The sequence below is a fragment of the Camelina sativa genome, chromosome 19 (assembly GCF_030686135.1).
Source record: "Camelina sativa cultivar CO46 ecotype springtype chromosome 19, ASM3068613v1".
Taxonomy (NCBI): Eukaryota; Viridiplantae; Streptophyta; class Magnoliopsida; order Brassicales; family Brassicaceae; genus Camelina; species Camelina sativa.
Window position 1 is genome coordinate 18,137,599 of NC_141898.1, and position 60,803 is coordinate 18,198,401.

The window sequence follows — 60,803 nt, forward strand, 5'->3', positions numbered from 1 at the left end:
CCGCATTTACAAAACCAAGTCTTCTTTTCACGTTATATGCATATAGAGTAACTGTTTTTCTTGTAGTGATATATAAGAGTAAAAAACTCCACCACATCTATTCATTGAGAACAAAAGCTGTGACTAAAAAAGACAATAAAATAACAACGGAACGGTCGTGTGTGTGAGACTTTGGCTCTGATTGGTAAAGGCTGTTATTTTTTGCTGTAAAGACTTTGACTTAAAAATTTTAGCTGTAGAGAATTTGGTTGTAGATGCTTTGACTGTAAAAGCTTTTACTTTTAAAATCTGATTGTTTATCATTGACTTTTAAAAGTTGTAGTTATATCAATAATAAATATAAATTATGTGAGAATATAATTCATAACAATTTAATAACAAAAATTAAATTTATTAATGATAAATTAAATTTTTTTAAATGTATGTTAATAAAATATGTGATTTGAAAAATTCTGTTTTTCTTTTGTTTTTGGTGTAGTCAAAAATCCATTAAACACTAATCAATTCATTGTTTTGAATGTTACTCTCTTATTAATGAATTTCATAAACTCTTATACATCATTATTAATGATGATGATGAAAAAATAAAAATTATTATTGAAAGAAAGAGAAAAAAAATGAGAATATTTAATTTGTAGAAATAAAATATGTAAATTACATATATATATATATATGTATATATATTTGGAGAGCTTTTAAATATGATGGGAAGAGAAAAGAAAATGCTTTTAAAATTTGTTTATTTTAAAGCGTTATTTTTAGGCTTTAAAAAATGAAAGAAAATAAGAAAGGAAAAAATTAAAGTGGCTGTTAAGACTTAAAAAAATAATAAAGTCATAAAAGTCTGACTAACAAATAAAATGCTTTTGAAATATTAAAATCTTAAAAGTCTTCACTAATTGGGGCTTTTGTTGGTAGTGATCAAAAAATATTATTTTCCTTAACCATATATATTTTTTCCAATTTATCTGTTTTAAAAGTTTTTTTGTTTTAACACAGAAAAACGAAAATTAATGGATATTATTAATTTGATTTTTGTCTGGAAGATCGTTTTCGTTGAGTTCAGTTGATGCTTTCTTTGTTGACTTATTCATATGATTGGACTGATCAGTGATCCAGTAATATTAAATAATAAGAGATGAGCATAGTCATCATATATTGACTAATTCAATTCTGCAACTTTCTTTCTGTGTTAAAACAAAAAAAGAAGTTTATGCTTGTGAAGTTTTCTTCTATCTTGGCCACATACATCTTAAGGCAATTAAAGGAAGTAAAGTTCAATGTTATAGAACTTAAGGTACCGGTAAATTATGTTTGCTTCCTTTACAAGCTACTCTTCAACATCTTCTTTAAAGTTAAAGATATTGTGGAAACCTTTTTTTTTGGCTGAATGCTCATCAACTTGTGTTATCCATTATTAGATCTTTACATAACAATACAAAAAAAAGTTATCTTCTGGCCTACTACTGCACCAAAGCTACTGTGCACATCGTTCTTGTACCTTTGTAACCTACTACTGCACCAAAGTTATTCATGTTGCAATTAGATTTAATTGAATAGTTTTTGCGAAAACTAGTTTCCTTTTACGTTGTGCAGATGTACATGTGATTGTTCATATGAAATGATAGAACATAGAAAAAACAAAGATCAGTTAGTTATATATTTTACTGAAAACATGGTTGTACTTGTTCGAATTAAGACAAACAAAGATCAAGGAAGATGATTTGCTGGGCAAAGAACCTCAAGAACTTGGAGCCAAAATCAAGGAAGTGATCCCTACGGAGCTCACAAAGGAAGACGAGGATAATCGAAGTCGTCCCCCTCTTCCGTTAAGTGATGTTGGCCGGGCTAAAGGAAAAAATAAAAAGAAGGTAAACAAGAAAAGAGAGCCCAAAGAAAAGGCCCATAATGGTGGTTTCGTGGACAACCAAGGTGCAGCATCTAGGAAACTACTGAACCTTCGTTTCTCTCCTAAGGCCATATTTACCGGAATAACAGATGGGGTGATCTTAGGCCTTTTAAAAATGAGATTAAATGAATAGTGGACTTTAGATCAGGCTTTTTGATCTTATTCTTGATCAGTTCTTGGGACTGATCTTGTGAGACGTGTCTCACTCGGATTGGAAAGAATTATTTTCCCTTCGTTTCATTTTCATTTTCTTCATTCGCGAAATCTAGGTTTTTCTTCTTCTTCTCTCCCAAAAAGAGAAACAGTGAAACGCCGAGAGATTTGTGTACTCATCACCATCGTCCTCGATTCCGGTGTGTTCCGGCCATTAAAACACCAATTCAACCGATCTCTTCGTCTCCTCGCCTCCTTGTCTCCTCGTGTCCACCGATCTCGTCGTCTCCACTGTCTCCTCTGTCTCGCCAAGTCAACCGATCTCTTTGTCTCCTCGTCTTCTCTGTCTCCTCTGTCTCCTCCGGCTTTATAGACAAGGTAAGCTCCGGCGATTTAAACCTAATCTCATCTCTGAATTAGGTTTCGATTTTGGGAAAAAATTGATTTGTGTGTTATAAACCTAATCGAAACACTCATTCATGTAGTTGCTTATCATTTTATAGGGTTTCGATAGGCTTAAATAAAATCGAAACACTCATTCATGTTATAGGGTTTCGATTTTATTTGTTATACACCTAATCTCATTTCGTGTGTTGTATTGAAAATCAACCTTAATAGATTTGTATGAGTGAATTCTAATCGTTTTTATCCTCTAATTGAATTCAACTTTACACCCATAAAGATTAATCGATTTTGGTTTGTTTATGAGGCATGTAGGTGAGGTTAAGGAGGGCAAATTAAATCGGACCACCATCAACAACATTCCTTACTCGCAAGTGAAAGATAAGTCAAATGGTTTGTTTGTGCTGAGTTTAATGGTTTGTGTTGAATTATGAATCGTATATGTGTCCAAATTACTTGATTTAACTTCAATTTAAGGTAGTTGATTATGTCACTGATAGGATGATTTTCTTTGGCCAAAGTCCCTTTCTCGTTCTCCCACACGTCTCCTCATTCCCATCACAAAGAACTAGTAGTATGTTCCTCTCCTCTGCTCTTATACAATACCAAGAAAAGAGTCGCTCTCTCTCCTCTTCTTTTTTCTCTTCCAAAGAATAGAATAGTATGCTAACGTCTCTCTCTAAATATATACTCTGACCAAACCTTACAACAATACCCACAAAACGTCTCTCTCTCTATTTCTCTGGTGTACTCGATATCTCTTTCTCTCCCCTTAATGGTTACGCATAAACGAAACTGAACTTTAGTTGTGATGGTAACGAAACTGAACTTTAGTTGTGTAGTAACTGATTATTAAGAGATTTTAAGTGATTGTAGTTGCCTTTAAAGTGTTGTTTGCTTGGTTATTGTGATGGTGATTGCAATGGTCTATGTTAGTTGTTTAGTTGTGATAGTGTAGACTAAAGTTGTAAAATGAGTTCAATGCTTTAACGAAACCAAACTTTTTTTGGTTTTTATTATTTAAAACACTAAATCTCCTTTATTTACTTCTGATTTGACTGAAGTAGGTAATGGTTATTTAGAATTAAAATTCTCTAACAACACAAAACTTTGAATTAAATGATCTTCTTAACTTCTCTATATTATCCAATCTCATTTCCTTCTTTCTTACCAATCTCTAAGAACTTTCCAATAATCTCTCTTCCTCACCTTCTTCCGTTTTAAATCTGCTTGCTATGGAATCAAATAATACTCCTAATAGTCAGTCTCAATCCTACTTTAGTCTTCTAAACTTCCCATACGACAGCTTTGCTCTCAAATCCCTTCTTTTAGTTCACAAACTAGTTCACAGTCGAGTCAAACTCCTAGTCAAACAGAAGAGACAGCAGAACAGCGTAGGGAGAGAAGGATATGGTCCGCACAAGATGACTTAGTCCTAATAAGCGCCTGGTTAAACACATCGAATGATGCAATTGTTGGGAATGATCAACCGTATGGGTCCTTTTGGAAGCGCATTGGTGAATATTATGCAACAAGTGATCATGTCCTTGGTGGTGGTGAACCAAGGCTCCCTGATCATTGTAGACAACGATGGCAAAAAATCAGCAGGGAAGTTAGTAAGTTCTGTGGAGCATACGCAGAGGCAAAGGGTGAGAAAGCTAGTGGCATGAATGATGTGGATATTCTGCAGAATGCTCACCAACTATACACTAAGCTGTACAAGAGGAAGTTTGGTTTGGAGTATGCTTGGAATGTGCTTCGCTATGAACAGAAATGGATTAATTTAGAGCCTATGAACCCCACTCCAAAGACAACCAGCTCTAACAAAAGAAAAGCCGATAATGCTGCACCATCTTCAGGGTCTGTTGTGGGTGAGCACGAGAGCAGGCCTGCTGGAATAAAGGCAATGAAAAAATCAAGGAACAAAGGTAAAGAGAAGGCTGCACCATCGACAGAGTTTAGTCACATGTGGGATATCAAAAAGAAGGATTTAGAGGGCATGAAAGAACTTCAAAAGATGTCCATTCTTGACACTCTCATTGCCAAGAAAGAAACGTTAGATGAAGATGAAAAAGCTCTAAAGAAGAAGCTAATGGCTGAACTGTTTTAGCTCTAGTTTATGTTGTTTTAAGTATGCTTGTCTTATGTTTGTCTTATGTTTGTCTTATGTTTGTTCTAAGTATGTTTGTCTTTTGTTTTAACTCTAGTATATGGTTTTAATGAATCAGCTTATGTTTATGTTTCACATGTTTTTGTAATGACTCGGCTTATGTTTAATTAATCGATGTGTTTTCGTTTTCATGTTGAACCAGTCATGGACTCTTTATACGACTATGGTATAAACAACCCATTAGACGGTAGTAGCGATTCAGAAGAGGAGGCTGAGACCTGTTACTATCCTCCGGAACCAGCTCCTGCGATTGGATTCACAAGTCTGTCGAGCCGTGAAGCTCAACCACTACCTGCTAATGAGACACAACTGAACCAGCTCAACGACCAAGTGATCCAGCTCAACGACCAAATGATCCAGCTCAAGGTACTTGTGATCCAGCTCAAGGATCAAGTGATCCAGCTCAAGGACCAAGTGATCCAGCTCAAGGACCAAGTGATCCAGCTCAAGTAAATTTGTCTCATTTTCGGTTGTTGTTGTTTGCTTCGGAATGGTGAACCCGTGATCGGATTTTTTGTTTAGGCTTGGTATTTGGATTTTTGTTTAGGCTTGGTATTTGGATTTTGGTTTAGGCTTGATATTTTGATTTCTAGTTTTAAAGTCACTTGTATTTGTTTTCTTTGTTTGAATTTTAGTTACAAAGACAGAGTCACAAGAATTTTATTTAGTTTGTCCGATTGTTCACATGCACCAAGTTAACACTCACATGCACCAAATTCACATGCACCAAGTTCACAAGAATTAAGTTCACAAGAATTTGTCTCTTCTCTCTTCTGTCCGAAATCAAACATACACTCTTGTCCGAAAGTTCTATATATATGAGAAGAGAATAAGCTCAAATCAAACATACCAACCCAAATCAAACATACCAACTCAAACATACCAAATCATACACTCTTCTCTCTTTTGTTCACCTTCTCTCTTTTACTCATCTTATTGAAAATCAAACCATTTTTTTTCTCTCACCAAAGACATTTTCTTTCTCAACCCTGTTATGGCATCTTCTTCCAGCAATTTTCACTACCATTATGATCCCAATAACGATAGTTTAAACCAATACTTTCAAGAGCAATTTAGTAACCAATTTGAAGCTGTTGAAGAGGAAATTCCAGTCGAAAGGAAACCACATGCATACATCGATAGAAAACGAGAAGAAGGGCATGAACGTTTGTGGAACGATTATTTTTCTGATAATCCGACTTACAATGCTCACCACTTCCGGCAACGGTTTCGAATGAACAAGCCGTTGTTCTTGCGTATTGTGAATCGTCTCAGTGAAGAAGTTCCATATTTTAAGCCAAAAAGGGATGCAAACTTCCGGAATGGTCTATCACCCCTACAACAATGTACTGCAACAATTCGAATTTTAGCATATGGGACTGCGTCGGACTCGGTTGACGAATACATACGTCTTGCTGCATGTACTGCTCGTAAATGTTTGGAACATTTTGTCGTCGGGATAGTTGACTTGTTTGGCACTGAATACCTACGCCGACCAACACCAGAGGATCTTCAAAGGCTACAATTTTATGGAGAACAGAGGGATTTTTTCGGGATGGTTGGAAGCATTAACTGTATGCACTGGAAGTGGAAAAATTGCCCAACCGCTTGGAAAGGAATGTATTCAAGAGGCACCGATAAGCCAACAATTGTTTTGGAGACAGTAGCTTCACAAGATCTCTGGATATGACACGTATTTTTTGGAGCTCCAGGTACTTGTAACGATTTAAATGTCCTTGATCAATCACCAGTATTTAGACATTATTTACGGTCGAGCTCCCGAAGTTACGTACTATATCAACGGAAATGAGTATAATTTGGCATACTATCTGACAGATGGTATTTACCCCGAATGGGCAACATTTGTTAAATCCATCCCACAACCACAACACCCGAAACATCGATTGTTTGCAGAACGTCAAGAAGGTGCACGAAAAGATGTTGAGCGTGCATTTGGAGTCCTGCAATCTAGATTCGCCATGATTAAAAATCCATCTCTTTTATAGTCAAAGGGTAAAATTGCATATACGAGAACATGTCTCATACTGCATAATATGATTGTCGAAGATGAACGAGATTCATACACACTCTATGACGAACAAGAATTCCAACAAGAAGATGGAACTGGAACTACTCCGGATCTTACCTTTTCAGTAACTATGTCTTCAAATCTTGAGGGTTTAGGTGATGGCCATACAATAATTCGTGATAAACAAGCACATCGCAAATTAAAGGAGGATTTGATTGAGAATATTTGGAATAAATTTGGACATTAATCTATGTATTAATTAAATAAAATATTTGTCTTTTTAATTAATTAAGTAATATGTTTGTTTGTTTTTTAAAAAAAAAAATTATTTAAAATGTTTTTTTTTTCATAAAAATTTGGTATTGTATTTTGAATTTTAGTTCAAGTTTTTTGAGTTTGCAATTAAAATGTTATTTTCTAAATTATTATAATTGTAATATGTTTAAGAATATTATATTATTAAATCTTAAGATCTTACACATGTTCTCTCAATAACTAACTTCTTAACAAAAGTTCTTAACTACTGATCTTACATTATTTTTATAATATCTATACTCTAAGAACACCCAAAATTGATCTCTCTATAAACATGCCCTAAGTGCCAAAGCTCTAATCTGGTCCCGACGAAAACCAGAAAACCCAGAAATGGATCCACCTCCTCAGGAGGTGAGAATTTAAACAACCAACAACAAGAACAAGTGCTAAAAGGAAGTACTAGCAATTTCACCGGTGCGGAGGAGGATGGAGATCCGCCCACCATCATATCATGACAGAACTTATTTGGGGGAGAAAAGGGATGGTAAGTCTATATCAATACCATCGACTAGAAGTACTTTTATATCTAGGTTCGTACTCACTCCTAAAGCCAGGGCTCCCATCGTCTATGTGGCTCAATCCATTTCCGGTCTTGCAATATCATGATCTCCCTAGATATTTCTGGAGGAACATATTTGTAAGCCGAGAACCTTTAGTCATTATCTTTGACATTCCAGTTAAGAGTAATCGAGACATTCCGATGTTGAAATTTACGATGTGTGGTTACATGTGGAAACTAAGGACGCTAGTAAAGCGAATTTCAGCCATTTCTCATTGTTTATCTACTGGGTCATTGGCGTTTGCTCTCCACTCAGAAAAATCAATATTGAAAGTACGTCGAAACCTTTTTCAAGTGTTTTCTCAGGTTCATAAAGAGTTGGGCAATACAATACCCTCCCTAAGTGTCCTTTCAGGTTCTTATCCTTCAAGACTCTCGTCTTGTCCAACGTGTTACCACCCTTTTCAGGGACCTTTAGTGCATGTACGGAATCTAAATACCGAGTTCGTTCTTTTGCAACGTCAACGGGTATCAAAATGGCTGACTATGTGGCAGTGGTCGGTCATCCTTCACTACGAGCGGCCTCCCTCTGTGGGGCAACTCTTTATCTTCAGGACTTGTTGTCCCCTTCGTTTATCTTCTCAATGTTATGGTTTCAAGCCAAGCCTTAGAGCTTGTTTGTTGTATGGTTTAAGATTATTGATTGTAGTTTATTTTATCCTCTTGTGTAAGTTTATTGGTGTATTTGGCTCCTCTTCAAAGGAAGCTTGTAAACCTTTAATCTAATTATAATGGAGTGCTTGAGAGAAAAAAAAAAAAAAAAAAAAAAAAAGACAAACAAAGATCATAGTGATGAGGAACACATGAACATGACCCAAATACAACAACTAATTAAAATTTCAAACTTGATAATCTGATTCATCCACATACAAAACAAAAAAATATTTCGATATAGCTAAATTTATTTCCGAACTTCTTTCTATGTAGTCGGTTTGCTTAGATTGCTTGATTCTTTTCTTCGATATTCTTCAGTGTGGGTTTCATAAGGCTATAAACAAAAGAAATGCTGATACGTTAATATATATAGACTTTTATATATAAAGACTATTTGTTAAACAAAGAAAATATATATATATATATATATATATATATATATATAACTTTTATAAATTCAGAAAATTACCTCTCTGACTCTGATGAGTTATGGTCAGGTGCTTATGCTTCTGCGTTTGTTTCGGTCAAAAGGGTTCATGAACCACTCTGGTTTGTAGGAAACCAATATGTATCCCATCGTCAATCCAAAAGAAATACCAGGTATGAATCCAATTGCAGCCGCTTTCCAACTTATCACCTCTTCTTCATCTTTTTCTAGTTCTGGTATATCAGATTCTTGCGATGTTTTCCCGTGAATTTCTACACAAACTTTCTCAAGTGAAGGGCCAAAGAGTCCCGGGTTGTCCTCGAACGAAGAGCAAGACTGTGTTAGAAACTGAGTGCCTCCTGGTACTAGACCTACAAGCTGGTTATGGGAGAAGTTCATGTATGAAAGGTAGGAGAGTTTCCCTAGCTCTTGTGGAATTTCTCCTGAAAGCTTGTTTAGAGAAACATCTAACGATTCGAGCTCTCTTAAGTTTGCCATTCTTGATGGGATGTGACCAGTGAAAGCATTGTTTGAAATATTGAACAAATGAAGCTCTTTCAATAAACAAATGGACGTTGGAATCTCTCCTTCAAATTTGTTTCCAGAAAAGTCAATCGATGTAAGGATATTTAGGATTCGTACCATCTCCATTTCTACGCCTTTAATCATCAAAACCATTGAATCACTGTAATAGCTTGTACCCATATACCCTCTGTTAGACTGATCTTCAGTTTTCCCAAGTGAAAACATTGCAGTCCAATAGAGAAAAAAATTTGAAGGCAATGTTCCATTGAAGTGATTATGGGATATGTCGATGATTCGTAGTTTAGAAAACCCGGCTTGTTGTATCGGTCCATGGAATGCATTTGAACGAAGGACAAGAACTTGTAGCTCTTGCAGAGAACTTAAACAGAAAGGAAACGTGTCATTGATCATGTTGCTTTCCACATTGAGAACTTCAAGAGAAGATATAAGGACCAAAGATCTTGGAAGATTTCCCACCAGTTGGTTATGACCAACGTCAAGTGACTTTACGCTTGCAGATATATTCTCTGGAAGACCTCCATGAAGACGATTCTTTCTAAGATTTAGAACTTCAAGAAACGTACTGAAATTTCCCATGCAACGAGGGATTGAACCATTGAATTTATTGTTAGATAAATCCAGAACGGTTAGAGAGTGCAACCCACATATGAAAGATGGAATATATCCGGTGAAGTTGTTGTTGGCGCCAAACAAGTATCTCATAGATGATTTCCAGGTAGAATACAGTCTTTGTTTTGTTGGTCTTTGGAAACCGATGAAAGTGTTGTTGGAAAGATACACAGAATCCAGATTTGGTAGCGTCCATAACCAGCCAGGAACTTGACCATTGATTTTGTTGTTGGAAATGTCTAAAATCGTCATTGTGTCTTGGGTTTTTAGGAACTTTGGGAACTCAGTGAGACCACATCCTGACAAGTTAAACTGCGATAACAATGGAGGATCTGAAACTGAACTGGTGTTTCTGGCTGAAACATGGTTCCCTGAGAGGTCCAACGTTTGTAGTGACTTGAAACTTGACAAGAATGCATTCAAGTCAATTGTAGTTGTGCTGTTCAGATTGGATAAGCGAAGATCGTTGAGGGACTTGAGATGCAAGAAGATGCTAAAGTCAACTGAGCCTTGGGTGTTGAGATGGGAGAGGTCAAGTATCCATAGGTTGACTAATTTGGAAATGGATTTGGGGATTGGTCCATTTAAGTTGTTATATCCAAGGCTTAAGTCTTCTAGTGATGAAGATATATTCCCAAACTCAAGAGTGCCGTTGAGTTGGTTATAACTCACGTCAAAATAGAGTAAAGAAGGAATGTTGAGAAGAGAAGAAGGGATAGTTCCAGTGAAAGCGTTGGCCCTGGCGTAAAAGAACTCCAATTTGGAGAGTGAGCTCATGTTAGGAGGAAGCGTGCCTGTGAACTTGTTGTTGTCGAGTGATAAATATAACAGATTTGTTAGATTTTGTAGTGTAAAGGGTAAGTTACCACTAAACTCGTTGTTTTCAACATCTAAGAAAACCAACTGATTAAAACTGCCAAAAAAAGATGGAAATTCACCAACCAAGTTGTTTTGTGAGAGATCGAGAAAGGTGAGATGCAAAAGATTTTTAAGTGACGATGGGATTTCACCAGAAAGATTGTTTTCACAGAGGGAAAGATCGGTGAGATGAGAAAGATTTCCAAGTGAAGATAGGATTTTACCAACAAAATTGTTACCGCTGAGGGATAGAAGGGTGAGATGAGAAAGGTTACCAAGTGAAGATGGGATGCCACCACTAGTAAAACTGTTTTGACTGAGGGAAAGATAGGTTAGATGCAAAAGATTTCCAAGCGAAGATGGGATATGACCACTGAAATGATTTTGAGAAAAAGGTCGAGAGTGGTGAGTTTAGAAAAGTTTCCAAGCGAAGATGGGATTTGACCACTGAAATAATTATTTGAAAGGTCTAGAAAACGAAGGTTTTGAAGCCTAAAAATATTACTTCTGGAATTGAGCTGGCCATGGAGGTAGCTGTAGCTAAGGTTCAGCTTGATCACATCCCCAAACCTTGTATCGCATCTGATACCATCCCAAGAACAACAATCGACGTTATGCACCCATGACTCCGTCTTTAGAGTCCCTTCAACACAAGGCTTTTGAATCTCAAACTCGTTCTTCAACCCGAGAATCGCGTCTCTTTGTTCTGGATGACACAAGTGTGCCGCAAACACGTCTTAGTAAATAGAAGTGAAGAAAAAGAGAGAGAGAAAAGAGTAACAAAAATGAGACTGATTGAGTTCCAAGAGCAGCCTTTCATATTTTCTTTTAGGTTTTTTTTTAAAACTTTTTTTTAAAGTTTCTTGAGTATCAACAATGGAAAATCAAGAAAATGGAATTTGTGATGATAACATGGTTTCATTCTCATATATCTCTTTCTTATACATAATAAAGATAACACACTCGGGTTGACTGACTAACAAGTCATCTATTAACTTAATTGGTGGTGGTCCATAAGCAATTTTTTCCTCGAAGACTTTCAGAGTTCCTAGTGGCATTAATCGAGACAGGATGATATTATTAATTGAATTTTGTCTGAAAAAATCAATGTATTAAATGTTGTCGTTGATTTCAGTGGCTGCTTACTTTGTTGACTAGTCCAGATGATTGGATACAATACATTCTTTTAAAACCACACACTAACCATCGTATCGTTTAACTCTACCATTCTACCAATTCTTTCTTGCTTTGGGTCTGAAACGTGACTTTGGAGACTCAATAAGTTACAACATTAACTTCGAAAGTGTTGGTGATTCATTTGGTTTAGTTTCTTTTTGGATCGATCATTAAAACCTCACTTAGGGCCTGACTAGTTTAAACAAAGTGGTTGTGGCTTCGGGATTTTGCGGAAGTGGACAGACGCGGTTTTAAACGTTATTAAACGATTTGAACGATTGATATAACATTTTAAAATCGGTGAATTTGCTGGTGATTTGTGTTCGGTTGACAGTAGTAACAATAGCGGCGTAACAGAAATGTTACCAAAAATACATATATATATATATATAATTTATATAGAAAAAGCAGTATTGTTATAACTAAAAAAATATATTTTAAGATATTTCAAATATTTTTTTATGTACAAGAAATATTTTAGTAGTTGTAAATATATATATATATATATATATCTTATTATATAAAGCTTGATGTCAAAGTTATTCATTAACAAGATCGTGACACGTGTCAAATATATTGATTAGATGTTGACACGTATCAAATTTTTCAAAAGCTTGATGTCAAAGTTACTCACTGACAAGATCGTCACACATGTCAAATATATTGATTAGATGTTGACACATGTCAAAATTTTAAAAAAAAATTAGATTTACAGAATTTTGCATGTTTATATTTTTAAAAAATTATTTTTCTGAATCAAAAAGGAAAACTAACAAAATCAATATATTTTTCATTGTAAATTTATTTTTCTGAATCAAAAAGGAAAACTAACAAAATCAATATATTTTTCATTGTATGCTAATTATATTATATGTGTGTTCTCAATAAAATTTGTCATGTCTAAGAAAAAATTTAATTTATTAAGCATATATATTAATCAATAAATAATGAACAACAAAGTTAAAAGAATAACATGAGTTATCTAACATAATTTTACTCGGATATAAATTGTATTTATCGTTGTAATATAATTTTTTTTTATTGTATGAGATAATATAAATCTTATGAGATAATATATAAACAAGTAAGTACACAAAACCTTGAAAAAATAATGAACTTAAAAAAAAATTCCTAGATGATGTGTATTAGTATAGTTTTACATGTCTTATTTTAACGACTTTAATGCATGTCGTAATATGAGAAACCTGAAAAGAAAAAATGAGTTTGTAGGAATGAATTTTTGGTTAATTGATGAAATTGACAAAATATTACTTATGAAATTATGACATATAGAACAATAATATTTAGGATATTTTTGGATTCCAAAAATTTTGTCGATGTTAAATAATTTTTTTATTATTTTTATTGTTAAATTTAAAATACTAATCAATATACATATTATCTCATATGATGCTCATATTATTTTTGTTATTAAAATTTTTACTCTAATCCATGAAGAAGTGAATTATGGTTTTAAGATGAAATAGATTGTTAAATGTGATTACTAAACTGAATGTCTAACGATGAAATTTATTTTAGTTGTAAAAATTTTCAAATGTTAATATGTATCATTTTTTAAAAAATCATTTAAGAATATTAGTAATTTTTAATGTTTAGTTTTATAATTTCAACACATGTATTTCTGTAATGCATATGTCATAACATAAGATAATTCAAAATAAATTATAATTTACAGGACTGAATCTTCAGTTATTTTATGAGAATGTCTTTATATCTTTATAAAATGTTTTTATTTTATAAATTTCACTCATGTAAAATTGATTAAGACATGAGGTAAAATTAGTACTTATGAGATAACAATATAACAATATAACAAATATATCTTCAAAAATGTCGATTCAGTTTTTTTTTGCGAATTACATTTTGTTAATTTTTATTTGTATTTTCTATTCTTACTAAGATATATATTTGATATGATGTATTAAGTATGTTTGATATAAAATATATAGTTCTATGCAATAAAATGAAATGTGTAATTAAATTTAAAATATGGTTTATTATGATGGTATATATATTTAAATAGTACTCCTTGCCCTATAAGAGTTTTTGGGTTAAAAAAGCACAACGATTAATAAAAATAAGATGAAAAAAATTAATAAACAATAAATATTATGTTATTTATAAAAATTCAACCGACAGAAAAATATACTGCATAGTTCAAATAGTCATAAATTGTTATATTAATAAAAATTGGACATAGAAATTTGAGAAAATATTATATAATAAAGCAAAAAAAGCCTTAAACCTTTTATATAATGGAACCGAGAGAGTATTAAAATCAAATATGAGAGGTTCATATTCAATATTAAAATGTTACAAGATAAAATTTAAAAACATGTACATTACTACTTAATTGTTCTTAATATTTTTTTTCAATTTTTTACCCGCGTTATTACGCGGGCATCATCTAGTATAATTATATATATATAAGAATTTATTATGATAGTATTCAACAATAAAACTATATTTTTTGAATTTCTAATAAATTAATATTATTAATATATAAAAAAAAAGAATCAAAAACCATCCACAACCTCCGCTGCCACAAACACCTGAGCTTTTGAATTCTAGCTATATGCCTATATCAAGCGATAAGTATGATTGTTTTAAAACGCTAGCAACTGCAAACCTAGCATTTGCGGATGGTTATGCGAGAACGAATCAAGCCCTTAGTTTAAAATAAAAACAAAAACTACAACAACTAAAATATGAAGATATTAATTACTTCACTATCTCAAATAAATCCAATGGAAAATAAATGACAAAAATATATGCAGAAGGGGTAACTAGCATATTCAGTTTGCAACTAATACTAGAAAAAAGCGGCAAAACCACAACTATACAAAGATAATATGTTGTCAGTCAAATAAAGAGAGCATAAAAGTAGTAGTTTTGAGGTTTTTTTTTATAACTCAGAGTGATTCTAAAGGTTTTCTAACTAGGTCCAAAAACTAATATCTTGAGATCGGGGGAAATCAGGTTAATTTTTGAATTCCCGTGACCAATGCTACTCAAATTTAGGTGACGAGACTTTTCTCCTTTTACCGCTAGACCAAGATGACTTGGTTCATAGTTTTGAGATTACATAAATCGAGATTGTGTTTTTTAGTGGTGGCCTGCGTCACATTTCATTATTATTGAGTTTCATCCTTCTCTTTTTCTTTTTTTTCCCCAACAGTTTCGTCCTTCTCTTTTATCTCCAACTATTTTCTTTAATCCTATTGTTTTTTATTTATTTTTGTATTTTTGTATTTTTGATATTTTGGATTGTCTTTGGTCTTATTGATTTTTTGAGGTCTATTTTTCATGAATTGATTTCGGCTGACTTAAAATCTTTCTTTTGATTCTAGTCAATTTTTCTACATTATAATGTTGTGTTGCATCTAAATATCACAAAAAGATGTCTCTTCATATTGATCTAAGACTCTTAAGTGTTATTGAGAAAAAAGAGCAAGGGAGACTACAATTCTAACTCATGTGGAGATTAACCGAATTGCGCAAAAATCCTATTTTCGATTGGAAGCTACTCTCAAGATTACTACATATCTTCTCCAAGAGTCTCGTTTTCTTATGAAATAAAAATTCTTTAAGCAGCTCTAACATGGAAATGCTTACTATAGTCTAGTGGTAAATGACTAATCCACTGAAAACATGCACAATCATACCAGTGATCGAGCTGCATTACAAATGTAAGAATTTGGCTAGTAAACGATATGTTATAGTCTTAACGTCTCTGTATTTTGCTATGTTTTAGCATGCATTTAACTTCTGTTTTTTATCATCTATGCGTCTATGATAGTATTTTTGTAGAGTATTTTGACGATTAAATATGTTTTGGAAACTATGAGCATTTAATGGCATTGAATGCCATTAAATGTTTATATTCATATCCAAACAATTTTAGTTAACTTTCTCTACTATCTGAAAATGAACATATATTAGTCAATTAATGTAAAAAGTGTGTGTTCAATATATATATATATATATATAGTAAATTTACCGTATATAGTAAATTTTAAAATTTTAAGAAGTTTAAAATATATAAGTGATATATCTAAACATAATAAAAAGTTCAAATTATGAATATTTAAAAATATTTAAAAAAATTAATTAACATAGAGGAGTTATATTGCATGACGAGTATATATTTGACGGGACGATTTTGAATCAATAATAATAAAAAATTAAAATATCATTAATCCGATACTTCAATATGGGTTAAATATTGGAGGATTTTCAAAAATACCTCTTTTTCTATGTCACTTTTTAAAAATACCCTTTCATGGTGTCTATTTTCAAAAATACCCCTTTTTAATATATAAAATGACTAAATTATAAACCCTAAACCCCAAATTCTAAATCCTACCCTCTAAAAACTATACACTAAATGTAAATTGGAGAACCCAAACCTAAAAAAAAAATTCTAAAAAATAATTTAATATATTGTAATTATGTAAAGGGCAAAATGGAAAAAATTCAAGAAAAGGTATTTTTGAAAAGGATTATTTCAAAAAGGGCATTTCTAACAAATTCTCCTAAATTTTTACTTTAATATTTTTTAACAACACCAATATGTATGCCAAACTTAATTAAGATTTTATTAAACAAATATTGTTCCATGGTATATCACGAATTTAATTTGGGTTTAATTTAACCGTACATAGTAAAATTTAAAATTTTAAGAAGTTTTAAATATTATAACTGATATATCTAAACTTAATAAAAAGTTTAAAAGTATGAATACTGAAACATATTAAACTTTCAAAATAACACAAACAGGTTATATTATAGGACGAGTTATATGACATGACAAAGTTGAATTGATAATACCAAAAACTAAAATATCATTAATATGATATTTCAATATGGTTAAATCTTCAGCTTACTATTTTAACAACACCAATATAAAATATATCAAATAAAACTGATTTAATTAAGATTGTATAAAATATATATTATGTCAGAAATTAATTCATATAGCACTTTAATGACAAAATAAAATTTATTAATGATAAATTAAAATTTTGAAAAATATAAGTCAATCAAATATGCGATTTTGTTTGCAAACTAATTAAAAACAAACAACTATAAGAATAAGAAATAAATAATTGAAGTTGTAGACATCAATTTATTAAGTTATTAAAATTTAAATAATGCAAAAATATAAAAACTAGTGACGACTAGCCCACATAACACTAGCAATCTCATCATGGGACACCTTCCATGTATTGTCTCAAACTAATGAAGTTCTTCCTCATTTGGGGCATGTACGCATTCTGATTGAAAATGGGGATCTTCAATATGTGAATTGCGAACAAAATTATGGAGGGCCATAGTCACCACAATTTGTTTTTTCTCATTGTTGCGAGCTTATATCTCGCTTCAGCTCTCATGACTCGCCATTTTCGTTTCCATACTCCAATTGTTCTCTCAATAACAGATCGAAGTGATGAATGACGACGATTGAACATTTCTTTATAACTTCTCTTTGGTTGGTTTCTATAACCAGATAGGTGATATCGTTCTCCTCTATATGGACAAAGAAATCCACGACGTAATGCATATCCTGAATCTCCGAGGTAATATTTACCATCAGGTGGGTGTGAAAAATCAGAATCACTTTCTATAGCAAGCGAGAGAACTTTGGCATCATGTGCAGATACGGGAATACCAACATAAATATATGTAAACATCATGTCTATGTTACATATTGCGAGGATGCTCATTGTGAAACCCCAGTTTCAGAGACTTGTAAAGAGGTTTCAAAGAATTGATTTGGCCACCTATGTCACCAAACTGCACTTATCTTTTCTGTCCAAGATCCTGAGAGAACTCCAGAGTTAAGCGTGCTTGAGCTGGAATAGTCTCAGGATGGGTGATCTTCCGGGAAGTGACTGACGCAATTGTGCGAGTGAGGATAAAACACAGGAAAAAATCATGTGGTGATTTGTAGGGACGGTAACAAGTCTTTAAAGCCTCCTGGACGTAGACCGTCGGATATGGATGGGCTCATGGACCTAGTGAGAGGACGTGAGACCCATTAAGGAAGGTGGGTCCATGGACTGGGATTGGACATGGGGCCCACTGACAGGTTGGTGGTCGGGGTGTTACAAGTGGTATCAGAGACGAACCCAGATGAGTGTGGAGTCGAGTGGACTAATATTGTCAGGGGGTGACGGTCTTGGTTCGCAACGAGGACGTTGCGATCTGTTAGTGGGGGTGAATTGTGACACCCCGGTTTCAGAGACTTTTGGAGAGGTTTAAAAGAATTGATTTGGCCACCTATGTCACCAAAGTGCACTTATCTTTTCGGTCAAGGGTCCTGAGAGAACTCCAAAGTTAAGTTTGCTTGAGCTGGAATAGTCTCAGGATGGGTGACCTTCCGGGAAGTGACTGTCGGAACTGTGCGAGTGAGGACAAAACACAGAGAAAGATCATGTGGTGATTTGTAGGGATGGTAACAAGTCTTTTAAGCTTCCCGTACGTAGCAAACCGACCGTTGGATATGGATGGTCTCACGGGCCTAGTGAGAGGACGTGAGGTCCATTATGGAAGGTGGGCTTATGGACTGGGATTGGATATAGGGCCCACGGAGAGGTTGGCAGTCGGGGCATTACATTCATAGTTATATCGCCGTGCCTATTCCAGTATCTTTGTTTTTGTTGTCCAGAAACCATGACAGGTACTTGTGATCCATCAATTGCACCGATAAATCCTTTAAAATATGGCCAATTACGTCGGAAAGCTTGCAATTTTGGATGAACTTGCGTAAGAGCTGTAAGATTTGGTGCAAACATATCAGTGGCCATCAACACAACTGCATTAAGAACTTCATGAATTTTTTTGGAGACCATCTCAGCTGAATGCCCAAATGTGCACATTGCATTCCTTTATGTTATGTTATGTCCACACATGTGTAGAAACATAGCAACACTCTCTTTGGCAGACATGTTAGATGTGCCGTGCAAACCATATTTTTCTTTGAGTTTGCTGCATAATTTGCTAAAAACCTCCGACCACATCCTTAACATATTGTGGCATTGTTCTGAAAAGTGTGGAAGTACATGAAAATTTTCTTCGTGGTCACCGCCCATGTCAGATTCATCTACTTTGGTCTGTGTGTGAGTCCCATAACTTGCACTGGCACATACTCATTGGGACTATTTCCAACTACCCACCCGTCATCCGTTCCAATAATAAGGTCTCTGAATATTCTTTCTAGAGAGAAAGTGGCTTTAGAAAAAGTAGGTTTTAAATCTTTAGAAAAATTAAAAGCAAAAAAGTGTGATTGGCAAAAAAATGGCTGTTAAGGCTTTAAACATTTTGAAGGTCTTAAAAGTGTATTACGAATCAAGGCCTAAATCACTAAAATTAACAAAATAGCATATTAGAAAATTAGTATTAAAATACTACATTAACAAAAAAAATAATAATCTAGAATAGAAGTATTTTCTTAGGTTTTAAAGCTATTTCTATCCAGTTTGTGCATATAGGTTGTTTAGGAGCATGCATTGCGTACATTTGTGCATGTGGAGTATTATTAGGTGTTTTGGAGCTCTAAAACACTAAAGAACGATTTGGTGTTATTTTTGGAGCTAAACAAAAAGGATTAGAAGCATCAAGAAGGGAAAAGATGGCACTCGACCATCCCACTCGATAGGCACACGGTAGAGCACTTGGTCAGATTCATGATGAGCCCCTCAAAAATCGAATCAAATGAAGATCTTATGTTGAGATTCAGCTTCAGCGTTCTTCATCACAGTTGTAGCAAATCGAGTTAGAATTCCAATTCCGGTGATTTCAGGCCAATCAGAAGTGTGATCCAAGAGTCATCGCTATTTTCCTGAACAGATATCATCCTAGATCTAGAGCTACTCGACCAACCACTCGACCATGCACTCGGACGATCACCCAGTTGAGCACATGGTTGAGTGAAAGCCACCGACTCTCTATTTTTTTCTTCTAGCTAACTAGGACTTTCTTCCTTTTCTATAAACAGCCACCCTGGTCATTGACCAAAGGATGTGACATTTTTGTCTCTAGGATTTTTGCAGCCACCTAAAACATGTAATCTCAATAATTGCATTTACTTCTTTTTATAAAGTTGTTTATCTCATCATTATCTTTATAATTATGCATATGCGCCTTTCTATATCTAGAAAAAGAGAACAAGAGTTTAAAAAAATAAAAATATGAAGAAGAAGCGAACAATGTTTGGTAGAATCTTAGCATAACATGTTTGGTAGGATCAGCTGAACAAGATTTGGAGAAACAGAGTTTATCAGTCTCGGTGTCGGGTGAAGTGAATGCCCCTGTGGTTGCTACACGACAGGGTGTCCCTGAGGTATCTAAGGAGGGTAATGACCGTGGTGTTGACAATTCCACCGGGTTGGAGGGGGTTGCTGGAGAGGGGGAAGAGGGTTGGATCACTCCAAAATCTGGTCGTAGTAGTCCGGGGAAACGCCCTGCAGATTTAACCTCTGCGTCGGTTTCTCTTCTTTCAAATTCATACTCGGTGTTTGGAGAGGAGGAGGATAATGACGAGGGTCCTAGCCTCGAGGAAAAAGGGGATGCACCATTGGCAGATTCTTCAGCTGTTACGGATGCACCAGTTTTACCACCTCAACAACTCGACCTAGGCACGTGACCTACAGGAAAACTTCGTGGTGCTCACCAAGAAGTACAACTGCGCCCATCTCTACCTCGTCAGTCCAAATCAGCTCATAAAATAGTTTCCAACCTTCTTGCTCCTTCTGTTAGGGATACTCCTAAGGATCTGAGTGGGAAGCCTCCTCATAAACCTTAATGTCAAGTTTTTTTCTGAATGTTCACGGCTTAAATAAAATTTTAAAACATTCCGTAATTAAGCAGTGGATAGCAGGAAGTGGTTTTCGACTCGAGTGCGAGAGAGCAAGGCTCAGAGGTTGCAGAGTAAGCTCTTTCGAGGCTGGACAGTTATGACGAATTATGAACATAATCCACGAGGTCGTATATGGGTTCTGTGGCAATCAGATGTGCGACTTAGTCCGTTTTATTAGAGTGAGCAATTGATAACTTGCTCGGTGAGACTTCCAGATCAAGAGGAAGAGTTTTTTTGCTCTTTTGTCTATGCTTTGAACAAAGTGGAGCAGAGAAAGGTTCTTTGGCAAGAATTGCGAGATCACTACGACTCTCCAATTATTCAAACTAAACCTTGGATTCTATTTGGAGACTTCAATGAAACTTTAGACATGGCAGAGCATTCTCAGGTTGATGACCATCCATTTGTAACAAGTGGTATGCAGGATTTCCAGGATATGACCAACTACTGCTTTGTTTCGGATATGGTGTTCCATGGTCCCCTTTTTACTTGGTGCAACAAGTGGGAGAATGATCTGATTTTGAAAAAACTTGATCGTGTCTTAATCAATGACGCATGGACAAGATCTTTCCCGCAGTCTTACAGTGTTTTTGAAGCTGGTGGCTGCTCTGATCATCTGCATTATCGAGTTTTGTTGAAAGCTGACACTAGTGGTTCAACCTCTTGCAAACCTTTTAAGTTTATTAATGCTTTAACGTAGATGGAGGAGTTTTATCCTTTGGTTGATATGTATTGGCAAGCTACACAGCTGCATTTCTTGTGGACTTCAACCCTGTTTCGATTTTCCAAGAAGCTAAAAGGATTAAAACCTTCGCTCCGGACGTTGGCCGAGGAGCGCTTCAGTTCCCTTGTAAAGCGTGTGAAGTAGGCTTATACCACATTGTGTCAGCGACAGTAGGAGACTTTGGACCACCCCTCTGTCCAAGCGATGGCGGATGAGAATGTTGCATACACTCGATGGGATTTTCTAGCTCAGCTAGAGGAGAAGTTCCTGAAACAGAGGTCTAAACTGTATTGGCTGCGGGTCGGAGATAAGAACAATAAGCTATCAACTTTAACTAACATATTGCTCTTCTTTTCTTGCCATTATGCTACTCAGGTGTGGGCTGCTTTGGCAAAAGGGCTCTTTCGAACACAATATACGACTGACTGGGAGACAAATCTTACTTCTATCTCGAATCAGCAACAACCACGGGTGGAAGCTTTTCTTCGACGATCTGTTTTCCAAGCGGTTGTTTATACTCTTTGGCAAGAACGTAATGGGTGACGGCATTAGGAAGCATCAACACCACCTCAGCGTCTCATTGATTGGGCAAATAAGCAGATGAAGGCTCAACTTACTGCAATTGGGAAGATGGGGGATCGACGCTATGATGAACCATATCAACTTTGGCTAAAATCTCGGCTGGTTTAGCTTAGTCAGATGTAGGATTCTTTTTTCAGAAACTGTTGCACTAGTTGTAAATATGTTTATTTTCTTTTGAATATAATTTAACATTACATTAAAAAAAAAGAAGCGAACAATGGTGAAAGCAAAATTTACATCCCACACTATAATTTTTCCATCATAGCCGACACTCATAGCGATCCGAGGATTGAAGGGATGGACGTCCATATCATATGCCTACAAAAAAACATGTATAACTAACATATTGATAGAAGTTACTAAACATGCCTTAAAGATTGTCCACCAAACCCATGGTAGTAAGAGGAATACACATAAGGGATCAAGAACTCACAGATGTTGTATGGCCAGTCAAAGAATGTACCAAGCTACGACCAGTGGCATTCCACACGCATATTCTACAATCTTTAACATAGAAAATGATTCTAGTTAATTAGTAAGAGCGGAGCGCTCTAAGAAATCAGCCTGCACAAGCATTTAGCCAACAATTCAAAAGTGTCAAAATAGTATAAACCAAGATAGCGGCAAGTACAAAACGTTTATCCAGACTCCAAGTTATCAAGTTAACCCAACGAGGTATAGGTAGGCGTGGCCCCCATCTAGGAAGTTGAGGAGGCTGGGGCAGAGGAGGAACCGTGAGATGAAATGCTTGTGTCCATTGGCAGTTTTCCTCCTGAAAGACATAGAAAACAATATGAAAAGTATATAGAATGTAGTGAATGTCTTAATTTATCTTGGGCAAATTGGATGTTACATGCGATCTCCGTGATCTTGGGATCCAAAAGATTGTACAACCATCATGACGAGAGCATGTAACTATGCTATAATGACATAACTTACAGTGATTGTGGTAAACTCCAAAGCATTAGGAAAAGAAGAAAAATTAACAATAATTGCAAGATTTATCTACTTGCAGCAGGGAAACACACCATGAATTGGTAGATTTTGGAACATTCTTGTCTTTTGAGTTGTCATACACATAATGAAACAACCAGAACCGTTTTCTTTTTTAATATCCTAATATCTAGTGATCTCATACTCACTAGCAACCTAACCCCAATTAAACAACAACGGATAACACAAAACAAATCCAATAAACCAATAGCGAATCAACGAATAACATAATACCAATTCAGAAACAATCCAAAGCATAAAAAAAAAAATCATAGAACCAGCATCCTAACATCCGTTCTAGACAACTAAGTTCCACTTTAGCATCCTATCAAAGATACAAAGCAATCAACCAAGCCTCTAAAACATCCTTCTCTTCACAGCTTTTATTCCACAATCACATTTTCCCTTTTACCTGCGCCACAACACAAAATAGAGGCGTAAGTATTACCAGATATACTTAGTGAGGCAATCCTCCCATCTACTGGGCTATACACACAAGCAATAAGATCTCTTCATGCCACAAACAACAAATAATAAAACAAACCATGCAATATACAAAGCAATCACAAGATCAGTTGTTGTTGAAGGATGGTGTCGACTGATATGTCAATATTTTGTCTCTCCTTAGCATGTATTTATCATGCATTTAGCTAGAATAACTCATTATTTTGCAACATTGTCTCTTTTGCACAGAATGCGTACCTAGGTAGTTTCGCATAAATTCTATATTGCATTGTGCATTTTGGAGTATTTCAGGTCTTTAGGAGATGTCCAGACTGTTGGAACCGAATGAAGCCTTAGCACCACCTCCAAGACTCATGTCATGCGACTCCAGACCCACGACTCTAGAACTCACGCCATGCGACTCCAGACATGCGACTCGACCGACGCTCCCAGGACTCACGTCATGCGACTCCAGACATACGACTCCAGGATTCACGTCATGCGACTCCAGACATGCGACTCGACCAATGCTCCAAGGAGAGACGACATCCGCACTCGACCCATCACGCTTGGAATAGATGTCATCCCACTAGACCCATCACACCTGGAATGGATGTCATTCTATTCAACCCACCATGCATGTAATAGATGACATTCGACTCGACCGACCACGTTAGACATGCGCCTCTCTATCTTGTCGTTTTATGTTTTAGGGTTTTCCATGTTTTGCTATAAATACTCTTTTAAGTCTTTACCTGAGATATATCGTTTTTACCTTAAGGTTTCTATAGCCACCTAAAACATTTTCTGATTTTGTAATCCAGATATCTTTGAATTTATTTAGTTTTTGCATTTGATTTTTTCTACAAAGTTGTTTGTTTCATTTTTATCTATTTGATTATGCTTGATTTAATGTTTTCAGGGTTTGTATTCTAGGTGATGATGATTTCTGGATCTGAGTAGTGTTAGAGTTCTTGAGGATGTGATAGATTAGGTGGAGAATCTTAGTATATAGGGTGTTTTAGCTTAGATTCGTATGATTCCCTTCTGGACTAGAGTTAGAAATACTAGTTTCTCTCTGATTAATTGGAACTAGGTCTTAGACATTACCACACCCAAACGGTGTTTGATGAAATGTCTGACCAACTAGTGCCAGAGACTTGCATTCCTAGCCTAAGAGATTAGTTTTCTAGGGTGTTTGTTGACATGAATGAACTTGTTTGTCATGCGTGCTTGATCATGTTTCTCTAGCGAGAGCTAGGTTTGGAAGTGTTTGAGTCTGAGTAGCTTCTGTCAAGAGATTGGATTAGCTAAGTTGTGATGTTCATTGTCTAGGGATAGTTTGCTTGTGACATGTTAAACACTTTGTAGACTATGAGACTTCTGCCGACATTAATTACTCACATCCTTAGGATTTATATCTTTCTGATTGTTATTGCATTCTTGAGACTGTTTCTGTTCTTATTGTTCAGTTCATGCTTAGACTTGTTTCTGCTTTTACTTATTCATGTTCGCTTCTTATCATGCATGTTCTGTTCTAGTTTTGTAGTTCATTTCTGTTTTGCATTCAGATTATTCTAGGATTGTTAGATATAAACTCACTCTTAACTTGTGATTGCTTGATTGCATCTTGAGTGATAGCATCATCCCATTTTGATTGACACCTTAAGTACTACAACTACATAAGGTTAATTGAACCTACTAGGATAGACATACAAAATCCTAGTATGATCGACTGACACCCTCCTGATCTCGATCGACACTGACACATAGCAAAGATTGTGTCGACCGACACACAATTTGTGTCGATCGATTGCAGATCCCCTAGCGTCGACCGACACACTCCTTGTGTCGATCGACACATGCTCAACATTTCACAAAATCTCTAATTGCATCTATCGACACCTCCACACTCCTTGTGTCGATCGACACTCATGTCGAGCATCGCTTCTCTTCGATCAGAAACTCCGAACCTCGCTTCCAAACTTCTCCAATTTGTCCCACACGATCTCATGAACGAATCCAAGCCTCATGATTCACGAAAAATGCATAGAACTCACATGAAAACAATTACATATCACACTAAACCACATAAACAGAGATCTTAACTTAGATAAGCCATGGTCATGCACTCACTTTAGTCAAACAATGAGATCTAAGTCCCAAACGACGAAACTAGCACCACAGCAACCTTCCTACACGTCCCTAGCCTTGAAACCTCACTCTCCAGGAAGAAAAAACACACTAACAGGGACAAGAATCTTCAAAAACTCAAGAACGCTCTTTGGAAAACTCTCTCCTCTCCTTTTCTCTCTGGAAGTGTCAAAAGCAGCTAAAGAGATGAAGGAAGTCGACTTTTCTCTTTTAAACTCGGGTCGAGGGCTCTCCTAAACCAACCACGCGAACCGGAGAATTAAAATCGACCGGATCGACCCATTGGCATAAGGTGTCGATTGACACCAACACCTATGTTGATCGACACCCTTACCGAATTTTTACAATTCGATTCATGGGTGTTACACAGAAAATCCAGGTCCTACAACACAACCACTAGAAAGAACCACAAAAATAAAATAAAAAATAAGATAAGAAAATTAGGATCTCATAAGAAGTTGAACTGAACATAGTCAACATCATTCTCTTGTCCAGCCAGAACATCCAACTCATGATATGGCTGGTCTGAATCATTCTTATCTGTGTCAGTATACTCTAGCACTAGTGTCACAGCTGCCAGTGACAAAGACAGATCCATTAGCACTGAATGCACAGCAAATGATTCCGTGACTCTGCTGAGCATTACTAGAAGAAGGGATACTACTGTTTCTTGGAAAAGGATTCCAAAGTCACTTATAGCTTTATGTAGATCAAAGAAAAAAAAATTTAACTAGGGATGTAAAGCAATCACTGTCATTACTAGGATGCCTAGGGACATATATCCTAGGATTAAACTAGGAAGCTCGAGCATCCCATATCCTAAAGAGGTGAAATAAATGGTTCAAGCAGCTTATAAAGAGGTGAAATAAAGCAAATAGAATCTCAAGACAACACAAAGACATGATGAATGACGTAGTAGAGAAACACACCTCAATAAAAACTCAACATCATATATTCCATCTAAAAGAATATTAAACTGCATGCTTTGTGGCCAAAATGTTAGTTGTTTCAAAACTTCAAAGCCATAGACTTAGGAAATCAACTAATAATCCACAACTTATCAACCGAATAAATAGAACTGACACCAAACCGCTTACATGATGCCAAAATAACAATATGAAAAAAAAACCTTACGAGAGAAGCTGATACGGGGATCCAGGTTTGGGACTGAATGTAACAGTTCCAGTATGTTCATAGAGGACAGAAACCGGTAAGCCATCTGGCAATCGCCACTACAAAAATCCAGATGGGTTAAGTCAACAAGGAGAATTTTATCTGTTAGCCATAATGTAAACATAAACAGAAGATGATACAAGAAAACTTACAACACGGATCACACAATCCTTTGATGCGGATGCGATGAACGTGCTGTTCGAGTTCACAACAAGATCAGTTATCACATCCTTAGATATGCACCAAAAAAACATAATTTTTAAGCCCCACTTGATAAATGATAGAATTATGATAAAGTACTTGGAACTCACTTCATGCCCTCGACAGGTAGCCAGCCAGTCTGCAATATCCATGGACCATATTTTCACAAGGCGGTCATCCGAACCAGTGATTACATACCTTCCCGAGCAATCAAAAATAGCTGCAGCATTCATATAAAGCTTCAGGTATATAGATTTATCCAGCTCATTTAAATGATTAGTCTGTTGACTAAAAATGAAACTTGACGCAAATTTTATTCACCCTTAAACAATTAAAGATCATACCGCAGTACACAGCTTTTTTGTGTCCACAATTAAAGATCACGATGATGTTTTGCCAAACCGCCACCAAATTCTCTCAAACTTATACCATGAACCTGATCAACATGCATATTAGTCCAATGCATGCCAATTGGTGGTGCTTTGAGATCACTTCCAACAATTTCCTTGTCATCTGCAACACCAAAGGAGGCAACTTTTAAACAACCATAAATTTGAAACAGAACTTATATATGTGTGTCTCAATTTATTTCCATCACTGATACCTTGTGAATGATTAGGCAATTTTCTGGAGAAATCCAAATGCTCCATAGGGAAAGAAACTGTATCCCCAATAGGAGTTGCTAACTTCAGTAAGCTAAAATTCTGCTCAACCTCTACTCTCTGCAGACTTGTGAACATCATCATCATGATCAGCTGTTGGAGCCATGTTTGGAGAAGCTTCCAAGATGCTAGAATCAGAGTTGGTTAGATGGGGAGAAACTGCATCGGCTTTCGTTCTACTATCGAGGTTACAGATAATGTCTTCCTCTATAATCTCTTCAATAAAAGGTAAGCTAATATTCTGCATAAGCTGAGACATTTCTCTACTCTTGGACTAGTGACCATCATCCTCATCTGATGCCGGAATTAGAATTAGAGTTGCTTTCCACATCTGCATCCTCTGTCTCGGGAAACATAGAAACCTGGGTGGTCCATTAGCTTTGCACCTGTACACACATATTCATAGAATTGATTGAGATTACACAAAATCATAGCAAAAATATGTCACCTTGGTCTAGTGTGAACAGAACATACAGACTACCATTGAGCGGTCTGGTTCTTAAGCATATACTTACTTTCTCAAATCTCCTCATATAGTGATTCGGAGTGCTTAAAATCAACAGTGTAACGCCGAAAGCTAAGGACTTGGGCGATGGAACTGTTAATCTCAGCTAATCTCAAAAGCGGCGGCATCTTTTCCCTCTAGGGAAGTGGCCATCTCTCGAACATAACACACAGCCGATTCCGAATTTAGAGGAAACTGCCGGAGAGAGTTTACGCTATCGAAGTAAGGCGATCAATAGACGGCAGGAAAAGGAAAAAAAATTGGTCTTCCATGAACTACTGCAGTAAAAAGATTCAGCAAATTGGTTTTCTAATTTTACATTCTCCCTAAACCTCCGCAGCTCGAGATAAGGAGAGCATAAAATCACACAGTAAATAAAACACTCTTCGTCTCTGCAACAACAACAACAACATTAAAAAAAAAATTACTACAAGATAATCCAAAAGAAAGAAATTCTAAATAAAATTGCAGTATAGAATTAAAAAGAAAAAAAAAAACAAGAAATTGCACAATGCCAACAACAATTTCCGACAAGTCTTGTGATAACGATAAACCAGATCAACAAGAGTAGATCGTAATAACACAAACAGAGGAGAAAACAGAGTAACACTTAATTGATAATAATGAAACAACGTTCAGAACAAACGCAGATTCATCTTCTCACCTTACAAGAGTCTCCAGCAAGATGATGAGGAATAGAAGTTTCTGGGTTTAAAAACTTTAGGAAAAATATCTTGCTGAATAAGAAAAATGAGCTAACATATGCTCTTATAGATAGGCGACAAACGGTCGACAAACAGTGCTAAGCCGTTCCTTCCCTTCCAGTAACGTTGACACTTCCTTCCGTTATCCTTCCCGCTGGTAAACCACACGTGCTCTCTCTTAGTCCATCATCCAACCAACCCTTACACGTGCCAGTTCTAGATTCCCTATATCAAAGTTCCCCTGTTTGGAGAACCTTGACCACAAAGTTCAAAGGTAGGAAACTTACGTTGTAAATCATATAGGAACTCCCATGTAGCTTCCTCTGTAGTTTCGTTTGTCCATTGAACCAACACCTTCGTCGCAGCACGCCCCTGCCGTTTCACCATCTTGACATCCAAAATCATTGCAGGTTCTTTAATCAAAGCATCAGAGAGTATTGTCGGTAACTGAGTCGAAGTGTGCACCATACCAACCACTGGTTTAAGTTGCGAGACATGGAAAACGGGATGAATAAGAGAACCCTCCGGAAGCAGTAGTTTGTAGGCGACCTTACCACAACGATCAATGACCTTATATGGTCCATAATACTTTGGAGCCAACTTCTGGTTAGAACGCAATACCACTGATCCTTGTTGGTATGGCTGCAACTTCACAAAGACAAAGCCTCCTAGCTCCAAACTGCACTCTAAACGATGCTTATCAGCAAACTGCTTCATCCTATGCTGAGCTCTCAGAAGATGGAATTTCAGAACTAGCAACATACTTTCACGTTCTTGTAAGCTCCTTGCTACCACAACTACTTTAGACTCCCTTGGCAAATACAGTAAGTGAATAGGTGGAGCCTGTCCGTACACAGCTTCAAAAGGACTCATTTGAGTAGCAATGTGAAATGTCGTATTATACCAATACTCAGCCAATGGTAACAAATTACTCCACAACTGAGGACGGTCGCTGCACATGCAACGAAAGTAAGTCTCCACACAACGATTAACCACTTCGGTTTGACCGTCACTCTGAGGATGGTAAGCGCTAAAGAACTTTAAATCAACCCCTTGTAAGGAAAAGAGCTCTTGCCAGAAGTTACTAACATACACAGTATCCCTATCACTCACAATCGACATCGGGCACCCGTGAAGCTTAAAAACAATGTCAAGAAACACCTGAGCCCATGAAACAGCTGTGTAGGGGTGAGCCATTGCCATAAAATGGGCTGCCTTCGTCAACCTATCCACCACTACAAATATCACCGATTTACCATAAGATACCGGAAGACCATCAATAAAGTCCATAGATAAATCTGTCCAGATGGTCTTAGGAATCGGGAGAGGTTGCAACAAACCAGGATAAGCAGAAGTGTCGTAATTACACTGTTGGCACACACTACAACTGCGGATATAGTTCTGAATATCCCCGGCCATCCCTTTCAAATAGAACAAACCACGTACCTTTTGGTAAGTTGCATCACGCCTGAGTGTCCCCCGTACCAGAACCATGCATCCATTGCAAAATGGAATTCTTCACTGCAGGATCCCGATGTACTACTATCTTTGACTTCCTCCTTAATACAGATTGGACCAAAGAATAATGTTTTTTAGCTGCAGGATTGTTAGTCAGAGCAGTGATGACCTGCTTAAGCTTTGCATCAATAACATAATGAGCTTGGATTTCTTTAAGAAGGTCACTATCCAAGAAAGACATAGCCGTATGCAAAATCTCATCACCCTCAACCCATGACCGTGCATATGCAGCAACGTTCTCCTTTCCTTGGCGGTATTGTATTTTATAATCGAATTCCAGCAATTTAGGGAACCACTGCTGCTGTATAGGAGTGTTTAAACGCTGTTCCAAGAGATACTTCAAGCTTCGCTGATCAGTCTTTATAACAAAGTGATTGGGAAGCAGGTAATGGCGCCACTTTTAAACCGCAAACACCACCGCCAACAACTCTTTCTCATAAATGGATAAGTGTAACTGTTTTCTTTTCAAATGTCGACTGATAAATTGCAACGGATGACCATCCTGCATCAAAACTGCACCAATGCCATGCGTACTAGCATATGTTTCGACCAGAAAGGGTTTATCAAACAGAGGAAGAGCTAGGAAAGGAGTCTAACACAATGCTTCCTTCAAGTTGGTAAAGGCTGTCAATGCATCATCTTTCCATACAAAGGAATCCTTCTTTGTTAAGAGCGTTAAAGGCCGAGCTGTTGTCCCAAATTTTTTTTACAAACCGCCTGTAATAGCCAGCCAGCCCCAAAAATCCACGAAGCTGCTTCAAATTAGTTGGAACAGGCCACTCCAACACCGCCTTTACCTTGTTAGGATCTGTAGACACACCCTCCTCTGTGATGTAATGTCCAAGATACTCCACTCGTGTAGTAGCGAACTCACACTTACTTTCTTTAGCAAACAAACAGTTAGCCCTCATTGTTTGAAAAACCTGTTGTAAATGAAAAAGGTGATCCTCCACACTTGAACTGTATACCAATATATCATCGAAAAAGATCAACACAAACTTCCGCAGGAACTGCTTGAAAACCGCATTCATCAGACCTTGAAAAGTAGCAGGGGCATTAGTAAGGCCAAAAGGCATTACTAAGTACTCAAAATTCCCACTATGAGTTTTAAACGCTGTGTTGTGAATGTCCTCTGGCTCCATACGTACTTGATGATATCCTGCTCGCAAATCGATCTTTGAAAACACTGTAGAACCGCCTAGTTCATCCATGAGGTCCTCAATGAGGGAATAGGAAACCGATTCTTCACAGTCATCATATTTAATCTTCTGTAATCCACACAGAGCCTCCAAGTACCATCTTTCTTTTTAACCAGTACCACCGGAGACGAGAATGGACTAGAGCTAATATGAATTGTACCTGCAGAGAGCAGCTCTTCGACCATTTTATCAGTTTCGTTCTTCTAGTGGATTGCATAATGATAAGGTCATTGGTTTATAGGGTCACTACCCTTCTTAGGAACAATCTTATGGTTGTGGTTTGCCCTGAAAGGTGGTAGCTCCGTAAGTTCAGTGAAAATGTCAGTGAACTCACTCTTGAGTTAGAAAACTGCAGAGTTCTGTTCGTTAGTTCTGTGACTAATCTCCACAACACACACAATCATTTCTTCTTGTTGAGTTATTTCTTGAGCACATATCATTGATATTTGCACCTCTTCTTCATCAAACTTATTAAACTTGTTAGTCTTCACAGTTCGAACAGATCCTGGTTTGATGCCATGAAGCAAAACTTTCTTCTTGTTCCACTAGAAACCCATCTCCAACTTCTACAAATTCCAAATCGTATCTCCTAATGGTGTCAACCATTGCACACCAAGTACCATATCACAACCACTCAAAGGAATAAGCATAAAGTCATCCTGGAATGATGTACCTTGAAAGTCCCATTTAAAGTCAGAAACCTTCCCTTGCAAACTCAACCTGCTACCATTTGCTATTGCTACTCTTGCTACCCCAGTCGTATGTACTAGAACTCCCAACCGCTTTGTTGTACGAGGATCCATGAAATTTTGTGTGGAACCAACATCCAACAAGATGAACAACACCTTTTTTTTTGTAGTCCACGTACCTTTAGTGTACGATAGTCATAGATTCCTGCTACTGCACTGATTGATACCTGCGGCATATTCTTCTCATCAACTTCATCATCAAGGTTGATTACTTCCTCACCCTCCGTACATTCATCTTCCTCTACCTCAATCATAAAAACTTGAGTCTTCTTATGCTTATGGTAATGATCAGGGGTGTACTTTTCATCGCAAATAAAACACAACCCTTTAGCCATGCGCAAACTCATCTCTTCCTGAGATAAAAACCTCCTAGTAGGCTTTTGAGGTGTGTGATTGGTTTGTTCCTGAGATACATCCTTTCGGTTTTGTGAGTAAGATTTAGCACTGGATGAAGCACCACCACTGTTGATTGACTTAGTGTTGGAACCCCCAAACGTCACTCCCTTTTGCCTTGGATGAGCTTTCTCATAGAGACGGCCTAGAACCAGGCATTAACGCACTGACTGTGGTTGAAACATCCTGATATGCATCTGCATATCCACCCTAAGACTTGCAAGATAAGCACTCTCCAAGTATTCTTCTGAGAGTATAACTCTCGTCCGAATCAAATCAAAATTTTGGTGGTAATCTACTATTCCCTCAGTCTCCTGTAGTTGTTTGAGCTCTGCAATGGGGTCCTCTAATACATCAGCAAAACGTTCCCTCAACAACATCTTATAAGAACTCCAATCATGCAATAAACTTCTTCCTAGAGGCGTTTGTACCAAGGCTTGGTGCCATACAGCCGCATGACTGTCAAAGTGCATCGCCGCCATACGTACCTTAGAGTCATTAGGAGTGAAATATAAGACAAAGTAATCCTCCACTTTACTGAGGAAACTAGAAAAACTCTCACCGTCAAACCGAGGGAAATTTACTTTTCACAACCTCATAACCCCCGGATAGTGACCTTGACCATGGAAACCATTGCCTCGCTGTTGCTCATGACTATCACCGAACGAGTCTGGTGTCGTTGAGACCGCCATAGGGCTCTTCCCATGAGGTTTCGACCCCTAAGGAGCTTGTTACGCCGGAATCATCTTGATTATCTGAAACATTTCAGCAAGGCTTTGATCCAATTTCCGGTTTTGTTCTGCAATCGCGAACTCCAACGCCTGAGTGCGATCGAGCAAGTTCTTCATCTCTTCTGGCTCGTCCGCTTCATACTCCACCACCATGGTGTCGTCACCGTTTGGTTCGTGTTTGTTCACCTGAGATCGTGTTCATGCCATCGTTTCCGAGGAAAGAGTAGCTCTGATACTAGTCATAACGATAAACCAGATCAACAAGAATAGATCGTAATAACACAAACAGAGGAGAAAACAGAGTAACACTTGATTGATAATAATGAAACAACGTTCAGAACAAACGCAGATTCATCTTCTCTTCTTGCAAGAGTCTCCAGCAGAGATCCTCCCACAAAGACGATGAGGAATACAAGTTTGTGGGTTTACAAAATTTAGGAAAAATATCTTGCTGAATAAGAAAAATGAGCTAACATATGCTTTTATAGATAGGCGACAAACGGTCGACAAACAGTGTTAAACCGTTCCTTCCCTTCCAGTAACGTTGACACTTCCTTCCGTTATCCTTCCAGCTGGTAAATCGCACGTGCTCTCTCTTAGTCCATCATCCAACTCGTATACGTACCAGCTCCAGATTCCTTTTCATATGCTCAGATTTAACCCTCAGCTACTCTCTCAAATTAAGAGATCAATTATAGTACTTAAGGATCATATCCACAAGGACTCTAGATCACACAATAGATTTAGTAATCTTTTAATTATGCTAAACCAAAATATTAATTTAAATTGCAAGATTAAACAGAAAATAAAAGAGTTGTAAAATTCAGAAGGATTAAACGCTAGGTATAGGAAAATTCTCAGAAAATCATGGAAAATCAGATCAATTAATTAAGCAAGCAGGATTCAATAATTAAGCACCGTTCTTGAACTCTAAACAAAATTGTAAAATAAATCAGTTCTCACTCCAATTATTATCTAAGTTTTAAAATCCGAAAATCCTAATCTCTTTACAAAATTCAAGTTAAAAACCAGCAATAAAATCAAGTTTAGATAAGTTCACAAAATTACCAAATCAAATCTCTTTGCAAGAAGTACTTTTGCTCACCAAAGGTTTATGTCAGGAAAATTAATTATATTCTCATATCAATTAATAATCCTAAGATCTAAATCCAGATGACTAATCAAAGATCTAGCATTAAGAACAACCTATGGTGAAGAACAAGAAAGATAATGAATCCAAACAATTAATCAATCTAACAATCCATAAAATCCTTAATGAGAAACCCTAAACCTAACAAACAGATCTACTGAGACATAATCAATGAAACACAAATCATATTCTGAATAAATTGCATTAAAAGATTAAAAGAGGTAGAAAAGGAGTTCTGAATCTTCTCTGGAAGGAGTCTTGATTCTTCTCTCCAAAACCTCTCTAAATCTCTCAGGGATTTTTCTCTCAAAAGTTGCAGGGAAAAATAAAGCTGAGGTCTAAACAATGACCATAAAAATCCTATATATATTCCTAAAACACGAATGGGAACTAATGATGCAAATATGGAAAACTTTGGGGCAGCTTTGTAAATCTTCAAAACTTGTGGGAAAACTTCCGATTTCTTCTTTGGCTCTGCATTGATCGATTCCATAAGTTGCATCGGTCGATGCATCCTCTGAATTCGTCTCCTAACTTCACAGTTTCAGCCTCAATGTTTGATTATGCTCCAAATCATCCTATTTAGCTCCATTATGCTCCCATCCATGCTAAATCCTATAAAGACTCAAAAGACTTTAAAAATACCAAAAAGACTCTATAAATATAACTTATATCATGGCTAAAAACACCTAAAAACCATGATATATCAACTGCCCCATACTTAGCCTTTGCTTGCCCTCAAACAAAACATAAACTTAGACCTGTGAAAGAGGTTTGAAAACGCAGGAACTCATTTTCTTTTTAAAGTAATGTCATGATCATCCAAACCATAATCCATATGCTTAGCAGATAAATCCAAATCGAACCACCATGTACTTCTCCGTTGACTTTCAGAGCATCCCAAATTCAAACCAAATTTCACTACTTCCTCCATTAAGCCTTCATCGGTGAGTCTCATTCCCGTACTATACCATAACAAGCAAGACATATCTTTTACCACATGTGGTACTCTTTCTCTCCCCCAGACTTATTCTATTTAATCTTCCTTAGAGCTTTGCTTTGTTTTTTTTTTTTTTTTTTTTATCTTCTTCTTTCTTTTTCTCAAAGTTGTAGGCGAATAATGGGGTCATCGGTAATTTACCGACCCCTCGCTTCCAAGCTTTGTGTGATCATTTGACCCAAGAGTAGAATAATGAGGTCACTGGTAATTTACCTACCTCTCTAAACTGATCAAAATCATTTCATCTTTTATTCTCTTTTTTTTTTTTTTTTTAACAAAGCTCTCAGGAAAAATATTTCAAACTTTAAATAAGGGAGAGGAGTACCATTTTTTCTTTTCTGAAATCTTACTTGTCATGTATGAACAAGGAGTCAAGCTCTATGAACATCAATCTCCTTGATGAGTTAAAAAGAAAAGCGCAGAAATTACCTCAGGCTTTTATGGATTCTGTTGGAAATTCGGATGTCACTGGTTTACTGGTCAGCCATTGGATTTTTTATTAGTCGGATTCTGGATTCAATCTGCAGCATTAATCAACCAAGGCAGTACACTAAAAAAGAAAAATCATAGTTACTAACAAAAATTTTGACTCAATAAAACAATTTTTTTTAGTCTGACGCTCAAATACAAAAACATAGTTACTAACTGCCTCCCCCAGACTTAAACAACATTGTCCCCAGTGTTATCAAGTAAGAGATTGGCAAAGAAAAATAAACTAAAACGAATAAGTATTGAAATTGTGAACAAAATCGTGTTACCAAACCAGATGTTCTGTGTCGACCGATGCTGATGGTGTGTCGGTCAATGCACTCTGCATATGCCGAGAGTTCGAACATTACTCCTGAGTAGCTGCGATTAATTTGTGTTCCTCTCATTCTTTGGATGTTAGCACTGCTAAGAATCACTCAAACACAAGATTAAATGCAACATGATAGATAGAAGTTCATAATTCAATACAAATTCAAACTGACTCAAAGCAAAAATAAAAATGACTCAAAGTGGAAAAGAAAAAAATATCAGTGGGTTGCCTCCCACTAAGCGCTTGTTTTCAGTCATTCGCTTGACGATGTCAGATCTCAGGCATCTGGTGGATCGGAACAAGGCAATGAATTCTTCCGAGAAAATGTCCTCTTCATCCAAGGGGGTGTATAAGCTTTAGGTGCATGAGGTCTACCAAGGATATGAGGAACAGGACCAGGGCGGGACTGAGGTATGGGTGGCTTTCTTTTATGTCCTACAAAATCATCAACAGAAGAAACAAGCGTTCTACGATAGTCTCGTGGCTTGGTTAACTGCAAAACAATTTTTGTACCTTTGAAATTCTTATTGATGAATGGAGAAGGTTTGGGAGAAGAAGATGCATACCTTGGCCTTACCTGTGGGTTCTTGACTGTGGAATGGTGAGATTTCAGCTTAACAACTGGTGTAGGACTTGCAGCTAAGGAATCAACTCGAGAATCTTCGGTTTTAGACAAATCCGAACGTTTTCGTGGAGGTGTGTCGATCGATGCAACAGCTGCATCGTTCGATGTTAAGCCTGCAACTCGTTTTTCGGCGATTCTGCAACTTTCCTCAGCAATCCGTGTTTCCATTACAAAAACATCATCTACCAGCAACTTGTCATGGATCAGAACCTCATCATGGTCTCTAGTACTGATTAGATGATCTCCACTCCAGTCTTCAAGCTTAACAGCTTGCTTACTCACTTCCTCGACAGTCTCCATCTCTTTTACATACTTAACAATAATGTCTTCATGAAGCTCTATGATCGGATTGTCATCAGAAACAACCTCCACAGAAAATGTCTGACCATCAATAGTGGGAACCCGTCCCAGCTTATCCATCTCAAAGTTCATAACCAAATCATCTACATTCAAGGCTATGTGTCCCTTCTTAACATCAATGATGGCACCAGCTGAAGCCAAGAAAGAGTGTCCTAAGATGAGAGGATCATTAGGCTCTTGGTCATATTTTAGCACCACAAAGTTAGTGGGAATCATGCAACCTCCAATCTTGATTGGAATATCTTCTAAGACACTTTCAGGAATCCTTCTGGACCGATCAACTAAGATAAGAGATATCATAGTTGGCTTGAAATCTGTCATCCCAAGTCTCACAACAACAGAATGTGGCATCAGGTTAATACTAGAACCGAGATCGCATAGAGAGTGAGAAAACCGTTCTGCAGAGATAGAACAATCAAGTACAAAGCTTCCAGGATCTGGTAACTTCTCAGCAGTCTTGCACTGAATTACTGCACTCACTTCCTTAGAAACAACCACTTGCTGCTTCTTTTCTTTCTTTCTCTGTGGAGGCTGCTTCAACAGAATTGAGCTGACATCCTTGGTTAGCAAAGCTCATTCTTCAGGACTCAAACCATTGGTGACCATCCTCTTTACATACCGCTTAATACTAGGAGAAAACTTGACTGCATCAATCAAAGGCATCTCTATCATCACCTTTTCCATCATAGCTTTGCATCTAGCTTCTTCAATCTCCTGTTTGGACCTTCTTGGCTTAGGAAAAGGAACCTTCGGTTTATAAGCTTGCTCTGAATCAGATGGTGGAACTGGAACTGAAACCGAAACTGTTCTCTGGGGGTGTCGATCGACAATGGTGATGCATCAATCGATGCTAGATGGTAGTTGCATCGATCGATGCTGGTATGTATCGGTTGATGCTGGTTCTACTTTCGTCGTATCATGGTTTTCTCCTTCATTCACCAGAATTGCATTGCAAGCATGCCTTGGATCCTTCTCCATTCTTCGAGAAAGAATTTCTTCTTGTCTTTTAACAGACCCAGCAGTCTGAATTACTTGATTTACCAGCTTCTTGACATGAGTGTTTAATGCATCAAACTTCCCAGTCAGCTCAGTGTAAACAGAATCCATCTTTTCATTGAAGTCTACTGTTAACTTCTGTTAACCTTGAAGAATCTGCTCAATCATTGATTCCATCTTGCTCTCTGAATTGGGTGGGGGGGGGGGGAGGGGTTGGTAAGAAGAAGATTCATAGTTCCTTGTGAAATTGCTGTTTGGATTTCCTGAGAATGAATTTTTCTGACCAAATCTCTGATTTTGATACCTAGCTCCATACACATAGTTGACATCTTCTATAATCTATGACTTTGTCTCAAAAGTCTCAACATCTTAGCAAAATGGACAGATTTCTTTCATACAAGAAAATTGTGCACTGTATCCAACTTAGCATTCACCGCAGCAAACTGATTTGAACCATTGCCTTCATGTGCTCTTTTCCGCTCTAGGTCCACATTCTTGGTGCTATTGCTTGAGGCTAGCCTTTCTATCAACTGTTCAGCTTCATCCAGGTACCTTGTCTTGAAGTTCCCATCACTAGCAGCATCCAAAGCCATCTGATACCTCCAATCAATACCACTGAAGAAGATACTAATCAATTGCACTTCTGAGAACCCATGATGCAGACAGTCTCTCTGGTATGCTTTGAACCTCACCCAAGCAGCTTTGTAAGATTCAGCTGGTCCTTGTCTAAAGGTGGAGAGCTTAATCCTCAGCTCATCTGACATCGCATCATCATAGAAGTAGTTGAGGAATGCTACCTTGATGTCATGCCAGGTCTTCAGAGATCCTGGTTTGAGTTGCCTTAGCCAATGAGAAGCTTCCCCAGCAAGAGAGTAGGGGAAGAGCTTGCAGTAGAGATAGTCCTCTGTGACTCCATTAGCCTTAATGCTTGTGACTATATCCTAAATATGCTCAATGTGGTTTAGAGGTTTCTCATGTGGCAAGTTCTGGAATGGTCTTTGGCCGACAAGAGCAAAGTAGGCAGGCTTCAACTCAAAATCATTCCTTGGAAATGGAGGAGGGACAATTGCGGAGCGGTTCTCATAGAACAATTCTGGTCTGTTGATATCCGCAAGAGTCTTGGCAAGCTCTCCATTGTTATTCCGTCTAGGCTGAAGGTTCTGCTGATTGTTACCATCCAAATCCACACCGTTTCTGGCATTGCGTCGGTCGATGCCTTCTTGGTTGCGTCGATTGATGTCATCGTTGCGTCGCTCGACGCCACGTGCATTCTCATCCGCAACGATGAGTTCTTCCTGAATGACCCATCCTTCAGCATCAAGTTTTTGGCCTTGTTCGTTGTACACATTGCCCTCTTGATCCCTCAAAACTCCAGCCTCATCAGGTCTCAATATGAGTGTTTTGACCATCTTCACTGACTTGGCTGCTTTTGTGTTATCACGCTCTAGTTGTCCTAACGCTTGGTTTGTAAGCTTAACAACCGGACCAGTAGGATTTTTCCTGGTGCTAGGCTTAGGCATGTACCTTAAACACACAAGAGAAAAGAAACAAAAGCGTGTGAGTAAAATAAGAAAAGAAAAATTTAGACAAAATCAAAGACTTTAATCTAATGGTGAATCAAAAGAGTCCCCGGCAAGGGCGCCAAAATTTGATATGCTCAAATTTAACCCTGAGCTACTCTCTCAAATTAAGAGATCAATTGTAGTACTTAGGGATCGTATCCACAAGGACTCTAGATCACACAATTGATTTAATAATCTTTTAATTATGCTAAACAAAAATATTAATTTAAATTGCAAGATTAAACAGAAAATAAAAGAGTTGTAAAATTCAGAAGGATTAAACGCTAGGTCTAGGAAAATTCTCAGGAAATCATGGAAAATCAGATCAATTAATTAAGCAAACAAGATTCAATAATTAAGCACCGTTCTTGAACTCTAAACAAAATTGTAAAATAAATCAGTTCTCACTGCAAATATTATCTAAGTTTTAAAATCCGAAAATCCTAATCTCTTTACAAAATTCAAGTTAAAAACCAGCAATAAAATCAAGTTTAGATAAGTTCACAAAATTACTAAATCAAATCTCTTTGCAAGAAGTACTTTTGCTCACCAAAGGTTTATGTCAGGAAAATTAATTATATTCTCATATCAATTAATAATCCTAAGATCTAAATCCAGATAACTAATCAAAGATCTAGCATTAAGAACAACCTATGGTGAAGAACAAGAAAGATAATGAATCCAAACAATTAATCAATCTAACAATCCATAAAATCCTTAATGAGAAACCCTAAACCTAACAAGCAGATCTACTGAGACATAATCAATGAAACACAAATCATATTCTGAATAAATTGCATTAAAAGATTAAAAGAGGTAGAAAAGGAGTTCTGAATCTTCTCTGGAAGGAGTCTTGATTCTTCTCTCCAAAACCTCTCTAAATCTCTCAGGGATTTTTCTCTCAAAAGTTGCAGGGAAAAATAAAGCTGAGGTCTAAACAATGACCATAAAAATCCTATATATATTCCTAAAACACGAATGGGAACTAATGATGCAAATATGGAAAACTTTGGGGCAGCTTTGTAAATCTTCAAAACTTGTGGGAAAACTTCCGATTTCTTCTTTGGCTCTACATCGATCGATTCCATAAGTTGCATCGGTCGATGCATCCTCTGAATTCGTCTCCTAACTTCACAGTTTCAGCCTCAATGTTTGATTATGCTCCAAATCATCCTATTTAGTTCCATTATGCTCCCATTCATGCTAAATCTTATAAAAACTCAAAAGACTCTAAAAATATCAAAAAAACTCTATAAATAAAATTTATATCATAGCTAAAAACACCTAAAAACCATGATATATCACCCTATATCATCTTGAGAAGTCTCGAATGGAAGATTAAATTGGGTTTTCTTCTTTTTTTTCTAAGTAATTTCTTCTCTTTTTTTCGTTAGCAATCAACCCTTCTCTCTGAACCTGTGTATCAATTTTCTCCTCTAGTTTGAATTTTTTTGAAAAGTTACATCTTCAACCTAAATTTATGATATTAATAAAATATTAAAATCTTCAATTAGTCAAATCACAAAAAAAAAAAAAATACTTATAAGTACAGGAAAATGACTCTGAACCTCTACGTTTAACAAAAAATTCAAATAATACCCACACTATTTAGGAAATTATGTTTATCATCATTTTGTTTTCTTCTTTATTTGTAATTATTGAAATTTAAAATAATTAAAAAAAAACTAGAAAAAACAGCTATTTAATTTAAAGTGTTAATATGAACTTATGACGTCATTTAGACAAAAATTAATTTCATCAACAGATGATGATGTGGCATCTCAAACGAACGAAATTAATTAAACCAAATTGAATTAACCTTAACTGGTGTTAAACGTAAAAAGATTATAATTAGTGACAAGAAATTTTTGTTTGCTTCACATGAAATTGAAAGGCAAGATATTGTACTTTAATGAAGGTAAGTGTCTCGTTGTATGGATGAAAATTATTAATTTCGAATATACTATTGTTCTAAAAAAATAATGAGTAAAAAAGTTTGTTCTAGATATTCAATAACAGATTGGAATAATCCCTCGATACTGGCCAATAGCGTGAGACCAGCAAAATGCAAATGATTTTATTATTATCCCACTTTGACTATCACTCAATTGACTGGTAACTAGATAATGAAATATGGCCATTAATACAATCATCGATCCTTTATCTCTTTCATTCGGATATTTCGATTAGTAGTACTTAAAAGGCAAATTCATAAGGATGACTCTGACAAAATCAAATAAAAATACTGTAATATAAGTCTACTATGTAGTCCGTAATGAAAACCATATGGAGGTTTATAGACCAGATATATAATCGCTTCAAGCTCACACATGAAAGCTTAAGTGTCCCTTGAAACTATGGTACATATATTAATTTAAAATGATATATTTGGTCATGACAAATTTGGAGAAGATAGGTGTTAATTGTGATTTTCCAATGTGTACTTAATATGGACATGAAAAACCTAAGTTGCCTAAAATGAATCTACAACCTGTATTTTTTTATGGTACCTATTTCGTATTTTTAGGTGGCATTTGAAAATTTTCCTATGTATTCTTGCATAATCAAATGTTTAGGAATTGAAAAAGAGCAAATGGATATTATCGATGACAAATATGAAAAAAAAAGACATATTTCCAAATTTAGGTTGATACTGATTTCAAAACAACACATAAGAATGTATCATGGGGGCATGAATGCACGTTTGAGCTTCTTATTGTTACACGCAGAGACAGGATGACTTAAGGAAAGTATCTCTGGTTTAAATAACTAAATTGTTTTTGTTGAATTATACACGTTGAACAAATAATAGAAAACAATGAAAATCCAAATTTAAACTTAAGAAGACTTGGATTCATATAGCAAAATGGTTTCAAATAAGTATTATATGAGAAACAATAGACTATTGCTTTAGGAATTATTGTAGTCACCATATAGGACTTGATGATGCTAAAATGGTTACTTAAAATTTATATTTTTTACATAAATGTAAAAAAATAATAATTTAAATTACATATTGTTGGTTTATCCATCATGTGTCAAATGAACATGTTTTGCTTTTTGTTTTGAAAAGTGTAACAACAATAAAGATTACGCTTTTCGGTGACTTATTCATCGGAATATGACAACAATGTTATTTCATAATATCACTCTCAATTTTCAAATATTGGTAGGCTTAGTTTTGATAGTTGAATTTTACGCTATTTAGGGGCAGTGTTCGAAAAAGCGTTCTAGGCGTTCGCATCTGCCCCGTCTAGGCGCTAGGCGCTATAACACCGCCTAAACAACCGCTTTGACTGCTTAAAATTGTAGTATCATCATTTTAGTGTATTTTTAATATTTTAATTTCATAAATATAAAATTTATAAGGTTTATTTTCTATAAGCATAATTATAAATGTTTAATTTGTTGTTTAAAATAAATTGAAATAATGTTTTTATATATTGTTTTGTTTTTGATTTAATATTTTTATTATTGTTTTACATATTTTGTATAATTATGTATATAAGATAAGATATATATTAGTTTATAGTGTAAACGCCTAAACCGCCTAAAAACGCCTAGATTCCGATTAGGCGTTCTAGGCGCTAGGCGTTCTAGGCGCTAGGCGTTGGATCACCGCCTAGTTAACGCCTAGCGCTTTCTTAAACATTGTTTAGGGGTAAAGGAAATTTCAAAAAAAAAAAAAAAAAAAAAACTGTGCATATGAAAGGCAATATTTGGATTATATGAATAATTTTTTATTGAATTTAAGACAGGGTATTTAGTAGTGTATTAAATGAATAGTGTTGGTAATTTAAATACTTTTATTTTTACAATAAAATAAATAAATCTGAATAAAGATAAAATAATATATTTCGTAATTTAGAAACAATTTTACCAACAAATTTCTATAAATAAAACTCATCGAATAGTATTTTTCTATTTAATCAACGTTTTTATTCTTTTCTTTTTACCAACAATATTTAATATGATATATATTAATTTAATATGATATATTATTGATTCCTCGCCCGTCAATCTCTTCAAATCAGGAAAAAAAAACTCAAACATAATCTTAATAAAAAACGGGGAAAGTATTGATTAAAATCCAAATGATTATAATCCTAACCATGCACAATGCGGATTATGTTATTCTTTTTTTCTTTTTTTTTCTCAATCTATAAAAAATGGAGGGAGTATGGCACTATAATAAATTTTTGCCACTATTGTTCCAATAATATATAGCAATATGTTATTTTGTATATTCACTCTTTTCTGTAATCGAAATGAATGTTTTTTTTTTAATAATCGAAAATGAATGTTAGTAGTAGATTCCGTTCATACAAGACGTGGCTATACTACAACTACAAGCAAGAAAACGTTAAAACTCCTTGACCTCCTCCATGCAAAATAAGAGTGGTCGTGGTTTTTTTATTAACCAGCCTATAATCCGAACGAGAAAACAAGTGAGTCAACTGTCAAATAACGAAGATATTATAAAATCATTAATGAAATTTTTTGCTAATTTCAATTGCATTTTAATGTCTCACAATACATATTTCAATGGTAAATTTATTGATAGTTTATGTTCTATCTTTTTTTTTTTTTGTTAAAGTAGTGATATTAATTACTATAATTACAACAATCATTACAAGGATTAAGAGAACAACACAAATGACTCGAGGTATGAAGTGTGAACCCATTGAGCTTACAAAACAGAGACAATATTAAGGAGGATAGAGACCTCTCATTAAATATATTGTTGGTAAATATATTGTCTACAATCTATTGTCTACAATCTTACCTACTAACATCCGAATTGTTGTTTGCCTATAGATATATCTTTGCACCACTAATGATATGAAGGGTCGTTGGTTTGTTAATTAAGTTTCAAGACATACACATACATATATATTGTTGGCATGTTTTGATAAAGTAGTTTTTGTCTTTAATAAGTTTTTGATAATTGACATTAATTACTAACGGAATATAATTGTGATTACCTATAGAATCGGTTGTAACTCGATAATATTAAAATGATTCGAATCCGTCAGTTTAAATGTATATTCCATGCTAAAATAACCAACGAAATACGTCACTAAACTGCCATTTGGCAGTTTTCCTATGTTTAGTATGTTATCAAGGAAAAATTCTAACATGCACTGTCATTTTCAATCAAATATATGTGTATCTATACTTGATTAATTTGTATCCAGTTAATCTTTTATGTGATCTAAAAATGAATGTACGTATTCGCGCTCCAATCCATGCAACTCGTAGCTATACCACAAGTGAGAAAACGTTAAAACTCCACGTCCCCTTTCTTGACCTCCTCCATGCAAAATAAGAGTGGTCGTGGTTCTTTATAAGCCAAATATCCAAACAAGAAAACAAGAGGGAATCATTAATGAGGATATTGTAAAGCCACATATTTATTTTAATATGATGCGATCCTCATAGAATCCGTGATGGCTTCGTTGAAGGGTCTACTTGATTAGTTTAGTCTACTTTCATGGTATCTCCTCCACCACATGATCTCTCTATAAAATTCTCCATCTCCGTTTCTCGCTAAAAGAATTTTATCGTCCTCTTCCCCTTTCTACTAAAACACACATTTTCATTAGAAAAATAATCTAAGTCCAAGAAAAATATAATGGACCCATGGTCGTGGATATGCGAGCTTCCAGAATCTCCCGAGTTCTTCGAGTCTGATTCTCACGCAGTGTTTCAGCTGGCAGGCGATTTGACACGTTCCATCAAACTTAGAGCGGAATGGGATTCTGGTTCTGAACCAGAATCTCACTCTCTCACCTTCAAAGTCATAGTAGAGGGTTTTGACCGCGTTAAAACGTCGACCATATGGGTCTCCGACACATGTCTCTTGTCGTCGGAGAAACCGTTCCTCCCTTTGGTTCTCCAGGTTCTTCGAGAACTAATCTCCCATTCTCCTACCACACGTGATGGTGCGCGCACAAAGTCTGAGCTACTTGAGATCAAGCCAGGTCCGGTTAGCTGGGTCATGGACTCTCACTCCCCTGAATCCTTCTCATCCGTATTTAACCTCATCCTCCTCGTGCGCCTCTTTTGGCTGTGTGTTTTCGACGCGCCTAGTGAAGTAGGCTCTTTCTTCTTCCAAAACTTACTAGGTCCACACGTGAACGCACTAACGTGTCAACAAGCACCTGTGTTACGAACGTTTCTGGTCTCCCTCGGTGTAGACGCCGAGCTGTGCATCGTACGTGCTGCTTCTTACGCCTTGTCCAAATGGATGATCTCCAAGGAGGTGGGACTTGGGAATCTCGGGTTGAAACAGTTCAGCAGCAGCCTCATGCCCTCACATCCTTCTTTGGGATTTTCTTATGCAACAGAAGCTCATGGGCTTTGGATCTTGAAAGGCTATTTCCCAATCTTGTCAATGAACGTCACAAATAATAGCTCTAACCAGATTCAGAACAAGATCGTCAAGTTTCCCTTCGTAGAGCCCAAAGAAGCTGTCCTACGTTACGCTTTGTCGCACCAACAAGCTGAAATACTCGTACAGTTCGAATACTCCGTTAAGTTCCATGAGAACTACATTAAAGTGAACGCACGTGTGGACAACATACGCATCCACATGTCGAAGCTAGGGTTTCAGAACGGAGGAGTTGGTCTGGAGAATAAGATAGCAGACTGTTACTCGGAGGAGAGATACTTTCCGTCGCGGGTACGGGTTTGGCTCGGGCCAGAAATCGGGTCGAGCCACGTCTCTGGACTAAGCCTAGGGCGGTCGACCAAGAATGAGGAGAGAGAAGTCGAGGTGACGAGGGTTTTAAAGGGGAACTTCGGAAAAGGGAAAGTGGCTCCGAGAGTGAAGGCAAGAGCAAGAATGTCTACAAAGAGGAAGGTTAAAGATTGGAAAATCGAGCAGGATAGCGAAGGAAACGCTGCTGTTTTCGACGCGGTATTGTACGATAGAGAGAGCGGCCAAGAAGTGACAACGGTGAAGCCGAATCGGAACCAAGAGGGTTTAAAGAATGTGTTTACGAAGAGTGGAGGGATGGTGTTTGGAAGGGATGAGTATGGAGATGAAGTTGAGTGGAGAGTTGGGAGAGAGATGGAAGGAAGTGTGTTGAAATGGAGAATGGGTGGTAAAATTTGGCTAACTTATTGGCCAAACAAGTTAAACACTTCGTTTTATGAGACTAGATGTGTGGAGTGGTGTGATGAGGTTGATTTGCCTTTGCTTCCCACTTCTAATTAACTAGTGTCGCAAATAAGAGAAAAATATAGGTACATAAGCAATTTCGTGTCGGTCATAAATTGGTATATGTGTTTGTAAATATATTAGTTCTTGTATATATTTTAGTTCTTAAGATACATATAGATGTTGTAGTATCATTGTCTAAATTTACAGATGCAGATACTTATATAGCTTCAGAAATAAATAAATGGTCACAATCTATTGATGTTTGTAGTACTGAACGTAAGGGTTATTCCGGCACGGAAAATGGTCAACATCAACACAAACATTTTATCATATATATATATATATATATATATATCTAAATTTCAATACAATGTATTTTGAATTTGAATCGTAAAGTCTGAATTTTATCTCTGAATTATTAAACATTATACAAAATCAAAATTGAGTTAATCGCTATAATACGACGTTGTTTTGACTATAATTCATACATAAATTCAAAACGAGAAACACCGTTCATCATGTATACATAAATCCAACCACTCTTTTACAAATCTCCGCCTAGTACTGATTACTTCCCGCAAATCGTTAGGCTCATTTTTTTGTCTGGATTAATGATTAATCCCCGCCAAACATCGATTATCTAATTATACATGTCTAATTTGATTATAACTTGTATAATCTGATTATTTCCCGCTTAATTTTGTATATAATGATTATTTTTAGATCCAAATATAAATCAAATATGTATTTTTTTGTTATTTAGATATTTAAATTAAGAGTTTGCCAAAAAGATATTTAAATTAAGAGTTTATGATGTTTTACAATAAATAATGTACAAACTTTTAATGAAAATCATAAATTTTCTTTTAAAATTATGTTTTATGCATTTACCGTAATTCTAAAGACAATACTATAGTTTTATATTTTATATGATATATTTATTTTAGCATAAACAGAACTATACATATATTTAATACTATATATTTTTATTTTATTATTAATTTAATAAAATAACCCTAAAACTAGTTCCTGATTAATCTCCGATTTTCTCGCTAGGCACTAGATCCACTCCTATATTACGAAACAAAGAAAAACCTCTAAAACATCCAATATTATAAAAGGGAGGGAGTAGTTGATTTAAATCGACTAGGTCAATGTTAGTTTATAGGTAATGTTGAGTATAAAATTTGAATTTTACCAAGGTTGAAAATGAAAAAGTACATTGTTGTATTGAAGGTTATTCTTATTTATTTTTTTTTTTATGAACCAACGGTTGTGTTGAAGTTTATGAGCAAAAAATGCATATGACAAATTGTTTGACTCCGCAAGCTAGCCTAACTCAAGATTTTACAAAGATTCAATTCAATTCAATTCTAAGCCCAATGGATTGGGCTTACCAAATTACCATATGGTGTAAATTATCAGCTACGGTGCACACCACACATAACATCCGTACAAACCAAAACTCATCGAGAGAGTATCACACTATTCATTTCACCGTAAACCCTAGCAAAAACCTCTCCGCTTGCTCTCTCTTTCTCTCTTCACTTCTCCTTGCAGCACAGTAGTAGAACAAATGGCTTGGCGCAGTGCAGGATCCGCTGCTCGCTCTTTCGTCTCCGCCACCGCTAGATCACCGTCTCTCCGTTCTCCGTCGAGGGCGCTCCCCCGTCTCCGTCCTCCTCCATCCTCCCGTCGCTTCACCTTTTCATCACCTTCCAGGTTTGTCTCCTATATCTCCATCATCGTCTTTTGATCAATTTCAGTATAATCTAATCAAAACCCATTTATAGATTTCATGAAATTGAAGATTTTTTCGTATCTCGATTTCGAAATGTTCAATCTTTTGCTTTTTGTTGTTTTGTGAATATGTATATTCAGGAATCTAGGAGCACTTGGTTGTACACAGTCGTTCTTGCCTCTGTACAGTGTTGTGGCTGCTTCTCAACTCACATCTCACCTTAATGTTAATTTGAGGGCTTTCTGCGAGCTGTCTAACGGTACCTTCCAACGCACTTGTCCGGATCGCTAGTAGTCCTCTTTGTGAGTGTTTTACTTTACTTAGGATTGTTTAGGATAACTTGGGGAGATAAGTCTGTTTTTTATGGATTTGTTTCTTGTAACTTCACTGTGGAGTTTCTTAGCGCGTTGGGGTGTTGTTATTGTTTCTTTGTTTGAGTAGGATTAAGTGGTTTTGGTTGTTCCTTCTTGATTTGTAAAGAACAATTTTGGGTTTTGGGATTTGATAGGAATTGGAAAAGATGGGTGATGCACTTGGATTTTACAGTTGCGGACAAGAGAGTACTGCTGCATTTGTAGGTTTTTTTTGTCAATTCTTCTCCTGTTTAAGATTAGACTCTGTTTCCTTTAGCATTGTGTTAGCGTGATAGAGAAAAGCAAAAGGTTGTTTAGCACTGAATAACAAACATCTTGTTCATTTAAACACTCAGTTTGATTTTCTGATTTAAAGCTTTTTTTGCATATTCATGAAGCTAAAAGACATTGTGCAGAGACAGTCTATGGCTTTGCATAATAAAGATGCACACTTGTTGCTTTTGATACACGCACAGAATACGGTTTATACAACCTTTTGTGTTTTGTTTCATTCGGCTCCCTTTGAGTTATCTCCTGGTTATCATACAAAGAATGTTAAGTGATATGTGATACACAATGACGGTAAAGAAGAATTGATTGTTAGGAATGTTGGCCATTAAGCTCAATGAATCTCCCCTTCAGGTTCTTATACTGATTAGTAAATTTTGTTGCAATTTGAGACAGGTACTTGAAGAGACAAAAGAGTGGCATGTCACAGTGCGTGCATCAGTACTTTGAAGGGATGTGATATCGAAAAACGTGGGGTTACCTCAGAAATGAAACTTAGTTGTTGTGTTACTCTTTTTTAGAAGCTTTAGTTCCACAATGTGTGGATTATTAGCTGTAGAGCTTTTCGTTTGCTTGGCACAATTTTTTTTGTTTTAGAAAAAATGCATATCAGCCAGCATTAATAAGTGGATTGGTCAGAACTAAAACAATGTTGTTCCCGACTCATCATTTTTTTCCAGTCTCGAACTATAATCTTGCTGCAATTTGCCACATACACTTACTTCCGGGAGTTGGAAACATAAGCGTAGATCTGGAGATTCCTGTTGTACTGCACTCTCCAAGAAGTGTACTTGTTCCTTCAAACAAGCTTGAAACGTATGCTTGCATAGGTTGTTCATACGGATGCCTATAAAAGATGCATTGGCTTGCTTGCGAAAAGTAAAAATACACTTAACTAATCAGTTGAAACCTCAGATTCATAACAATGCTCAAGCACAATGTTTCATAAACAAGACTAGATAGGTAGACAACTCCCCTAATACTTTTGCATTCAAAGTTTAAACACTGTTCTGTGAAACAATTTTTTTTTCTTTTGTAAAACATAATTTAAGATGAGACGGAGTAAACGATTTATTATCTCAATAATATTCTCCTATAGTTTTCACCAACATAAAAAGATACTAGATATTCACCCGCGATATACTGCGGAACTATATTTATTAAATTTAAATATATAAAAATTAAGTTGTATTTATTTGTTTTATATATATTTAGTTTTATCATTGGTTATACCCATAATCACCAATTTTCTTTTATATATGCGGAATGATATTATTACGTGTACTATTTTGAAATCCATAAACAATATGTATTTAGAAAACCAAATAGTGAAAAATGAAACATTACAGTATCGTTATTGCTATTATCCTTATAATATCTCCACTTCATTGCTATTTTCCTTTATCAATTAAAATCTTACAATCATTGCTTATATAATATAGTTATATGGCGGGACGGGTTTATAAGACTTGACGGGTTTGAATTAACATTATTATAAATTTAAATATTATTAATTTGATATTAAAATACGGGTTAAATCGTCATTTAATTATTTGGTCAACACTATAAAACTAGAATATTAGACATACCAAATCAAGGTAATTTTACTAAATTCTGTAAAACAATTAAATCATTAGCAAAATTATGTCTTAATCAGATAATATCTTATAAATTACTTATTATGTATTTTATTATTTATACAAATAATAAACAATCCACTTAACTAAATATAACAAACAAAAAGAAAGTAAAATTCTATTTTATGAAAAATTTGACCCGCGGTAAAATCTTGTTAGAGAAAAAAATCTGTGTAATCAGGTTTATTAAGGAATATGTTAGGAATCACTTATTATTACTTTGATTAGGGAGATTTTTTTTTTCAAGTTTAGGGAATGTCATATTTATATATTTAATTACCAAATTAGTATTTAATGTAAAAGTAGTGGTCCCGATTTTTTTGAAAAGTTTCGATTATGGGGAGAATAATTGTTTACAAAAATTGGAAACCTTTTATAATTTAATAAATGTTAAATTATAAATCAAAAATATTTAATGCTAATGACATCACTGTCAAAAGATTCCAACTCCAGAATTTATTTGCTAAATGTCTCAAAAAATGTATATATAGATATCCTCCAATGGTTGTAATGAAATAATAGAAAAGTTTAATAGTATATGTTCGCCAAACCAACTACAATTGGTCAAAGAACATAAACAGCTTTGAATGATTAGGGGAGGTGTAATAATTAATCATCCCAATAATTACGTGCTAATATTAAATTGGACCATTAAATTTTAATATGCCAAGTGAAGCATATATATTCATTTTCTTAAAGACTACAATGCTTTTTTTTTTTTTTTTTTTTAACTCATGAATTGATAATCAAAGAAACAGGAGTGTTGCAAGAACAACCAAGAAGATAAACAGGAGTGTTAACGATATAATAAGCCAAACATCCTTTTCTTAAAGACTACAATGCTTTGGTGTACTTTTTTTTTCTTTTTCTTGTGTGAATCGATGCCTGGTTGTACGTAGACTTGGATGAGTACGGAAACTGGTTGCGTACAAAATTGTTTTCGTGTGATTGTTCATTTTATCGGAACATTATTATTTTTTCCTACATTATACTAAAAAAACATTCAATTGCTATTTTATACTTGCACATGCAAACGAAATATAACAGAAACTTCCCTCAGATTCTTGTTAATGATTTTTGTTTTCATATATTTTTTTTTCAGTTTGGTTACCTGTAATCTAACTCTAACTACGTTAATCCCCATACGGTCAACTAAAGATATAATCATATGATTGATTGTTTATTGTTTATATATTAAAGAGAAGCATCTCAATTTCTAAATCCATTTCAATCTTGGTTTATTGAATATGTAAATTATAACTAGTGTTACATAAGTGGCAAAACAATTAGAAAATGTAAAAAGATAGAGGTAGATAATAATATAAGACATGACAATACATTAAAAATAAATGATCCATAGTTGAATTATTAGGTCGATAATATAGGTTTCCAAGATTGTGGGCATAAACTTGTTATTTTAGTTTCAACATATTATTTATATCGTTACATAATAGTGTATATCAAAATTATCACATATACATGTTCGTATATATATGTCAAAATTAAAATATGTAGGTTAATTTGAAATTTATATGGAAGAGGATAGATTTGTGGGAAGCTCAATTCCTACGAAACAAGGAGCAACGACTTCTTAACTGGGAACAAGTTCTGCCACACCACACGCCACCTCTATTCTCTTCTACCACATTGTTTTATTCCTTTCCATTAATTTATATTTTATTTTTATTTGATTATTATTATTTTCAGTTTGGTCCTGCATGTCATCTTATCAATGGCTTCTTTGTATTTTTCACAGCTATTTTTTTCTTTGCTTTAGGATTTTTCTTTTCTACCAAAAAAACATTAATATCAATATATTATCAAACATATCATAGTTTTTTTAGTAGGCGTATTATATATTTGCTCAAGCGTCATGTAAACATTTCCTACAATATTCAGTCTTTGATAAAATCATTAAGCTGAATCTCAAGATGACTCACTCCAAATGAATCTTTACGCATAACTAATATACATATATATATTGGTAAATGCATAACTAATATTTGAACTTCTTAAAGATAAATAACAAAATATATGAATCCTAAATGATGATCTTGTGTGATTATTATTTTAATTTCTTGAAATGGTTTGATGAATGAAATGTGATATTTAGCAAAACTGTTTGTGATTCTTTCATAGGAGTATTAGATGCATTTCTTGCTAGATTAAAAGTATAATTACCCTAATTAACCTTGCCTATATGAGTTATCGAAGACGAAAAAAAGCCTTTCAGAAAACTAGAATTTAATACATTTCCGTTGCAACTAAGACTAAAGAATAAGCAACTTTAAAAATGGAAATAAGAATGAAATGGTGAAGAAAAATACAGAAACAAGACGAAGAGGAAAGGGAGAGGAAAGGGAAGCTCGCACGTGATTCGAAGTCCACGAGCTCCAAATCTTCCGAATATCTTATGGCGGTGTGACGGTTCCTTTCTTTAGTTTCTCCTGTCTGCACCAATAATATTTTGTTTATTTGCTTAATATCATTAATATATAATGATTCATTAATTAGATGTTCTTAATCAATCTTTCCACCTACAAAACTGTTTACATGTTAACGTAATGTTGAGTTTTTTTATAACGGCAACATGCTTTAAAGCCAACAGGAAACCTCCGGCTCTAATAACTAAAACGTTGACCTCAATCTGAAATATATGGACTGCTAATATACATATATTCATTAGAAAACAAAACTACAATAAAATACAGATATGTATTTGAATCGTGTTGTTATATGTGAACATGTAAATTGAAGGAATTTTCAAGAGTTAACGATTTTGGTTTTCCTCCGTTAACTATTTTGCCTTGCACAATTTTAAACATGTATATATATTATCTTATGCTAGTATAATACTAATACTATTATATACAACTCTTGGAATCGCGAAAGCTCAATCTGTATTAGCTTGTCGAAAGCTCACTGTTTACAAGAGAGAGTACACACTGTTTAAGATAATATTTATACATGTTTTTGATATCTTTACTTTTTTCCAGATAAAATATCTTTATTTTATCTGGATTAATAAAATAACAATATTTTTTTTTAATTTAATTCTAACAATATGATCCAGAAAATATGAGATTTGTTTTAGTGATGTATACAAATTAGGGGTGAAAATCGAGCTTGTTCGGCCTGAAACCCGCAAAGTCCACATTTATTTGAGTCCAGTTTGGCCCGAAATATTTTTAAGCCTATATTTTAAAGCTCGGCCGACATTAATAGGGTTATAAGGCTTTTTCAGGTTTTCCCGAGCTTTCTTACGGGAAGAATCAAGCTTATAAATCTTTAACATGTCTTAAAAACAATGTTTAAAGGTGCATTATAAAACGAATCTATCAAAATTCAGATAAGTCATCAATATTCACTAAAATCAACCTAATTTAAAAGAAAAGTTTAAAACTAAATAATTTTTATACTTGAATCAAATAAAACAATATAGAAATCATATAAAAAATCATAGACAAAGATTTTAAAAGTAATAAGTAAGGTTTTTAATTATATATGAAAACTAGGATTAGAGTTTTAAACTTTATTTACAATACATAATTAATCAAATATTCCAACCAAATAAAAATGTTACCAAAAAAGTATAAAGATATTTGTTTAAGGGTTTTTCGGACATGTCCGAGCCCGATCGGGCTAAACTTTAAAAACCTTATTGTCCGAACTGGCTGAGCCAGAAAGACTCGATTTTTTCTGGGCATATATATTTAATCCCGAGCTCGATGTGCTTGATGTGCCTACCATCAATCAAAGGAGCCATTGAAAAGATTTCAGGAAAGGAAGGAGGGGATGCTCTTTGCCAGCATTGGTAGGAAACATTTCAATAGCCTCTTCTATGGCTTCTTTAATTGATGGTAGGCACATCTTTTTCAAAATTGACGGCAGTGCTGTAGCATCTTCATTACAATCTTCTTTCCATTTTGAATAAGGTGTTGGAATAGATGTACCAATGTCATTGAATAGATGTACCAATGTCATTCTCATTCGACAAAGAATCTTGGTTCTACAAAATCAAATTTCGATAATTATTGTAATGACCATTCAAAGTCAGAAATTTAAGTATGAATTAATTACCTGAATTTCAGTAGATATAATATCCCTAAGATCAGCCTGACACTCAGACTCTTCAATATTGTCAACTTATGTAGTATTATCATCCATCTCTATGTACGACACTTTGTAAGTGTCTTTGGCCACTACAATTTTAGGGGTTTCTATAGAAGCAAAAAATAGAAAAGTTTTTCCTACCAATGCTTGCAAAGGTGTAGGCATAATGGTAGGATCTTGAATCTGTACATTTTAATATATATATAGAAAATATATAAATCATTATTACTTACTATTGAAAACCAAGAATGCAAACGTTTCTATTTGTAGTATACTATAAATAGGTAATTAGATGTATTACCTCATCATACTGTCCTCCTAAAACATCTAGTAAAGTTTGGTTAACTACCTTGATAAAATTGGTGCCAAAGATAATAAACTTCGACTCACCAGTGCTATCCATGACATCCATAACCAGTTTGTACCTAAAATACAATATGCACGCATAAACAAATAATGTTTTTTTCAAATTCATGGAATAACTATTTAAAAAAAAGACCAAATATGAAGAAGTGAACCTAATTACCTACATATAACCTTTGAAACATCTTGGTTGCAAGTCTTGCACTCAAAAAGACTCTTTTTGTTTTTGGTGATGATTTCGTTCTCCTTTTTTGGTATGAGAAGCATGTTCCCTTACACTTCACACATATAAGTAGTACCAGCCAAACTCAATGTCGATATGGTAGATAGTACAAAGTACTTTAAACTTCCCTTCCTAAAATAAAACTGCAAAAATCAGTAATATAATTTATATTAAAGAGTTCGTAAAATGTAAGTTTACCATTGTAGCTTCGAGAAGATCAGAAATTGTGCTTCGTGGGAACTCGTTGATATAATCATCCTTGTCATTTGACTTGTTTAAGCAACTACAGTTTTTTGTCCTAAAAGTTATTTTCAAATCATCTCTTGGCAGACTGTATAATTAATAGGGACACATTATGCAATAATAAATAGAAACATAGTTAGTTGAAATAAAAAGCATATATATATATATATATATATATTTTTTTGGAAATAAATAGTTTAGAATAGTACTTCTCAACAAAATCTTGAACAGGATGGTATTCTAGGTTGATTAACATCAATGACATATCGAAAGCATTAGAAATTGTTCTCTCACCTACAAAGGATTATATTTTATTACATAAAAACCACATTATTGGATGGGGGAAAACGAAAGATTTTTTTAAAACATACAATTGTAGGTGTTAATCTTTGCACATCGGATTAAGCATATGACCATTGAATCATTTGCATCATGACATGATGTCCACATATTGTCTGCAAACTTGCCCCAAAAAGGTGCATGACAAATGCGGATCACTGCATTCAAATTATAAAACACTGATGATTGGTAAAGTTTAGTGTTTTTGATCTCATTACCTGGTATCTCTCAGTCCAACCTCTAATCTATTTTTTGGTTTACCATTGAGCTCTAACGCTTCCATTTCACCAATAGAAACCACCTGACCAACAACATCTGAAGTGGAAAATATAATCCATCCAATTAATAGTATATATTAATATATCTATATAATCTCTCCCACACAATATAGTAAACTTATCTATAAGAATGTGTTCATTCAAACCATCTTCTAAGAGAATGTTCTCGTATGAAGTGATGTAGTACTTTTACTTCAATTAAATTATCAATCCACAATTTGCAATAATCAACACACTAGGAATGCACAAAGCTTCTTAATCTAACCTTAAACAAGAGATGATTGTTGTAACACTCTTAACCTAAGCAAAGCAAATAAATTGTAAAAAGCTCAACAAATAAACCAAGAAGGAAACAGAAAATAAACTCCACAATAACTAAGAAGAATCTCAGGGTTAAGGTAATTGATTAGGAGTGAAATAAGAGATGGATTATGGAGTATCGAACAACTTAAACTAAGAAAGATCCCTAGGCAATAGAACAATAGCAAGACTAACACATTTACATGCAATTAATCCCTTTACTAATCAATCAATCATCAACTTCTTCTAAAGGCAATTAAATGATCTATAAGCATTACAATCAAGTCTATCTAGCCACTAAGCAACCTAGTCAACAATTTCCAAAGGTAAGGAATGCAAAGCACTTAAAATTTTTGGTTCAGAAATTTCATCAAACACCTTATGGGCATAAAATTCCTAAAGTCTAGAATCAACATGATAAAGGCTGATCTAACTTTATTAGCAACTAATAAGCAAGGATCTAAAGCATTATAACCATAAACTCCATAACCTAACTCCTAAATCATCCTAATCTACCGAAACCCATAAGACTACTCACTCATGGTTATGATCACACAAAAGTAAAGGTTTAATCTTTGTGAAATCATAATTAGAGATTGTAGAATATAAGATATATAAGAGAGATCACTATTAATAACTTGAAAATAAACAAATGATCCAACAAACTTTGATAAACAAACTTAAGAACCCTAAAAATTGTTAAACAAAAGATTTAATGTATATATAAGAAAATAGAAGGGAACCAGATCAAACCCGGGTCAGAGCTGGATCAAGTGCGGAATAGCGGCTACGGGGTGGTCTTGGCCGAAGGGAGAACGTCGTGTGGATGCTTCGGCCATGGTTTGGCCATAGGGGTAGACCGCGTTCTCTTTCTGTTCTTCCATCCGAGAAAGTGAGCCGGGCAAGGCTTGGCCGAAGGACAAGGCCGATGGTGTGAACCGGTCGTCGTTTGGCCGTAGGGGAAGACTGATTAGATGCTTCAGCCATGGTTTGACCATAGGAGGTGGCCGCTCATACTGTGCAGTTTAGAAGCTTCGGCCATAACTTGGCCGTAGGAGGGAGACCGATTGAGAGCAAGGCCGCTTACTCCATCTGAAATTTGATGTGAGAAGGGGCTCTGGTCGTGACCTGTCCGTAGGAGGAGATCAAAGAAGTGCTTCGACCATGCTTTGTCCGATTCACTTGGCCGCCTACTCTGTCTGAACTTTGACCACTTCTCTACTTCATTCTTCTTTGTTTCCTTTTTACCAAATCAAGTCCAAATCCTCCAAAAGTGATGAGATTACTCCAAGTACTTGAGAAACATCATATTAGATGCAAATGCTCCTAAAACAACCTAGAATGACAAGATTATGCTACAAATTAATGCAAAAACAACTCTTAAAACCCAATAAAAACACAATATATCATGAAGCTAGATCCAAATAAAAGCCGATTGACATAGAAGGACAACGGGTTATGACGGTTGAGTTCATGATGTTCATCTTGTATGGATGTTTGGTTGCCCGAAAATTTCCTGAAGGTCTTGTGAGTTGAAAGTTTTCTATTATTCTCCACTCTCCAAAACAATAAGCCTTTGAAATTGTTGCTTCTTAACCGTGGCATGAATAAGAGTACCCTAACATGAAACAGTATACATATTTTAGATAATTAAAACTTTTTAGAAATTTATACAAAAGAAGGAAAACTTATTGCATTATCAGCCAATATCATCTATATTGTCTCTCCAGTGTAAGTAGTATATTGCTTCCATGTATGCACGATCTTCACTCTAATCTTCCGTATTGTTTTGAAGGCTTTCAGTTCGGAGACATGAGTGAAACCATCAGTGGTGGCCATCTCTTCTACTAAGGTGAGTTTCTGATCTATCTATTTTAAAGTTTGATGTGTTTGTTTGTTTACGCCGTATACTTATAGTAGTTTAAGTTATGTGTTTTTGGGATTGTGAGAATTGAAGAATATTCTATGCAATCAATATTAGAGAGTATGATTAGGGATTGCAATATTTTTGTTTCCGATTTTGTTTGAGATGATTGATATATTTTAAATGGTCAGTTGTATATTTCTTAATTGTTTGAAATGGTTTAACTCTATCATATTAATTGCCGAACAGATATGGTAATTTTTGAGAATGAGTTGTTGCGATTGAGATAAAAGAAGAATATCATATACAATCACAAAAAATATTTGCAGTTAATTTTTTGAGGTTATTTTCGGTTTGATATGATATGGGAGAGATTGATATGGGATTGCATTAAAGTAGTGAAACAACCCAACCCATTTATATATATAAAATAATAATATAATATATAATTAAGTATCACATACTACTTAATTAAACCAACCCAAACCAGCAACAATCATTATGCACAGCGGAAACATACAAATAATACAGAAACAATACATCATCAATACAATCACATTCCTAACCATTTTATCCAGCAACCTAAGATAACTCTAACCAAGGTTCCAACATAAATAATATAACCAACATCACACAAACGAGACCCTAGATCATTCTCCTCCTCATCGCCATGATTCCACATCACATACATGCACACCACAAACAACAATTGAGATGCGTAAGTATTATCACAAATACTTAGTGAGGCAATCCTCCCATCTACTGGGCTATACACACAAGCATCCGAGAAACCAATGTTTAACAAATAACAACCAAACACAGACAAACCGGGAAAAACAGACATCAGCCGCTGCTGACAAAAATGGGTGTCGAATGGTGTCGATCGACACTACCTCCTTGGTGTCGACCGACACCTACTTGGTGTCGATCGACACTGACTCTGAAACTCGTTCTGCACGAAACCGAAAGTCGAAGAATTGCTTCCCAAATCGTCCGAAGCTCATCCAAAACTCCTGGAAATTCATAGAAACCCACATCCAACCACAAAGACACAAGAATACAACACAAACAACAACCACACAAGCCAAAACAAAGGATTCTCAGGCTTAGATCAGCCACGGTCATGCACTCATCTCTTTGCAGGAAGATTCTGACCAACATCAACAAATCCAATCCTCCTAGCAAGCTTCTAACACCCTCCTTGCCTCAGATCTCCGAAGAATAGCCAAGGATCTCACAAATCTCTCTGAAAACCGTTTCCTCCTTCTTCTCTCTGTTTCTCTGTCAAAAACGGCTAAAAGGACGAAATAAGTCGAGTTCCCCTTTTAAACTCGAGTTTAAGGCTTCCCCTAAACCAACCACGCAAACCGGACGATTAAAATCGAACTGATCGAACCGTCCGCAAACGGTGTCGACCAACACCACAAGTGGTGTCGATCGACATCTTAACCAAAATTCGAGAAATTGGTTTGCGGGTGTTATAATTCTCCCCCACCAACCTGGATTCGTCCTCGAATCCTGCAACATCGTCCCTCCACCAAGGACCTCCGTGCAACTGTTAACACGGACTGCACTTTCCCTAACCGGACTGAACACCATCATGCATGGCTTTCTGTGCAACTGCAGCAACAGTCCACACAACCATGTGCCCCTACGGTCCACATAACCCTGACCCCACTGGTCAGCACCAAAACAGACCCCACCGGTCAATCCAAACCATACTCTCCCAATCATCACAACACTGGTCCCCCCAACCAGTATACACCTAACCCTCCCGGTCATCACACACAGAAACCCTGAGATTGAACCCCTATCAACCCCGAGATTCACATCCGGTCTAAACCGGAAACCTGAGATTAAACCCCCGTCAATCTCCTAATTTCGCACCCGATCACAGCAAGAAATCTGAGATTGAACCCCCATCAATCTCCTTAATCTGCATCCGGTCACACAACATATCTCCACGTCCTTGACACTTTTG

General features: G+C 35.6%; 7 protein-coding genes and 1 long non-coding RNA gene across 11 annotated transcripts; 4 read left to right on the forward strand and 4 right to left on the reverse strand.

The window, feature by feature from the left end:
• The first annotated feature begins 3,789 nt into the window (after window positions 1-3,789).
• On the forward strand, window positions 3,790-5,201 carry LOC147920746 (uncharacterized). The gene has a single exon (XM_087500402.1). It carries the CDS (start codon window positions 4,131-4,133, stop codon window positions 4,572-4,574), a length of 444 nt encoding a protein of 147 aa, XP_087356528.1. The 5' UTR covers window positions 3,790-4,130; the 3' UTR covers window positions 4,575-5,201.
• A 427-nt stretch (window positions 5,202-5,628) lies between these two features.
• LOC147920747 (uncharacterized) lies at window positions 5,629-6,324 on the forward strand. Its single transcript, XM_087501210.1, has one exon. The coding sequence runs from the start codon at window positions 5,629-5,631 to the stop codon at window positions 6,322-6,324; it is 696 nt and encodes a 231-aa protein (XP_087357336.1).
• A 2,023-nt stretch (window positions 6,325-8,347) lies between these two features.
• Window positions 8,348-11,520, reverse strand: LOC104767991 (receptor-like protein 35). The gene is given in 4 exon segments (XM_087500425.1): window positions 8,348-8,525; window positions 8,661-11,021; window positions 11,024-11,389; window positions 11,392-11,520. Coding segments are annotated over 3 exon segments (2,763 nt in total). The 5' UTR covers window positions 11,452-11,520; the 3' UTR covers window positions 8,348-8,525; window positions 8,661-8,684.
• A 5,644-nt stretch (window positions 11,521-17,164) lies between these two features.
• On the reverse strand, window positions 17,165-17,524 carry LOC147920748 (uncharacterized). The gene has a single exon (XM_087501211.1). The coding sequence runs from the start codon at window positions 17,522-17,524 to the stop codon at window positions 17,165-17,167; it is 360 nt and encodes a 119-aa protein (XP_087357337.1).
• Window positions 17,525-30,292: 12,768 nt separating this feature from the next.
• LOC147920749 (uncharacterized) lies at window positions 30,293-33,381 on the reverse strand. The gene is made up of 7 exons (XM_087501212.1): window positions 33,306-33,381; window positions 32,464-32,834; window positions 32,168-32,392; window positions 32,000-32,092; window positions 31,798-31,882; window positions 31,146-31,651; window positions 30,293-30,670 (listed from the first exon to the last, which is right to left on the reverse strand). The coding sequence occupies exons 1-7, from the start codon at window positions 33,379-33,381 to the stop codon at window positions 30,293-30,295; spliced, it is 1,734 nt and encodes a 577-aa protein (XP_087357338.1).
• Window positions 33,382-45,212: 11,831 nt separating this feature from the next.
• LOC104766698 (uncharacterized) lies at window positions 45,213-47,335 on the forward strand. Its single transcript, XM_010490638.3, has one exon. It carries the CDS (start codon window positions 45,548-45,550, stop codon window positions 47,132-47,134), a length of 1,587 nt encoding a protein of 528 aa, XP_010488940.2. The 5' UTR covers window positions 45,213-45,547; the 3' UTR covers window positions 47,135-47,335.
• A 1,172-nt stretch (window positions 47,336-48,507) lies between these two features.
• Window positions 48,508-50,109, forward strand: LOC104766697 (uncharacterized). 4 transcript variants are annotated; one of them, XM_010490635.3, is made up of 4 exons: window positions 48,515-48,802; window positions 48,962-49,080; window positions 49,330-49,395; window positions 49,859-50,109. In XM_010490635.3, the coding sequence occupies exons 1-3, from the start codon at window positions 48,657-48,659 to the stop codon at window positions 49,347-49,349; spliced, it is 285 nt and encodes a 94-aa protein (XP_010488937.1). In that variant the 5' UTR covers window positions 48,515-48,656; the 3' UTR covers window positions 49,350-49,395; window positions 49,859-50,109. The 4 variants fall into 4 exon arrangements, 3 of the variants coding, with proteins under 3 accessions (XP_010488939.1, XP_010488937.1, XP_010488936.1); XR_764100.3 differs by having other exon boundaries at window positions 48,524-48,802; window positions 48,962-49,123; XM_010490637.3 differs by lacking the exon at window positions 49,330-49,395 and having other exon boundaries at window positions 48,508-48,802.
• A 4,442-nt stretch (window positions 50,110-54,551) lies between these two features.
• On the reverse strand, window positions 54,552-55,301 carry LOC147920750 (uncharacterized). Its single transcript, XR_015590496.1, has 2 exons — window positions 55,180-55,301; window positions 54,552-55,108 (listed from the first exon to the last, which is right to left on the reverse strand). It is a non-coding gene; the product is annotated as an uncharacterized LOC147920750 (long non-coding RNA).
• Between the last annotated feature and the right edge of the window lie 5,502 nt (window positions 55,302-60,803).

What these genes read in the sequence shown, in the direction of transcription:
- LOC104766698 (XM_010490638.3), top strand. Translation starts at nt 45,548, where the DNA reads ATGGACCCATGGTCGTGGATATGCGAGCTTCCAGAATCTCCCGAGTTC.
- LOC147920748 (XM_087501211.1), bottom strand. Translation starts at nt 17,524, where the DNA reads ATGATGTTTACATATATTTATGTTGGTATTCCCGTATCTGCACATGAT.
- LOC104766697 (XM_010490634.3), top strand. Translation starts at nt 48,657, where the DNA reads ATGGCTTGGCGCAGTGCAGGATCCGCTGCTCGCTCTTTCGTCTCCGCC. An exon ending in ACCTTTTCATCACCTTCCAG is followed by an intron (nt 48,803 to 48,961) that starts GTTTGTCTCCTA and finishes ATGTATATTCAG; the next exon opens with GAATCTAGGAGCACTTGGTT.
- LOC147920746 (XM_087500402.1), top strand. Translation starts at nt 4,131, where the DNA reads ATGAATGATGTGGATATTCTGCAGAATGCTCACCAACTATACACTAAG.
- LOC147920749 (XM_087501212.1), bottom strand. Translation starts at nt 33,381, where the DNA reads ATGGCGGTCTCAACGACACCAGACTCGTTCGGTGATAGTCATGAGCAA. An exon ending in CTTTGAGTGGTTGTGATATG is followed by an intron (nt 32,093 to 32,167) that starts GTACTTGGTGTG and finishes ATGGGTTTCTAG; the next exon opens with TGGAACAAGAAGAAAGTTTT. An exon ending in ATAAGTTTGATGAAGAAGAG is followed by an intron (nt 31,883 to 31,999) that starts GTGCAAATATCA and finishes TTCTAACTCAAG; the next exon opens with AGTGAGTTCACTGACATTTT.
- LOC147920747 (XM_087501210.1), top strand. Translation starts at nt 5,629, where the DNA reads ATGGCATCTTCTTCCAGCAATTTTCACTACCATTATGATCCCAATAAC.